This window comes from Lissotriton helveticus, chromosome 4_1 (genome assembly GCF_964261635.1).
Source record: "Lissotriton helveticus chromosome 4_1, aLisHel1.1, whole genome shotgun sequence".
NCBI lineage: Eukaryota > Metazoa > Chordata > Amphibia > Caudata > Salamandridae > Lissotriton > Lissotriton helveticus.
Window position 1 is genome coordinate 1,026,612,183 of NC_136063.1, and position 72,089 is coordinate 1,026,684,271.

Genomic DNA, 72,089 nt, shown 5'->3' on the forward strand with positions numbered 1-72,089 from the left:
TTCAACAGGACAACTCCAACAACATACGCAATACAGATACAGTATCCATTGTTTTATTCTATGAGTGTGACTGCCTTAAACCGATTTTTATTAAGTATAATATTTGTACTACAGAAACTGCACTGATATTTTTATCCTCATTAGAGAATGAGGAGATTTGCTTTTTTCTGGCTACTTTTATTTTGAAGTGTACAGCTGCCAGGAAAAGTATTGTATTATAACATTTCTTATACTTACCTGTCTGTACCTATGTTATACAGCTGCCAGGAATTGTATTATGCTGCTATTACCTTTTACATTCCTGTCTGTATATATATGTTTCCAAGTTTTATATCAATTTTTGTAACTAAGGTATTATTTTTATCTGTTTATGTCCACAGTATATTATGATTATTTAAATTGTTATGTACAGCTGCCAGGAGAGGCCTACTAAGTAAACCCTACTGATTTCCTGTCTGCTTATCCATGAATGTCTTGCATTTTTGTAACAGTATGTTGACCTAAAATGGCAAGATTAGTTTTTAATTGTTGCACTCCAGCCTTTGCACATCTTCCTACCCCCTTTCTCATAAGTGTTCATATGGTGATTTTAAATATTCTAATTATGTATCTTTTTGCTTGTATGATTTGTATGTACAAATCGAATAAAAGCTTTTTGAATTGAATTGAGTGTGACTGCATGTGCTTACCTTTAGTTTGTACCCAAAGATTCTCTTTATCTTCAATTATTGTTTGTCCATGCTTTGCTTTTTTTTTCTTCTCTCAACAAAACCTACCCAAAAAGAAACCCCCATTCCCATCCATTTTCCAAACCCTAACCCTCTTCCCCCGGGCTGTGTTGTTTTGCTTGATGTCTGACTAAAATGACATCAATAATTCCACACACTTGCTGGGGAGGATAAGGTCATAGCAACAGGCTGGTGAAGGAATACGAGGATATCTTCTAGACTTACTCAGCTTCAGTACTATATCTTCTAGTAGTAGGAGCCAATGTCAAATAAATTCTACGCAAGTACTAGTTATACTTGCAAGCAAATACTTTACCATTTGTTAGGCTACATTATGGCACTGTTCTAGTGTACTGTCACCTGCTATATTCTCGATGGTACCGTAACCGTTGTAATGCTACAGTAAGGACAAAACAGGTTTCGTTTTCTTTTTTTCCATAGGCATGCAACTGCCACTGTGTCACACCACTAGTACCACCGCAATGAGGAAATTTCACCCGTCCAGGATTACCAACGTTAATCCCCATTTCACGTGGAGCCAGCCCTGGGCCTAGCCCTAATTTCTAACACAAATTACAGGTAAGATAAGCGTTTGGTGGGAGGTAGTATAATGGAGTATTATTTAGGACTAGACGAGAGATTGACGGTAGTACTACTAAAGTCCTACGACTGTTCAGGAAAACAAACTTACTGTTACACCCCCGTCCCCCACCCACCAGACTGAAAAGCAGTAAAAAAACAGGTATGGTCAGATAAAGTTTAAAAATGTATATTTATGTAGCCCTAACAAAATAATCTCCCTCAAGACCCACCCTAACCCCAACGATTGTCTTTGATAAGTCCCAAAACGATCCCAACTCCCAAATCCCACCCCCCAAAAGTCTATAAAAAAAGGGCAAGGGACACTCCACTACTGGAGGGTGCTGGACCTGGTGCATTTTGCGGCATGGGCATCATACTCCTTGCGGAGGGTGGCAAGCTCGGAGCGGAGGCCCTCTACCAAGTTCTTATAGTTCAGGACCTCCTGCTCCAGGTAGGACATTCGGACTCCTAGGCGGCGTTGGCGTGCCTTGCAGCTCCTGTGGGGGGCAGCTGGTCTTTCTGTTGCTTGGCGGTGGCGGTTGTCTTTGTTAGCCCGGCTCGGTCCCGCTGGAGCACTGCGCATGCTGGCGTCCCGTGGGGTCACGGAGGAGGATGCAGCGGTCCCAGTCGAGGATGTTGTTGTTGCACCGGTCGACTGCGTGTCCTCCTCCTCCTCCAGGGCCACCAGCCGCCGATATTCGGCGACAGTGGCATCCAGCCTCCGTTGCCGGGCCATTCGCGCCTGCTCCCTCCGTGATGTTGATTTGGAAGGAGCAACTATATGAAGAAAGAAAGACATAGTCTGTAACCAATGCTCCTTAGCATTAATAACACAAAGTGATTGAGCCGAAAGTTGGGTCACAGTACAAGTAGCAAATTGAAAGCACAGTACATAACTATTGAGGACAGTATCTATGTAACCTCCCACTTCTGCATCCTTGCTCTAACATTAGTGGTAGTTTAATGAACAAATTCTACGACCACTATGGACTTCCATTACAGTCGACTATGACAGTACACCAGTCTTATTCTTCTTCTTCTCTCTTGTTTAGGAAAATTGGTACGTTATCTTATGCAAGCCGGCAGAATGGCAGCACAGTGAACTTGCACCCGAGAAAAACAGTTGCACACCATGATGAGTGAGACAGACTTGCGTTACTGTACCCGTCCAGTACATGCGGGTGGTGAAGCTATTACTTTTCTATTACGGGTGGCACTGAGAATACTCTGTTACAAGGGCTACTGCTTAATTAATTTACCTTTCACCCTACAGTGCAAATGATTACTAGAAAAGGAAAATGAAGAAGCTAAATAATTTGATTATCTATCACTTCACATGGGACGTATTTGATGACATATGGGATGACTTTAGGTGCTTTGCTTAATATTGAGTGAACAGTGATACACCCACACATGAATGACGCACTACAACTAAACTAAAGTTATTAAGAGAGGTACGGAGTGTCCACCGTAATAACCAGATATATGCTGTGCTTGCAGTTGCAATACAAAGTACTGCTACTATTCATGGTAGTATTGGACACATTTACAATTTCTTTTCCTTGCCTTCCCTACACTGGAACGGATGTGCGGGTGCGGTGGTACATGCTCTTCAAGGTAACACTTAGTTCATCCAGCGACCATCTACTCTCTATAGATACACATGTGCTATCTAAGAGTCAGAGAATACCATGCTCCAGGCATCCATTCATTCAAAGTATACGCACACATACAGTTTCTGTTTCACCCACCCAGGCTGATGTCCTTCCACCCATCCTTGCTTCATCATTGACCCAGCCATGCACCATACCATATTCTTTCCTTCCCAGCCACCTCGGGGGCCAAGCAAACACATATCGTTCTTCTTTGCCAGCCATCATACAATTTCGCGTCCCACTTACTTACACCCTTCTTTCGCTTTTCGTTCATCCCATCCATCACGTTCGTCTAAGAACTTATTGGGATTCTTCTCACCAAAAACTTCACAGCTAAGTCGAAGTACATTTCGAGGAGGCTACTACCCCGTTGATTTGTAATACACCCGTGCAGAAAGCACACTATGCAGTCTTCAATCTCAATAAGTAAGGAATATATAGCTTACCTGTTCCCGCCACCACCGTGCGAACCCCTACAGGACCGTCCGCCGGCTCTTGCACCGCCTCCTCCCCAGAGTCCTCCGAGTCCTCGCCCAACACCGCCACCTCCGCGCTGGCCCCGTCACCAGATGTTACACCTACAAAGTACATTTAAGAATGTTAGAATACACCACTCACTACTATATAATATTTGGTCTAGGAGAAATGTTAAAAAAACAGAATACAATGTAATAATTTGTGACTGTCTACTCTAAAGTAAAAATGTCCCTTTTTCCAGGGAAGGCTGTTGTCTTGCTGCACTTTTATGCACAACTGATGAATGCTTGCTTTTTATTTTTAACACGCACCACTTTTTCTCCTAACAGACAGAAGCTTGACTCCTAAGAACACGACCAGGATCAAGTCCAAACCAGGTGAGAGCTCGGCTCGACCACAAGAAATGTGTCCAATTAATCGTCAGCACTAAGCACTTTTCCGTTTTCAGTTAAATAGTTTTATGACAAAGTAGATTTTAATAAATGTGTTTACTTTTAATAAAGCTTTTAAACTTAAATAGACTCTGTGGTTTTTGGTCCTCCAGACTAGAGTGGATGAGCTAAAGGTTTTGGAATTTTTGCAAGCATGAGTGCCTCTGACACTTCTTGACTGTGCTGTGACTCCGTACTCTCTTGTCCTGCGTACGATAATCTAGAGATCATTGGGGATCAATCATCGGTGACTTCGGGACTCGGGAGCTGAATGACTCTGCCACACTATCTAGTCAGTAAGGAGACAGTGCATAGAGCTATTGCTGAATAGAATGGGAGTCCAATGGAATTGCCAAATGTCCAATCTTAGTTAGCTACACAGACAGACTAATAAGAATAATCTACTAATACCACAGGGAGTCATATTCGAGCCAGGATAAGAAGTTATATCCTGTCTACAAGAAGATCAAAGACGATTTAGAAAAAATCGAATGAGGAACGCTAGGAAAAAATAGGTACTCTTTATTACAATTAAAACTTACTGGGGCCAGCAAAGGAGCCCTCGCCTGCCCGATCCTGGCCTGCATCCTGAACAGCACCCTCCTCCTCCTGTGTCCTCTTGCCCTTGGGGGGAGCTGATGTACAACATGAAAGAAAGAAAGACCAGAAAACATGGATGAGATTTGTCAACCAAATCAACCATTTCAAAAGAACAATAACAACATTTTTTGGAGCAATAGCAAATAGATAGACAACTATTCCACTGGATCTATCTCATGTGGTATACTACGTTATTCGTATTGCCTGATTTGCGGACCGTTGACTTAGAAAGTTCCTATGTAACTCAATAAACAGACTACTAAAGAGGTTTGCCTAGGCCTGGCACTGCAGGCAGCAGTCCGCAGCACGCGAAGTGACAGACAAAGTCCATCCTGCTTGCAGATCAGTGAATACTCAAACTATCAATCCACCCACCACCACCACTATTTCTTCTTATAGCCATGTGTCTAAAGGAAGGACTGGACTTCAGTCTGTTGGGGCTGATTTAGAAGTCCCTTGCGGCTCATTTTCCTCCATTGTTGCGTGACTTTTGTGACGCAGCGGCAGAACAAAAGACTCGCCATGGTGTTGGTGCGGCGTATATATAAAAAAAAAAATATGGGCGATGCATCACGTTGTAAAGCCCTGCGCCATCAGGGGGCGTTCCGGCGCAAGGGAGGGCGTACCTGCGCAGGAACGAATCCTAAAAGTGGCTGAGGGAAATCTACAAGATGTCAATCAGTCACTTTTAAGACAATGATGCATGAGTCAAACCCTGCGAGCTTGAAGCCGACGTACGGCTTGATGCAGCATTGGGGAGATAGGGTACCCCAGAGCATTGCTGGAGCTGCGCCATCGTTGGCACGCAACTCCAGCATTGCGCCGCCTTTACGGCACAGATGCGTAAGGCTTCTGTGACGTTTTGGGCCAATGGGTGGTGGTGGCATGGCACACAATTACTGCCGCATCCCTGCTACTTTGCAGGGATGCGCCGGTAATTGAAAATATGACCCTTAGTGTCTAGCATTACGCAGTTCTTATCTTTACACTACACTCATACATAATTTCTCAGGCCAATGAAATGAACACAATTTACAAAACAAATAAGCATAGTAGCAAGCAAGGCTACTGAGAAGGAGAGCAGTGCACCTGAAATGCATAGAAGATTTTGAAATATAATTTACCTACAATGTAATCGGCAGCATTATTGCTCTTGGTAAAGAACAAAGATTTGCAAATAACAGAGCCGGATAAAACAGAGTAGTGATGAATAGCTACTACTACTCACCAAGCCCGGGGACCTCTACGCCGAGCGCGTCCAGCAAGTCCCGTTCCCGGTCCATGACATCGGTCCAGCGGTGGGTGGCCTGGTTATATGTGCGCCGGACCCCAGAGAGCTTATACATGGCCCGGCACACCTTCTCCCACCGCTTCCGGCGCTCCCGGATGCCATAGCCAGTTGCGATCTTGCCGCCTCCCAGGATCGTCTTGGGGAGGCGGCGCTGGACGTGGAAGATGAGCGCGGCCACCTCCTCCGCGCTGAAGATCTCCCGTGGCACCACTTGCTCCCCCCTCAAACGCCCGCACGGGAGCCGGGCACGGGGTGCGGGACCCTTCCCCTTCTCAGGGTGCTTCCCGGCTCCCTTTACCATGGTCTGGGCAGAAATAAACTTAAATGATAAAGAAGAAATAGAATAGTGAAGAAGAAAAGAAAAGAGTTTAAAAAAGTAGTTTAAAAGTAACTAAAAGTAGCAGAAAACACAAAAATATACAGCTAGAAAAATAGAGGGATAGATAATAAGTAAAATAGATTAAATAAACTTCAAACAAGCAAAGGATGGCAGAGATTCAGAGAGGATACAGAAAGCATGCCCAGAACCATAGCAATGAATGAGAAACAAGATGGCCGCGCCCGTTCACAACCGCGTGGGTAAGTTCGCGCGAGATTTTCCTCACGAGCACGCGCGAAATTGTACTAGCGAGCAGCACAGTTTGCGAGATTACATATAGCGGCCGGAAACGGAATTACGTCACGCAAACAAGATGGCCGCGCCCGTGTACGACCGCTAGGGTAACTTGGCAAATGTATAGCTACAAGCGCCTCGCGAACACGCGCAAAAGCACGCGAACATACACGTCGCAAAAAAAAATTCGTGTATTCGCAAGCATTCGCGGCTTCCAAAATCGATCTCGCACGGATTCGCGCCCCAAAAAACGCGCGAAATTGCAGAAAAAACGATTTTTGCTAAACTGAAAGCAATGAGCAGGTGCAAAAGTTCAAACTTAACATTTGTAACATTCACTGTGGTGCTTCCTGAGGGGCCCCTCCAGAGTTTGCAACTATTCTATGACCCTGCTATGACCCAAACAGCAGGCTCATAGAATAGCTACAAGTAGACCATAAAGGTCCTGTGAAAAAAAATTTCACTGCAACAGAAAGCAATTTAGAGATAAGGAAGGAAGCAGGTGCCAGCCAGACTGGAACTTGCTAAATAACTGACACATTAATCAACCCCAAATTAATTCATGGCAGTTGAAGTAGGGGAGGTGTGCTTGCTTTTTTCACCCCCCATAAACTACAGTGATAAACAAACCTAATGGGTGGCAGTGAGGATGTACCAGAGGGTGGCATGGGTGTCCCAGAGGGTGGCAGTGGTGAAACAGAGGGTGCTGTGAACCTGTGAGATAAACCAGACGTAGAAACAACATAGTCGCGGCCGTTGCGTGCAGAAAAGTAAGTTCGCAATTGCGAAATTGTCCCAAAATCGGCGCGAACGCTCGCCAACACAAAAAACGGGAAAATCCGCAAATCCGCAAGAGTTCGCGTATCTTCGCGGATTGCGAATCCGTAAATCCGCAATTTCGCGTACGCGAGATCCGCTAGATCCGCCCATGCTTAATACTTATGTACTGTCTTTGTGTTGGATCAGAGTTTCATTAATTCAAGAGTTGACTGTGTGTATAGTCTCTCCATGCTGAGGCTGTTCCTAAATAAGGGTCTCCTGTTTGAATTTCTACTCTTCAACAATGGCTGCAGCTGCTATGGGCCACCTTGAGGAACTGGGATCCAATCGTGTTGTGATAGAGAAAGAGCCGGGCCCATAAGCTCTGAACCTGTTCTAGATACCCAATCCGATGGTTCTTTTAAGCAGCATGAAAGTGTTGCACACTCCACACATGTGATTCTAATGGACCCCTACGATAAAAAATGCAATTTCTGCTTTATCAACAAGATGCTGCCGATCTTTGGCATAATGGTTTTAAGAGATCTGGATCATCATTGGTCCCTAAGATTCAGACCTGCCTGGTTTGCGTGTAAGTAGCTAATGTTCCACTGTCTATAGTGTCTCTTTCATTGGGCATTGGATCCTTGCTTGTATTTACCGACCTCTGTTGCCCCGGACTTGGTACTACTGATGAGTCAGCTGCTGACCCAATATAGTTATTGTCCTTCTGGCTTGCGACTTCTACACAATGCGAGGTTTGAGCTTCTGGTATTACCTGAAGAATGGGCATCAGCACACGGAGGCCTGATTGTGTGGTCGACTAACATGAGTGCAGGTCATTTGTCACCTATCCCAGGATCGTCTGGGTATCAGGATCATGTCTATTTTTTGGAGTTTATACAAGGGGCAGTTGAATCTCTTATGGCAAATGAATCTGATTCTGGATTGGAGTCTCTGGCACTTCAAGTTGCCAATGTGACCATGGACTCATCATGGAGTCTGTGATAACGACATATATTTTTCATATATTTAGTTTCAATGCCAAAATGCTTGCCTGAATTGATTCGGCCTCATTGCATGCAAGTAAAATGACTGTTTGGCAACCTATTCAGATACACTGGTTATCTGACTGGGGGAGTTGTACTCTGGACAAGGTACATTCCGCTGTCATTGTCCCAAGATCATAATTTTATACATATCTGTATGCGGCTTTTGTTGTAGAAACAACTTTCACCAACATTATATTGCGAAGCTTATTAACTATCAAGTTTAATGGCCTTCGTAGATATTGAGTTATTTCAAAAATCACCAGGCAATTAGTATGCACTTATTCTAAGATTTCAGACAATATTGTTCCATGTTCTACATATTGATGAGGCGTTACCATCTTTATTAATTTTAGTGCTACCACAGTTATTAGAACATACACAGATGTTTGATGCCACATATGCCAATTTGTATGGAGCTCACATGTCTCAGTGCAAAAGTGTAGATGACAGACATTCTGCAACGAGTGGGATTTTGGAGTTGTATGTGTGCATACAGGGATATGGGGTCTGCTAGTGAGTCAGGATATATGTGGCTCTCCCTTTCCACGCATGCTTTCTTTCTGTATGAATGAGGAGGGGGAAGGGTAATCTATCCCATGCAATGACAGACCTGTTGCAGTTTATGTATCTTTTGGAATATAGACATATTATCAGTTATACATTAATCAGAATTATATGCCACATACACTGTATTCAAATCTACCCAATTTGGAGACATTTTCACATGTTGTTTGGTGTTTTCTTTCTGGGTTTTTTCTGAGATGTATGCAGCTATCATTTAAAGGGTGTGTCTTATGACCTCTATCCCAGGGTGTATTGACAGTGTTGTGTAATGGGGTGCCAAAGACTGTCTCTTCAGGTGATGTACAGGGACACGTGAAATACTTTAGCTATGATAATCCTGACAAACACATAACGAGGGGGGTATCTCTGATATGACTACAACTCCCAGGAGGCCATGTTACTCTCACTTACAGATAGGCTGTTGCAGGGACACTGCTCAGGAACATATTAATGCTTGGGACCAAAGAAACTCCACCTGTCGGGATGCTACAGATAGGTTTCAGTGGTCCCGAGCATCCACATTTTCCTGAGCAGTGTCCCTGCAACAGCCCTTATTTTAAGTGGGAGTAACATGGCCCTCTGGGTCTTGTGTTATATTGCATTTTCTATCATGCTACAAGCTTGAAAAAAAGTTTTGATTTGATTTTCATCACGTATATGTAACTAACATTTAAAGGAAAAGAGTGATATAGCATTATCAAGTAGAATGATCTTATATACAAATACATCCTGTGGGTTTCCCATCACTAGTATTGTTGGGTGCAAGGTATTTTTCTGTGATCGAGCATCGTATTTGTGTGGATGCTGTATTATGTAGATCATGTTCTATTGTGTGTGTATGCCTGTCTTATTGTGATGATATATGTGAAAGTGTATGATTGGTGTGAGATGTATGGGGGAATAACTTGTATTGAATGTGGGTGATCAGTCATGAACTGGGGGTACACTGAAAAAGTACATGATAAGGATGGTGTTGATGATGTGGATTGGCAGGTGGTTGAGATTTTAGTGTGTTTTTGTTCTTAGGGAAATGAGTGTAGCATGAACATCTTTTGTCTGGGTCTCAAAATAGGCTATTTAGGGTAGTTCTCTCGTTAGACTCTGTGTATGGTTCTAGTGAGGGTGCTATGCGTGGCTGTGAGCAGGGGGGTGTCAGTTGGCACTTGGAATGCTTGTGGTGATAGCGAGGAGGGTGTGGTGCTTGTGCTGATGCGTTTGAAGTATTGAAGGAGCACTGCTCATTGCGTTGTTTCCGTATTCCCTGGGCCTCTTCATATCGGGGTGCGTCTTCTTTGGATGCTCCCCATTTTTTGACCGCAACTGTCTATGCTACTAACAGGGGTCCTGCTAGTGCTCGCTAGTGCATGGCAATCCCACGTTTTGCTAATAGAAGGATCAGGGATGCAAATCATCTCTGGGCTTCGTGGTGTCTGTGAAGCCAATTTATACCAAGTGCACAGGCGTCCCATGTATTTATGTCGGTGGGCCCTGTTGTTCCTTGTATTGCGTTATGGTTTGTTCCTTCATGCTACACTTACTGTAGATTTAGGTGCGATCATAGGTGTGATATGTATTGAGGACTGACCATGCATCTGATGATTGGTACCTTTTAAAGTAACTTGTGTAAAAGTCACAAATGCAAAATATTGCTCCAAAGGTTAAACGGAGGAACAATCCTCTCACCTCTCAAGAATATCCCACTATCGAAGGATAGTTCGCACCTTACTTTCCAAAAAGGTTTAATATTGTCTGATATGTTCCTCTTGTTTGGCCCCCAGCTTCCAATACATTTAGCCACCTCTTGTAACACCACGCCATTTCTATATTATTGTTCCTGTTCCTCCTTTTTCGCTGCAGGTAAACCATTATCATGTATAAGGGCAACATGAACTTAATGCCATTTCTCATTTTCCCATTTCTCTAACTGCATTGGCATCCTAGAAAGAAAATCCACCACTACATTATATTTTCCTGGCATATACACAACCTTGCAATTGAAATCTTGCGTGCACGTTGGGATTTTAGCTATTATAGCAAACGCATTTACAGTATCCTGTAAGTCAATAATTTCACAAGTAGTTTATGGTCACAATGAATAGTGATTGGTTTACCCCACTCAAACTCTCTGAAATATCTAAAGCCAAAGTGGAAATATATAATGTCCAAGTGCAGGGTAAGGCTTCTTTATGTATACTAATGGACTGTTCCTCAGAAGATTTTAAAGACCTCAATGCAAACGCTATCATACCTTCTTCACCCTTGCTACTAACCTGTGTCAGCATAGCACGTGGGGCCAGATGTGGGAAGCCAAATAGCGATAGCAAACGCCGAAAGTCGCAGAATTTCAGCCTTTGCGATCGCAATTTGGCTTTGAACAATGTAGGTAATATTAAACCTACTCGCAAAATAAGGAATCGCAAAAATTTTGATTCCTTATTTTGCAATTGCATTAAAGGAATCACAAATTGCAATTCCTTAAATGCAATGTAAGTAGCACAAAATAAAGTGCACTTTAGCCTTAAGGAATCGCTAATTACCACCAACTTCAAGTTGGTGGTAATTAGCGATTTCCTTTAAAAAAACACTTTTTTGCTTTTTTTAAAGTGCCATGTGGCACACATTCATGCCCTTAGGGCATGTATGTGCACCATATGTGCACACATTCACATTTCAGGGGTGCAAGAGGGTGTCCTTTTGGAACCCTTGCACCCTTGAAATTGCACCCGGAATTTGCGAGTGCCTCTTGGTTACACGCAAATTGCGGGCGCAAATCCTATTCATTCCTATGAGCCTCTTGGCCCATAGTAATGAATGGGATGGTATTCCTTGATTGCGAATCTCAATTTGTGATTCGCAGTTAGGTAATATTAAGGAATCGCAAATATTTGCGATTCCTACCTACATTCAATTTACTGAGTCCTTCATAGCGATTCGGTAAAAATCGCTATTAAGGACTCGCTAAATTGAAGTTACATCTGGCCCCTAGTCTCTTGTTACTAACGTTGGCTGTTATGATGCAATCAGCACTGGGATCAAAGCTATACAATTTGGTTGCACTTGTTATGGATTCTTTAATATCAGAAACATTTTTCTCACACTGTTACGACCACACAAATTTGTTTCCATTTTTCAAAAGTTGTCTAATATGATAACACTTCTCAGCAAATATAGGTATAAAGCTAGCACAGTATTCAACAAGACCAAGAAATGACCTTATGTCATCCTCACTTTTGGGCGAGGCTGCATTCTTAATTGCATGCATCAAAGGTGGTTTAGGTTTGACTCTAAATTCATCAATTACAGGACCTAAGTACCTAACACTCTTTTCTGCTAATTTACATTTTGTAAATTCCATCATCAAACCTTTTGATTCTAAAATAAATAATATTTCTGTCAATTAAGAGTCATGTTTCTTTCTGTTCTTGCCAAATATACGGGTATCATCCTGTAAAAACATTATGCCATGTTCTTTACTATATAGATTAAACATTAAGCTCTGGAAGACGGCTCCAGCCAATGCTAGCCTAAAAGTCATATGTCTAAACTGAAAACAGCCATCAGGGGTAATAAAAGCTGTGTATTTCTTGGAATAAGGTGTTAGTGAAATCTGATGGTACGCAGATGACATGTCAATAGTCGAAAACCATTTAGTAATCTTGCGTGATGTAACCATTTCATTGATTTTGGGTAATAGAACTTTGTCAACAATAATGTTGTTATTTAAATGGCACAAATCAGGCCATAATCTCATTTTGCCATTGCTTCGGCGAGCCACAACCACCTTGAAATGCAGAATCAGTATAAATGCTTATTCCCACCCCACCAATTTTCATCAAACATTCTGGTGTGGCCCTGCATGCATCTATTATACTCAATATTCGCTTTTCTTTTACATCCATCACTATACTAAGCATATTATTATCCACATGTTGGTCTGACTCATCCTGGTCAGTATTCCCATGTTCCTCGTATATACACTTAGGGCCAAATGCATCAAGGTAACAATTTGCGATTCTGAATTAGCGATTTTTACCGAATCGCAGATTCAGAATCGCAAATCGTTATGTATGAAACAAATCGCAAATAAATAGCGATTCGGTACAAATCGCTATTTTTCTGCGAGAACCCAAAAAGCGATTCCTTAAACCCAGGAATTCGCAAATTTGCGATTCCTTAACGGAAAAAATCGCAAATTAGCGAATTTCGCAAATCAGGCAATCGGAAATTCTGGTGCAGCTTGATGACATTACTACCAGGAAGTGACTGACTACCCATGCTGCACCAGAGTTGCTGAGTGAGAGTCACAGAGAGGGAGAGAGGGAGAGTGAACAGTGCTACTAAATCACCATGGCTGAAAGTGGAAACATGCCCATGCCTGAAACACAGCAGCAGCAGCAGCAGCAGCAGCAGGAGGGAGAATGTGCTAGAAAAAGAAAACAAAAATTCTCAGAGGCTGAACTGGAGACATTGATCCAGGAGATGGTGCCAAATCATGATTTACTGTTTGGCAAGAATTCTCTGAAGGTACCAGAGACCCTCAAAAGGCGCATTTGGGCTGACGTACAGGGAAAAGTGAATGCGCTGGGAGTGACACACCGGAGTGTGGATGTACTACGACAGCGCTGGTATGACCTGCGCCAGCGCTCCAAAGAGAAGCTAGCTGCCAGGCTGGAGCAGTCACGGCACACCGGTGGAGGTACCTCAACTGTGCCGGACTCCACACCTCTGGGGGAACTTGTGGAGGGTACCCTGCTACCAGAAAGCGTGATGGGCGTGACTGACCTAGACAGCTCAGATCAACCAGCATCTAGACCAGGTAAGAAGCATGCCATCACACCCCTAACACCCCCCAGACACCCCCCCAGCAGCGACCTAGGGTCAGGGAAAACAATTTCAGGCCAGAGCAGGTACACAGGCAGACACAGCAATGCAGCTTGGGAGATGTAGTCACATGAAATTCAAAGTTGTGTTTATCAGCCATTCTAGTCAAATATTGCATGTGCAGGTCAGGGAAGGGAAATAAAAAAAGTAATATAATCCCAAACTGTGAAATATTTTATTTTCACATTGCAAAAGAGTACAGTTAATAAATGTGTGCTGTTCTGTCCAGAGTGACCAACAATAAGAAAGAAAAATTACCCAAACCTATGTTCGCGTTTAGACGCAATAAAACGATAAGAAATAGCTTGGTTCACACATACAGGGAAACCAAAATTGACCTACAATTAAGCATGAATAACGCCCCCCTCCCAACAGGGACTTTTCCATGTGGCAACTGTGGCAACTGTAAGTCAATAATTAAGGGTGCCTGTATAGATGTAAACAAAAACTCCCACAAAATTCAGTCAATGATGAACTGCAGGTCCAAAAACTTAATATACCTGATTAAATGCCCCTGTAACTTGCCATATATAGGCGAAACCTCTAGAGAGGTTCGTCTGAGACTAAATGAACATAGGTCCGCTATAAGAACTAAAAAGAAAGGAGCACCCCTGACCGAACATTGGCATGAGGCCAACCACGCACTGGAGGACCTATCCTTGTGTGTGTTGGAACAAATACATATGAATGCCAGAGGCGGTGACATTGAAACCAAACGCAGGAAAAGAGAACAATTTTTCATGTCTAAATTCAAAACAGTGAAAAAGGGATTAAATAACAAAGAGGACTGGGAGCGAATCCTAATCTAGCCTTGCCCCCAGAGACACACATGCTTTCCTGTGCACCTGTAGATTAGAATAATCTACAAATCTACAGGAACCAACACTGTATGCCTTTCAGGCATAGGTGAATTTGTGATGATAAGAATTCACAAAAGCACTATTGATTTAACAAAAATCTTTATTGTTGGTAGCCCATCATGCTTTAATAATGGTACTTTCACTTAAGTGACACATTTGGCCTATGCCATTAATTTCATACCAATACCGTGCGCTTAATTCTGTGGCAATGGCACACGCTGGATATAGTTCCAAGTAGTGTGGTAACAATATATATGTGAAAAAACCACCAGCTTAAATATGGGTTGCCAGAATATAGCAACTTGCAATTTTTGAGACGTCTTAGTAAATCTATAAAGATTCATTACATTGAAATAATATTCTCTTTATAAAAAATGAGGAAGGGACCGCTCACAGAAGGAGCGCTCTGAAACTTAAACGACTGATGCAGTCCGCTTTATCCAGGACTACTCTTGCAGTTCTCCGCGCTATATCACGTGTCCGGAATTGACGGTATCGCAGAAATGTGCCTATCTTGGAGAATACTACAGATCAATTTTTTACCCAATATTATGATGTATAATTAGATATGGCCGACTAGCTAGAATAAACATCAGCACTTGTTGCACCGCCCTCGATTAAGGGCTTTCACTATGACAGGAAGGGAGCCTTCCTTTGAGGAAGTAAGATAACACAAACTACACGAGTAGTTCCTTCTGCCCGACTGGAGCGGTCCAATGCGCGGCAGAAATCGCGCGGTAATTCATTATCTCAAATCAGCCGAGGTTTTCCAGCCTGACAGGAAGTGAGGCATTATTGTATATAGGAAGACAATCTAAACTACACGAGTAGTTCTTCCTCCAGAACTACTCGAGTAGTTCAATGCGTGACAGAAAACGCGCGCCAACTAATTATCCTTAACAAGCGCCGGCTGATTTAACTGACGTGGCGGTGTATAAGAAGAGTCTGCTGCCGCCCTGCTGCATTCGTGACCGGAGAGACGCGAGGTAGCAGGGAGGCCGAACTACACTTATAAGGTAAGCGATTCTGCCGGTAGGGCCAAACTATGGATTCCGCTAAGGTTAGACACCCGATGCGTCAATCAGCTGCCCCAAAACATAGTTCATTTAAAAGTGGAAAACTTTAAAGAGCGAGGCAAGTATGAGCGCCTCAGTTTAAGGAACAGTATAATTAATTTAAGCGGTGAGGAGTATGTTCCCACTAGAGGCCGGATACAAAGTAAATAATCCATGTTTGGCCCAACCCAATATGACCTGCAAATATGTGTAAACACTTGCAAATACCTGCTAAGAATGGTATGCGAGGAACTGCAATGACAAACAGGGCGGAATAAGACGCTAAAAAGAGCTTTAACCTACAGAGATCACTAGCACCTTGAAAATAAAAAAGCGGAAATTAATACTATGCACCTCTCTCTCTAGCCTGGTGATACAACGTACCCAGCGTGGAGATAAAACAGTCCCTCGCAGCAAGTTATTCCCTGTGACGCAACATCAGCAATTGGACTACTATTTCAAGGAATACATTAAAAATTATATATGCCTGGGTAAGTATCTAACAACCAGGACTTTACCTATATGAAAATGTGACAGAGGATAAATCACTAAATAGTGTCCATCAACCTTTCCCTAGAAATGACCAGTGAGCAATGAATAATCGGTGGCTACCTGCACTCTCCCACTTTGCTTCCTAATGACATAAGGTAACTACCAAAAATAATCTAGGACTATTAAGATGCCCATTTATTCCCAACAGGGACATTACATATTGTATATATTGCCTTTCCTACTACACAGGACGCCTGAGGACTTCCACAGAGAACTACTAACTGATGAAAGTAACCTCTAAAGAGATCCATTTTATCAACCTCAGCGGTGTTTAATATTTAAGCATACACCAAGAATACCAAATTGGTTTAAGGTAATTACACAAACTGCTTCCATCAGATACTCTTACTATAATAGTAGAGACTTCATATATTGGATATACTGTTTTTCCACATTACAGGACCCTCATAGAGACTTACCAATTGATGAAGGTAGCCTCCACAGAGTTCGTATTTGAACCACCTTATCGGTGTTAAGACTAAAGAATACACCACGAATACTAATTGTTAAGGTAATTTTGCATAGCGTATTCATGTCTAAGCAACAATCCCCATGACGACTTGATTTGAATAATATAAATATTCTCTAAAAAACTTTTAGAATTACCATATCATCCAAAGGAACGTGCCACCACAAGGTTGGATGTCACAACCCAAACATAGAACCCAATAGAGAGGATCTCGTCTTCTCCTTTTTAAGGTACTTGTACAATTCCATCATAATGGGTTTTGTAGCGGCAGGAAATTAATAATCCCTCACGTGCTCCAGTAACTAAAAAAACTGTTCGTAAGATCCTTGTAGAGATGGGCTACCCCCACTCCAGCCCCTGGGCTTGCGTAAATTGTATAAATCCTAGCCAATTTGTTCCCCCCCCCCTTTCTCAAGTCCATACCACATGCTTAATAAAAGAGGCGGAAATGTGCCCATCTTTGTTAAATGAAAATCTTGACACTGTACTTGTCAGTCAATCATGCTAGATAACGTGGGTCCTTCTTTCAATGATGTGAAGATGTGAACAAAATGCTGATCAAAATGTAATAGATCCATTTCTAAATAAGATGTTTCTTCTTTTAGAAACCCTGTCCTGATGAAGGTCAAATCCTAGATACCGAAACGCTGCGTCGACAACTTGTGTTCTTGTGTTTTTAAATTATTGCTTTGTACCCATGTACATTTCAAAGTACATTTTTATGTTTTTTAAACTGACATTATTTATTAATTTCTGTATACTGTGAATTAAAAATTTGTGCAAATACATACACCTTGTGTTTTGAATTGTGTCTCTGAAATTTTCCCTCATTATTTGTGATTTATTTTTCATGTGGTTATGGCATCTGCTGGCCGATTGGCTTCCCCCTCCCTCCCCCCTACCCCATCGTCAATCTAACTGAGAAATTTCCCTCTTTGCCTTATCTATAGGCCAACTAGGGACTACTTGTTCGTTGTAACAGTTCTGTCCACAGCACCATCTACGACACAGCATACAGGCAGTGGAACAGTGACCGAACTTCCAGACCCTGGAGACGCAGGGCAGGAGCAAGAAACAGATGGGGAGGACAGCCCTGTCAATCCTCGCAAAAAACAGAGGAGAAACATAGTAAGACCACTACCACCAATGGAGGACGAGGCAGAGGACAGCAATGGAAATTTGCACTCTGAAGACACACAGCCACAGCAAGAGTCCCGTCCACAAGACAGCCAAGTCCCACAAGGCACAGCCAGGCGCAGACATCGCACGACCAGCAGTTTTGGAGATCAGGGAGATGAATCTGTGTTTGCCGGCCTGGAATTGAATATGTTGTAGGTGCAGCGCCTGCAAGCGAAAAACATTAAGGCATTACAATGAGAGGTGAGGGCAGGGCTCAGGGGAATACAAGGTGAACTGAGGGGTGCCATGCATGCGCTTTGTGGTGAGCTGCGCGCAGAACGTGCTGCAAGGCGCCGAGAGCTGGAGCGCATGGACCGCTATACACGGGCCATCAACCGCTTGGCCTCTGCCACTAACATCCAGACCAGGCGCAGCATTGTAATGCAGCGGGAGTTTGCCCATGGCATCCAGGACATCGCTACAGTAGTTGTGCAGGCAACATCTGCTCTTGACGAGCTGCGGGCAGTCCGTACTACAGGCCCTGGAGTACTAACTCCCAGTGAAGAGGACGCACAGTCAGTGCGGAGCAGCAACACCCCACCACCCATCATCGAGAGGCGCAGTAGTGGCAGGAACAATAGGCCTGCTACGTACAATTAGGATTACGCAGTGCAACAACCAGCAGGGGCCTTAGCTAGGCTGCGCCGCATATGGGGGGATCATTGTGATAGCATTGGGAGAGGTCAACTACAGACTTGACTTTGCAATCACTCCTATATAATTGTAGCACTGTGAGAAAAACATGTGCATGATAATAGGAGTGTGACTAGTTGGCATGAAGGACGTATGGCATTGTTTCTCCTGCAATTAAGGAATTAAAACACAGTCACACACATAAGATTGGTCATTGTGTCATTATTTCTTACCTAGAAGCAGTTGCGCGTAACCTCATCACACCTCTGTCGCCCAGCTGCAGCACCAGCTACACCAGCTGCCATGCGTCCAGGTCCAGGCCCCTCCAGGTCCGAGGATTCAGATTCACTCAGCTCCACTGGTGTGCCTTTCCTGGTGGCGATGTTGTGCAGCATGGCACATGCTACCACTATCTTGCAACATGTTTGTGGGCTGTATTGGAGTGCACCTCCACTTTTATGTATGCATCGGAATCTGCTCTTCAGTATCCCAAATGTGCGTTCAATGGTGCCTCTTGTAGAAATGTGTGCTCAGTTATATCGCCGCTCCCCAGCATTAGCAGGATTCAGGTAGGGTGTCATGATGAAATCCCCGACTGCATAGGCACTCTCACCTATGGGTTGAAATGTCAATGGTTAGTCACTGAACTGCACATGGTAGTCAGTAGAAAAGTGCCCTATGTTTAAATGCATTTACCTAGTAGGTATCCCTCGCCAAAATCACCTCTTGAGAGTCTACAGTATAGCCCACTGTGACGGAAGATGATAGCGTCATGTGTGCTGCCTGGATACTTTGCTACTATGTCAGTGATTATGTTTTTGGCATCACACACCACCTGTATGTTTAGTGAATGGTAGCATTTCCGGTTCCTGAATACGTACTCATTGTTTGAGGGGGGGGTATTGCAACATGTGTCCCATCTATACATCCTATGACGTGGGGGAATTGGGCAATTTGGTAAAAGTCCTGCTTGGTCTGGGCTAGTTCCTGTGGGGTGGAGGGGAAGTAAATGTGGTGTTGCATCCTCTGTGCCATGGCATCGAGGAACGCATGGAAAAAGCGCGAAAGGTCACTTTGTGACACCCCTCCTGCTGAGGCTATCACACCCTGAAAACTACCTGAGGCCAGCAGGTGTAGTGAACACAGGACCTGGATGTGAGTGGGGATGGCTTGTGTTCTGCGTGTAGGGTGTTCAAGATAGGGTCGGAGTTCTTCAATTAAATCTAGTATACTGTCTTCCTCCAGTCTGTAGTGGGTGTAGATGTCCTCCTCAGTGCGCTGGTAGATGGTGATGCGCGCACGGAATATCCTCTCCTGGCTTCTCCTCCTCTGCGCAGCAGCTCTGAGTCGCATCCTCCTGGCTATCAAGTGAAGCCCCGCCATTGTTGCAAAGGGTCTGTTGCATTCTGGTACTCCTTATATAGTTTGCACCTGGTTACCACCTGCTCCCACTTGGTGGTAATTGCGATTCTGTATTTTGCGAATTTCCGAAAATCGCTAATTGTGATTTTTTCATACATTTCATTGCGATTTTTTTATGCGATTTTCCGTTTGCGATTTTCGCACAATGCGAATTCACAAAAATAGGCAATTGCAGGAAAATCGCAATATTTGTCATTCTCGCAATTTTAGGAATCGCATTTTTAGCAATTCCTTCTTTAGCACAATATTTTCCTACATACATGCCATTTTGCTAATTCGCATTCGCAAACGCAGAAATTCTGCGAATTTCGGCGTTTGCGACTGCGATTTAGCTTGATACATATGGCCCTTAATGCATTATTTCTCATACATACTTTGGCATAGTAACCTTTGATTCTGCAAGTGCTACATATCTGATTGAGAGCAGGACAGATTTTGCTGTAAGCAAAGCTTTCCTTGCTTTCACACCTATAACCTCTGCCCTTCTCTTTCACTGAAAGCTTGTCTTTGCTCTGCAAGGCATGGATTGGCACTATAACTTTTGAAAATCCTGTTCACTGAAATAGTTTCCATGTCACCTTGTCTCAATGCTACAGCACTTTTCTCAGAAATCTAAGCCTTCCTGACTATTGTCAAGATGTTTTCTACTGAAGAGTCACCATGTAACCATAAAGTTTCTTCTATAGCTGGATTTCTAGCATGCATTACAACCTGATCCCTTATCGGATCTTCCTGTAATGTACCAAATTTACAAATCGCTGCCTGGTTTTTACAGATTCGTAACATAGTCATCAACTGTTCCCACTTTGGTCTGCTTATGTTGCAAAAACTTGTATCTACTAATGGCAATACATACCCTAGGCACAAAATGTTTATCTAAGTCGTTAATAGCTCCGACAAAAATATTTATATCCCCCACCACAGGTGTGTTGGACATTCTAGATTACATTTTCAATCCCATGGGACCTAACAAATGAAGTAGGATCCTTTTCCTTTGTGTAGCTGACATTTGCCCTGCGTCATCAACAGCATTGATTCAATTTCTAAAAAAAAAACCTCCACTCTGTCCTTTTCAGGGGGGGTTCAGGACACCATGACCGGAATGGTTGAGGAGAACTGATGCTAACATTAGGGAACTCATGTTTCAAAATGGATTCGTTCAGTGATAATGACAGTGTCTAATCTTCACTTTTTAACGTTGTTAACAAATTACTTACTTAAGTTCAATGTTCAAATATGACTCCTTCTCTGTGGTCAAGAAAATTGCCAAAATTGCCAAAAAAGCCTAAACACTACTAAATAAACAAAAGGTATGTTCTCTGTACCTCCAATGTCTGTAGTGCACTGAACGTGCCAAAGCAAGATGGTGCCCACGTGGGATCATGCGCTGTGATCTTGTAGCAGGTGTCCTGATGTGCTTGGTAGCGTATGCATGTCTGCGCATTAGGGGTGTGAGGTCAACTCACGACAGGAGCATGAGATTTGCTCGCTGCTCCACACACGGCAGGGAAGAATGTACAGCACATGCACACTTGCAGCCGTAATGGTAAGCAAATAAGTAACGCGCGCCATGCTTTGCATTTCCCACCTCAAATAAAGGCTTCCTTCCCAACTTACAAAAGGGAACATTAGGAATGTCCGATAAATGGTAGAGGAGTCATAAAAATCAGTTTGGGCACGGAAAAGGATGTGGCCAGACACGACATCAGATCCCAGAAAGTTTGCTCCTTTCACTACTTCTTTCACACATCCCATTAAATGACTAATGCTCCTTCCTTCTTGAAAAGTTTAGGATGTTGACAGAGTGCAGAGGGGCTCGAGAAGGGAAACACTTTCACTCCAGTGCAGATTACAAAGCAGAGAAAGCGTTCCGTTTAGGCCCCAAGAAAAGCAAGTATTGAAATAAGACAGTTATCTGCTACATCCTACAGCTGAACTTGTGTGTGCCCAGGAACAATGCACCCTCACCTAGGGTTTTCTGACATAGGTTAGGCCTGGACGATAAAGACTGTTTGCTGCTCCTTCTTGGAGCTTGGTTTACGGCCTGGGTGACTCAAAAAGAGAGCATTAGGCATGTTTTTGTATTTTAGGTCTTGCATTAGCCAAGACCTCTTGATAAACAATTAAAAAAAACATTAAAACAATATACTAGTTTAAAGGGGCGTTCAGTCAGCTGTATTCATCCATTCTTCTGTTGGTGTTACATTCACATTTTGCTTCTGCCCATTTCAGCATACAGCATGGGAAAGGGGGTCAGCCCACTTCAGGCACTGGATAACTTTGAGTAACTGCATTTTGGTCTTTCACAAAAACACATCCACATTCACGAAGAGCACATCCGCACACAGTCTTGTTCCTCTCTGTGCCAATGTTTATTTTAAAGTATTACTTTGGTGTTGTCTTTGTATTTAGAGTCTGATGTGACAGCAGAACGGTACACAGACCATACTCTACCCTTTATTATTCCATGCCTTCTGCCAATGCTGTTGTAAATCCCTTCTGCTGTGTTCTTTATTTACTGTTTGACTGCTGGTATTTCACAGCATAACAGATTGCGTCCATTTGAAACTGTTCTGTATTAAGTTATCGAAAGCGTCAATATTATACATGTGAGTTCATAAGCTGCCAATTCTTCAGAACACGTTTATTCTGAACTCAATTTTGCCAATTGTTCTTTATTAAACTTTGCCCAGTAAGAAAACCTGCCTTTATTGTGTTAAATTTGCAGCACTTTTAGTACTTTTTTATTGCCTTCTTTCCTTCCTTCTTTCTTTCTTTCTTTCTTTTTTGATTGCTTCTTTTGTTTCCTCTTTCATTTCTCCATTTCTCTTTCCTTTTCCTTTCTTTTATTCCTTCTTTCTTTCCTTTCATTCTTTTATTCGTTTCAAAAACCTTTATTTTGGTCACTAGGACCATAAAAAGTATACACAAATCACTAAATAACAGACATACATGAGGAATTCATACCTTTCTAGATACACTCCATAAATAATACAATTTCTAATTATAACTCACATTAGTGGATTTTACCGGATAGATGGGGTGGGAGAAGGGGAGGCAAAAAAACTGGGCCTAGATGGGAAACAGTTGTATCAGTTGATATAGAGGACTCGGCAGACGAATAAAAAGTAACAGAAAATATTTCAATAAATAATTTAAAAATAAACTATTTACAATAAAATCACATTCATCATAAATATGTATGTGTACAAAAACAATTAAAAAGTCAATATCTCAAAAGACTAATCACATGTTAATCTCATTATATAAACGTTGGGTGCCGATATGCATTTCAAAATTGTTTATCCTTTTTGATGAAGACCCATCTCCTCCACCACATTGTGCTTAAATAGCGTGAAACAGCAAATACAATGGGTTTAGATGTGTCGTATATTAGAACTCGAAATGCCTCCCTACAATGCTCGAACCCCAGTTTCCGGCAGAGCTGTACTAACCAATAGCGCCTCGCTTTTTGATAACCTGGGCAAAAAAAAAAAAAAAAAAACATGCATTTCTGTTTCCTCTTGTGTGTTACATGCTGGACACCCCTCCACATCTGCCCAGCCCATTTGTTAGTAAATGCACGTACAGGCAAGGTGCTATATCTAAACTGGACATACAGTTTCCTTGCGGCGTGTGGAAGGATGTCATCCATAAAGGTTTCAAGTTTGTAATTATCCTTCACTGTGAGGAACTGAGTTGTGAGGGTGCCCAGTTTAGGATTTTAATACATGGTCTGGAGCTTTTGGATGCGGTAGGTCCTTGGTAGTAAAGCTCGAGGAACCAAAGGGCTGATAGCCCCTGGCATGTTCCACAAGGTTGGTTTGCCGAGCTTTTCACACTCTTGCTTCACATGAGCGAGCCATGGAACCTTTTTCAGCAGACCCGGATAGGATAAAAGCTCATTTATTTCTGCCTGGTAAGATGCTAGTTCGGGAGTTGCCCAGAGTCTTCGCCAAAAGTTTAGAGGTCTTAACGCGACCTCATGTTCGATCGGCGGAATACCCAGATCTAATCGCAAGGGGATTAGCTGAGTGTCTGCTGGGAGACCCATGAGTTGTCTTAGGAATCTGTTCTCCACTACGGCTAAAGTAGAGGATGAACAGTGTCCCCAGAGTTCCGCCACATACAGTGTCGCTCCCCACGCTTGCACCCTATACATTTCAATCGCGGGGCCAATGGGTTTAAATTGTTATTCCCTAGCCAATTTAGCTATGCTCCCAGCAATCTGGGATAACTTTTGTTTAGCTTTGGCAATTTGGGCCGCCACTGCATATCTTCTGAAAGAGTAACGCCTAGATACTCAAAGACAGACACCCTTTCCAAAGACATCCCGTTCAGTTGCGGATTGGGCTGTGTTACCTTAGGAGGATTGACAATCATAAATTTCATTTTAGTGGTGTTAATCGCCAGACCCCTGGTGTTGCAGAAAACAAAAAAGCTGTCCAATAACCTCTGGATACCCATCGGTGTCTTGGATAAGAGGAGGGGATCGTCAGCAAACATCAATGCTGACACCTTGGTGTTTGCTAACTTTGGGGCATCATTATTTGCGGCCTCAGCCAGCAGTGGGATTAGTGCGTTGACAAAGAGGCAAAACAGGGTCGGTGTGAGCACACAGCCCTGTCTTACTCCTCTGCCAACTGGGAGCCTGTTGGTTAGTTCTCCTCCCCTTCCAAATCTTACTTGGGCATAGGTGTCATCGTGCAGCTTGATCAACATATCAAGTAGATAGGAAGGGATCCCCATATCTCTTAAAACCCCTAACTATTTGGGTCTGGGCACGAGGTCAAAAGCAGTGTTCAGGTCCACAAATATCAAATAGAGGGTGCCACCCTCAAATGATACAGTCTTCCAAGTGATTAGTTGGAATCTAAATACTTGGTACAGTGTGGAGGTGTTCTTCCTGAATCCTGCTTGGTAGGGACTGATCATTTCATTTTCTTCCAGCCAGCCCTGGATTCATTCTAATATTACCCGAGCAAACAGTTTTTGTGTGACATCGATCAAACTGATTGGATATAGTTTGCGGGGTGTAGCAGGGAGCCCTTTTTAAATATTGGGACAATTTCGGCCCCGGCCCAGGTGTCAGGAATGGGCATGCCATTCATGATGACATTGAATAGCACCAACAAATAAGGGCCCCAAATTGACGGTTCTTCCCGGAACAAATCCCCGGGGAGTTTGTCTAGGCCAGGTGCTTTTCCGGTTGGTAATTTTCCTATTGCAAGGGTAACCTCGCATAATGTTATCCCTTCGTAGACCTCACTTGGCTGGTTACTACCTGATACTGGTTGGTCTTCTTGACAAGCAGTTTGTAAAGAAGGTATGCCCCTAGAATCTATTTGAGGATCCTGTTCTGTTTCAATTGCAAACAGAGCAGTATAATGCTCAGTCCACACTTCAGCTGGAAAATTGGGTTCTCCCACAGGATTACCCTCCTTGCAACCCGTTTTTATTATTGCCCAGAATGTTTTCATGTTCCGAGACAATAGGGCAGATTTAATGTTTAACCATTTGTTTTCTTCCCAAGACAGTTTTGCACTAGAGACAACTTCTTTGTACTGGGCCCGCCTGATTTTTGTTAGTGCCTTATTTTCCCCTTTAACATCCGCTAGCAACGCTGTCTTAGCCTTACATTCATCATTATACCACAGATGTGGTGAGCTTCTGTTTTTTTTTGGGCGACTAATGGGATTTAAGATATTAGCTAGATTGTCTATAAGCTGATTATGGAGTGTTGCAACCAAGTATGTATGGGCTGGAATAATTCCATCAATCATAGACGAACCCAGTTCCTGCAATATTGGAATGACCATTTCATACAATGCTTTCAATTTCTCTGGTGTTTGTTTCATTGTCCCCCATTTTATTCTTCTCCTATTATTGGTGAGAATTAACCTGTCATCAATGGGGGTCTTACTGGCCGGCAATATACCCGAATCTGGAACCCTATAAATTAATGCCAAAGCATTGTGATCACTATCGACCCCTGAGATAACCTCAAAATCCTTGACCCGATGCCAGGAACTACACTCAACCATAATATAGTCTATTTGTGAGGCCTGGCCGGATCTATTGAATGTGGGCTTGCTCTGCCTGTCTGAAGGAGTACGGCCATTACAGGCCCTCAAGGAATGGGTTAAAGCAATGGCATTAATTTGTAGAACCAGGGGTGACCAAGATTTAACTGGAGAAGTTTGGGGATCAGGTATAGCCCACTGTGAGTCCTCCTCATTGGTAATAACATCATACGAGCCTGAGAGGGGTTCGAAATGGCAAGTCAAATCTCCGCCCACTATCAGACCTGAATTAGTTGACACCCTCGAAATGAAAAGATTTGACTCCTCAAGAGTTTTGGATTCCTGGGCGAGGGATATAGGCCGGGAATAGATATTGATGATTGCTAGTTTCAATTTAGAAGGAAAGGTAAGCAAGACCAATTGAATATCTTGGGAGTAGGTATTCAGGGAGGTAGGATAACAGCCCACATGGGAGGCTACCCAAATGGATAGTCCACCCGACGGCCTTCCCCTCCCTGCTGTAATGGCTGGTATGTTATGGGTGACAAAACCTACCCTTGCACAGTCCTCTCTTGCCCATGTCTCCTGGAACAGGCAGACATCAAACTGATTAATAAACAAACCCCATTCAGGAGAAGACAGCTTGGCCTTAATGCCAGCCAAATTCAAGGATAGGATCTTGAGGACTCCACCAGGGCTAGCTGTTCCATCCAGTTGTCTAGCGGCAATTTCAGATATCATTTAGTAATTGGGAGACTTTATGGAATCCATAGGAGGATTAGTGAAGGTGGTTGGTATAATCTCCATTGGAAGAGAATAAATTTGACATGCCCCTGCCCCCACCCCAGGAGGCATACAGTCACATGACACTAATTCTGGTTTACAGCAGCCAAAGATGACCCCTGGAGATTCCCCAAATTTTTCGATACATTCCCTTCCTGATTATCCCTGCCACTCTTATCATAACACATGGCTTCTGTGGTTGTTAGTCAATCAACATCTTCTAAGGGACCATAGTGATTGTTTACTGGCATGTTATAAAACAGAGGCCTGTTGTTAAAAGGCCTACGGGTCAGAAGTTGTATCTCCACCCTCTGGTTATTGTGGCCTAAGAGAGTGCTTGGCCTCTCCTGGTTGGAAGAGTTATAGTAAAAGTAATCAAGGGGGAGCATTCTCACTCCTGTGTCGGCCTCAGGAGAAGCACTACTTCTGTTGAGTTGACAATCACACAATCGCCCCCGATATTTTTTTTGTTGGGTCCCACCCAATCCACTCTCCTTACCATCAAAATGTCCCCTGCCCTCTCATAGGGAAAGTGCCTGTGTGTTGCTAGCCAGAAAAAGCTCTTGTTCCCAAGTTCCAGCTGCGACTCCCTCTGCGAAGCATTTAAGGATGGAACCCCGGTTAGTACAACTACATAAGGTAAGGATTGTGGGGGGGATTTATAGTTGGCAAAACAACATCACCCTTACCCCTTGTCTCTTTGTTCCTTACATCCCGCTACTCCCCTGAATTTAGAGGATTGGGGGGGGACAGGCCGGTAGATGACTGCTCTCTGTCACAGCGAGAGCTGGTGTCTGTAAGCTATTTGTAAGCTGGTCATGCTCGAGTTGCATGGCCGGGGACTGTGGAATATTACTAGGGCCTTGGCTGGTGGGCTGTCTAACGGTGGATCTTTGCCTACTATTGGTCCTATGTTTATTCGTGGGATCCCCGGGACATACAATACGACTGTTAGCTGATCCTCCCCCCTGTGGTCCATTATTTTTGTCAAGAGGGGTGGTTTGCATCTGCCTCGCTATTACCATGTCTGTCATTAATTTCACTTGGTCAGCTAGTGGGGCGACCTCTTGCCTAATCAGATCACCAAGTTGGGACAAGAGGTCAGCGATTAGTGTCTGTGCCCAACTGGGTACTTAGATGCAGCAGTCGTAATAATAGGGGGCTCCGTTCCAAGATCCCGGTCAGTGGGCACTTCCTCTCTTAGATTACACCCTGTTCTTGCCTTCTTGTTTGTGGTTCCCCTCCCAGCTGACTGTTTATGCTTCCCCTTTTTGCGTGTGACCATACCCTTATTTGGCGGTATTGTTAAGTCCAAATCGGGGTCCACATGCGGTGGGCATAACATTATCTCAATTTCAGGGGATATCAGGGTACCAAGCGAATTAATTTCGGTGGGTAGACCTAAAATGGGGGAACAGAGCTCCTAGGTGATGGAAAGCCGCCTTTCAGTCACTTGGATTTCAGAGGTGACAACACCTAGAGCCCTTTGCAACATTTTATCAATTGATGTCACTGGCGGTGGTGTTGCTATAACTGTTTGATCCCGAACTGCATTTTTCTTCGGAATACAAGAGGGTTTCCCCATTTTTAGAGCTTTAATTATTTAGAGGAATCGCTCCTTGGCCTAGTTGCTGAATGAATACAGTTCTAGTTTCTAGTACAATCCAGCGGGCACACACACTAGTCTCATGATTTTGGTTAGTCACAAAAAAAATCCCAGAGGGTAATTGGCTCTCTGCCCAGCCAAAGATAACTGCACACTCTATGGGAAAGAAAAAAAAAACGACTTGCTCTTTGAGAACCAGACCAGCAATGTCTTCTAACAGGATAGTCTTTCCGTAGATGATTTCATAAAAAGAAGCCAAGGGGGGTGGCCCCGCCCTGCCGCTTCCTGTCCTGGCACTTTCTGGTGATGAAGGTGCTGGGTCCCGGTAGGGGGACGCTGGGAAACATAGTCCCACTCCTACTCTGCCCGGGACCTGACCTGCAATGCGGGCGTTGGCGCTACAGGAATTAGTGCGGCGTCCTGCGCCCCCAGCAACACTGGCCCCAAAGACTGCAGCAGGGAGCAAGGCCGGGTGGAAAGCTGAAGGTACCTTTTTTATTATTATCTGCGCCCCTTTAGTCTCAAGAATCTGTGGTTTAAGCAGCAGAAAACAAAACTTTTCTATCTCCTCCTTTTTAGGTTTTGCCTGGCGAAAGCTGCGCTCTGCGCAGCTTTTTCGCGCAGGCGAAAACCTAATGAGAACTGTAGTGTGGGTTTGGGTCGGCCCTCGTCATTCATTGGCTGGCTCCATAAATGGAGCCTAGCCATTGGACAAGGGGCCTGTCCGTCAATGCCGGACCAGATTCGGGGGCGTTCCCGAGATTCTTTGGCTTTTGCCGACGTCACGCGACGTCAGCCGAAAGCCGGGAACGCCCCCGAATCTGGTCCGGCATTGCCGGCACTTCTGCGTCTCTCCACCCCCCTTTCCCGCCCCCTCCCGCTTGTTTCCTGATGCTGGCCTCGCAATGGCGCTGCGTCTCTCCTCCCCCTTTCCCGCCCCCTCCCGCTTGTTTCCTGATGCCCGCCTTCCTGCTCCGGCCGTCGTGTGCACAGCCGTTTTGCCCGTGAAAATCACCGCCGCAGCCCCGGGGCCGCGGAGAAGCCGAGGGAACAACCGCTGACGTCACCCGGGAGCCGCGCTACCATTGGTTCAGGCTGCGGGAGGCTCGCCGGGCGACCTGCGCGGTGATTGGCTGCCTTTTTTCCCTCGGTTTGCGGTGAGTGCTGTGCTCGGGGGTCTGCTTGCGGGTGTTCTGCGATGGCGGGAGGAGACGAGGAGCGGAGGTTTTTTGGGACATTGGGAGGGAGAGCGGGCCGGGTGGTGTAGACGCTGGCGTTCGGGGCATTTCAACCGAGGCCGCGTTTCGAAGCGCTTGGCGAGCCTAGTGCGAGGTATGCATCCTCCGGTTAATGTGTCTGATTGGCCGGGAACGCGGTCGTTGCTTTGGGTTGGCCTCGCTGATGGAAGGCATTTGCAAGTTTCTTTGTTCTATATAAACATTCTTCTGGTGCCTGTGCAAGCTATCGTCGATGGCTGCCATCTCAAGGTCAGGCGGTAAAACTGCCGGGTTGTCAGTTTAATTGGTCACGCCCTTATACTAACGGAGAAAATGACAAACTAGAAAGCATTTGCCTGACTCTAACATGGTTATAGCGGTGGCGCGTATCCACGTCCATATGTGCAATCTGGTTTGTGTAGTTCCTGTCACAGTTCTCAGAAGCTCTGCGCGTTCTGCTGTAACCCCGCCCCCCTGCCTCCCTCATCTTCCTCCGCTGCTTCCCGGCCCCGTTCCACAGCCCTAGCCCCGCTGCCGTCTCGGTCGTTCCCCACCAGCACCATGCCGGCCGTGTCCAAGGGGGACAGAATCCCTCAAATTTATAGTGTGAGACCTACATGTATCCTGAGGTACAGTGCTAGACTGGCCATGCTATTTTGTATCTGCTGCTACAGAATTAAACTATTTAGCTATGGTTTCCTGAAATTTGGTTGCAGGTAAATTTCAGTGTTCTCTTAAATTGTACTGTCTCATTGCTGGCTTGTAATAAGGTTTTCAACTTGGACATGGGAGAGAACCTGCTTTATTTGATGCTGTGGATTAAATCTGCAGTACGTAGAAATTGGTTGCCTTGGACGCTGGGTTGTATTTAATCTCTTTGATGCAGTTGGTCGCGGGTGGCTCTATTAAAGTTTGTAGCTAGAGTTCAGTATATCTTTATGAAGTGGTTTGCTTGTGCCTCCGTGTGCCCCTGTTGCCCGCTTGTGCTGTGTGGGTGTGTGTGGAGGGCTCTGTGTGGCTGTGTGTGTAGGAAGCTTTGTGTGGCTGTGTGTGTGGGGGGCTTTGTGTGGCTGTGTGTGTGGGGGGCTCTGTGTGTGTGTGTGGGGGGCTCTGTGTGTGTTTGTGTGTGTCATTTGCGAGAGATAAAGCTAGTGGCATTGTAAATGACAATGCCATTTATTTATGTTAAAAAAACATAAATAAAAATAATGTCAAGAGAAATGCCAATAGCTCTAACTTTAACAAAGGCAAAACCATTGCATTGTAAATGCTTGTTTCTTTTTCCTCTTGCACCTTGGAGGACCAATACCAGAGTGCTCACCAACTCGATTTAAAAGATGCAGCTTAACAGTTCTCGCCCCACACTCGTCCCACTCTCCTTAAAGAGGCAACCATCAAAAATTACTGGCATTGTACTCACATTAAAGTCTCCTGCCTCATGTTCTTGCAATTCCTTCTCCTTATATTTCCTTGCAAATGTCCGACCAAATGATTAATAGGCAGGCTTCGAACTTTTACTGCCTTCACCTGCTCAGCAAACAAGTGACCGGCAGAGATGGGGGGAAAAAGGCGGACTTTTAACCTTGCTGCCCTTTAACTGCCCTTTAACTGCCCTTTATCAAGCCGTCACGATTTCCTCAGGTCTCCGCTCGATTTGGATCCATTTAATCGAAAACGGGACTGAACAGCATAACGTTTTGCCTCGACGAAAGGAAAAACCAGCAGCGTCCCAGCTCATCATCTCAGCGTCTCCGCACCTCCAAGCTCTGCTTATTTCCTTCTTTCGTGCTTTCTTCCCTTTTTTCTTTTCTTTCATTTCTTCTTTCCTTCTTTATTGCTTTTCTTTTCTCTTTCATTCGGTCATTGTTGCTTTCATTTCTTCTTTCATTCATTCTTTGTTTCCTTTTTTCTTTCATTCTTTCATTCCTTTTTTCCTTCTATCTTGCTTCACTATCTCTTTCATTCCATTTTCCCTTTCCATTTTAATTTTATTCTTTCATTCCTTTCTTTCTTTTTTCTTTCATTCTCTAGCTTTCTTCCTCATTCTTTCACTTTCTTTCCCCTTGTTATTCCTTCTTTCCTGCTGTCAATCCTATTTTCTTGCTTTCTGTCTTTCTATCCTTCTTTCTTTCCTTTTCTTTCTGTTTGTCTTCCTATCCTTCATTCCTCCCTGCATACCATTCTTTCTTGCCTTACTTATTTGATTTTTGCATTCTTTATTGTCTTCCTTCTTTCTATACTCCTTTTTGCCTTCTTTCTTGCCTTCTTTCTTTACTGCTTTCTTGCTTTCTCTCTTGATGTCCTTCTTTCATTCTTGCCTTACTTCTTTCTTGCCTTCTTTCTTTCCTCCTTTCTTGCCTTCCTTCTTGCCTTTTTTCTTTCCTGCTTGACTTCTTTCTTTCCTTCTTACTTGCTTTCCTTCTTTCTTTTTTTCCCTTTCTTTCTTTCCTTCTTTCCGGTTTTCTTTCTGAAAGGCAAGAGTCTGGCAGGCAATGCCACAACAACTGGTCTTTTTAGGTCTGGGTTAGCCAAGATCTTTTGTTTTTTACCAAAATTAGATGTATTGCATAGTTACTTATAGGGGTTTTCAGACACACTTCATCCATTTTTCTGTGATTGTGTCAATCAAATTTTTCTCTAATCCACTCGAGCATGCATCAAGGGGAAATGTGTCACCCCATTTCAGCCACTGTCTGACTTCACTATGAGTTAGGGTATTATGCCCTTTTACACAGAGCACATCTACACACAAAGCAGTTCCCTTCAGGCCCATGGAGTATTATGGTATTGTGGGCATTTCGAGACCCCAAAAACATTTTTACATTGGTCAATGATTATTTTAGATTGACAAACTCCAGGCAGCATCGTAAACATTAAAGTTTTGAAAAGGCAGAATTAATTAAAGGCTGTTAGACAACAACAAACCAGTTGGCTTTGCCAGTGCTCATTGCTGTCTGTTGGGTCCTCTGCCAATCATCTGGTACCGCCAGTGAATTATAAAGCCTTAATAAAACTATGACCCACTCATAAACTAAGGGGTCGATTCCGATTCGGGAAAAAAAACCGTCCGTACGATTTGTATCCGGAGCCTTCTCCGTACGAATCGTACCCGTCCGTCTGAGTCGCGAAGTACGATCCGTATTCCGTGAATCCGTCTGAATCGTCGCGATCCGTACGTATTGCAAGGCTGAAACCGTGAACCGTACGACTCGTACACATACCGTACGACTCGTACACATGCCGTACGACCAGACGAGTACGATCCGGAGTGGGGTATGAGGACGCGGTTCGTACGGTCCACGTCAGGTAAGGGCGAGTCGTACGGAAAAGCACACAAACACATACACACCATATGGTCCGTACCCCCCATGATCGCAGGGGTACGCACCTTACCCCTGTGATCATGGGGTGTATGAGCCGTACCCCCATTGTACGATCCGTGTACGAGCCGTATCCCCATCGTACAATGGGGGTACGGCTCGTACACCGATCGTACAATAGGGGTACGGCTTGTACACCCCATGATCGCAGGGGTACGGTGCGTACCCCTGCGATCATGGGGGGTACGCACCGTACCCGGGGGGGCCGTTCCGTACCTGTTTCGGCGCGAACTCTGCTTTTACGGCTGTTTTCAGCTCCTGTAGAAAAAGGGTCGTACGGTGCGTACCCGACACGTATCGTACTTGCTGGGTCGTAAAAACCAGCCGCGAACCGTACAGATGTCGCGTACAGTGGGTTCCGAGGGAGAATCGTACGGAGGTTAGAGTTGTATGGTGTCTTTTACAACTCGTACGGAGTACGGCTCCTGGTACGAATCGTACTTCGTCGTACGTACGGGGGACGTTGCAGGGTACGATTCGTATGGGAAAAACGCTCCGAACGGCTATTCGGAGTGGTTTTTCCCGAATCGGAATCGACCCCAAGATGTTGGGCTGTTTGTGCTGCAGATTATATTAAAGAATGTGTGTGTATGTAGCACAACTATGCCTCCTGCTATATTCTGAAATAAGGCAGCACAATTTAAAGTTTTGCTGGTGAAATACACATTTATTTCAGTGTATAAGGGTTGTGTGCACACCCTTGTCCAGTCTATTCTTTCAGTCAAACCTTCCACACAAGCTGGATTCTCAAGCGGAGTATTAAATATAAAGAAGTGTCTACTATAAAAGTAAACAAGTGCCCCAAAGACACTCTTGCCTTGCAGAGATGGTCTGCTTGACACTGTATGTAAATAAAGCACTGACCAATTATGTATTTGGAGGTCTACTACCCAGGTCACAGCGAGCATTTCAGAGAGGAAACTGTAACTCAGCTCATGAAGGAGAGAAAGGGAGAAAGAGAAACGTCATGAGAGGTGAAGACTGACTTACAGGGCTTGTAAGTCCCGTCCTCAGCTCTGTCCAGTTGGCATCCCAGATGCCGGACTTTTCGACAAGGTGCTGAAATACGCTCGGGCTGGAATCCTCTAAACAGATACAACGGATGCAAAAGCATGAGCATTGTAGCTGTATACAGCATGCTGCACGTGACCCGGCCTAACAGAGTCATGAGTTGAGTTTCATGATTCTGTGACTTCTGATATCTCACGGTCTGCAAGCCCTCTTGCAAAGGCTGTAAACCCTCCCTTTTCCAAATCGTCACAGGGTTGGGTGGGGTCAATTTTGTTTGCTTAGCACACCCACCTACTGGCAACTTGGGAAAAGATGGGTTTGGTGAGACGCAGCTTTGCAATTAAAAAAAATTATGCTGCATAGCGTGCAAATGCTGCACGCTAATCCTGGTAGATGCTGCCGTTTACTACTTAACTTTTAGCTTGTCAGACATTTGTTTTAAAAGTGAATCGCCGTATATCTCTTTTGTAATCGAAATCTGTGCTCAGCTTTCTAATTTGTTCTAAGCCTGTAATAGAATTGTAAAACAGTTTTACCTGCACAGTTGCACCCTCCGGTCCACTGAGGTTCTCCATTTGAGCAGAGAGGGTGTTTTAGCTCAATTTGCTCGGGGTCTCAGGCTGGGACTGTCGCCATCTTGTGGTGGTTGTTGGCGGTCCAGCTCTAAACTCACTTCCGGGTGGGGGTAGCATAAAGGGCGCATGGAAAAGCGAGCGCACAGCAGATGCGTGCAGCTGGAGCATCGCCAGCACACCGAAGGCTCGCCAAAGGCAAGCCCGTCTGGCCCGTCCGCGTCCTGAACCCGTCCAGCGCCAGAAATGCTGCCTCTTCCTCTTCAGGATAGGGACTTAACAAGGAATCCATCCTAGCCCTAAATAGAAGCCTGCCACACTGTAAAAATGTCTTGGATGTGGGAAACTGGAATGGGCCAATCTGCTGCAGGAACTGAAAACAGGTTTTTTGTCCTTCGCAGGACTCCATAAACGCAAATCCAAATCCAACCACCCTCTTACGCAGTGGGCTGATAAACGCCTGATCCATGTGTAAACATTCCCAACATATTTATGATCTCATAATAAATGACAAATGAGACTGCCTTTTTATAACTGAAACATGGCTGAAGGACTGGTGTAATCCAGATGTAGTTAATGCCCTCCCCCAGGCTATGCAATCCAGAGGGTAGATAGACCAGAACAACGTGGCAGAGGCTTAGCAATTATTTATCGTAGCTCCCTGAGGTGCACCACATCTCAACTATCGGAGTTAAAAGGAGCAGAAGGCATCAGCTTCTGCCTTCAAATAGAAGACTCTTTTGCATTTGCAGGAGCACTAATTTACCGTCCGCCAGGGTCCTACAAGACCTTTCTGGAAAATATTGGAGACACAATTAGCCCACTTATCCTCAGATACTCCAATTTCACCCTGCTGGGGGATATTAATATTCACCTTGATACACCTAACGACCCGGGGGCTATATGCTTTAAGGAAATCATTAAACACACATGGCCAAGAGCAGCGGATTCCATCCACCACACATACTGCCGATCACACGTTAGACTGTATCTGCTCTAACCTGAAAACCCTTTATTTATTTATTTTTATTTATTTACTTGAGTTTTATATAGTGCTGGCTAGACCCGTAGGCATCAGAGCGCTTTACAGAGTATCAGTACGAAGCAAGTTACATAGGTTACAGAACAGTTACATAATGTTACACAGTAGCAAAAGAAAACACGAGTTGGGAATATGAGAAAACTCGAGGATGTCAATGAGTGGACGAGTGATGAGGCAGAAAACTGCAGGAGATATAATGGTAAAAACGGAGGCAAGAAACAGCCTAAGGGGCCGATGAGGAAAAAGGGGGAGCACAGAAAGGAAAGGGGATGGAAAAACCGATAAGGACAGGGAAGTGCGAGGAAAACAAAACTGAAAAGGCACCAGAGATGTTAACAAAATCAGAAGAACGAGGAGTAGGTCCGTGGCGAACAAGAGAAAATTTGAAAGTCATCCAGCAGGAAACAGGGATTGCTAAAATGGCGGGTCGAGGGTAGGAGAGGCAGTGGAAAATAGTCCCAAAATGGCAGGGAGCATAAGGGTCCAAGAACCAAAAAGGCTAAGTCCGGAAAAAAATGAAAAATAAGCGCTGATTTCATGGAGAGGCACTAGAAGGGGAAAAAGATCCGAAAGTCACAGGTGCAGCAGTCTATTTTCGAGTCACAGCCATGCAATCCATGAGCAAGTGTTCTCGGCAGCGGTGTCCAATCCGTTGTCGATATGTCTTGAGAGGAACTGTTATGGGCGCCACGGCTGCAGATCAAGATAACAGGAGACAGCAAAGTTGGAAACCAGCATGGGTGCTTCTCCGGCAAGGACGGGGAGAGTAACTCAAAATGCCACGTAGCGCAGCGCCGATAGTTCTTACCTCCTGTAAGTCTCAAAAACTTCCCAGTTGACAAGCTGGAGGTGAGGTAATTGTAGGGGAAGGCAGCAGTAAGCGAGCCAAGAGGCAGGGGGAGAGTCAGGAGGGGAGAACCTCTGCCCGTCTCCTCTGCAGCCATCCAGAGCGATCAGAGAGGGATCGGCAGCTTTGAAAGGATTCCGCCGAAACGTTGGACACCAGGGACATCAGAGAGAAGGTGGGGGAGTAGGAAGCTGAGCAGCGGAGTTGAGAGAGGAGCTGTGCCCGATGCCCGGCTGGGTAGGTGTGGGTCGCGGCAAGATACCTGGGCCAGACTCCCCTATAGCTGAACAGAGCGGCTCCACCGGACATCGGCCATGCTGGTCCTGGAACTCCACGGGAGAAAGCTAGAAGCTCCACTTTTGATGAGAAATCTCATGCGCCCAAGCACAGGAATGGAACATCGAGGACCGTAGATGAGGACGGAAAACCAGGTGAGTAGGTTTATCCCCGGAGGAGGTGGGAATCTAGGGATATTTAGCCTAAAAGGCTGGACTGACCATAAGAAAATCCCTTTTGAAGTTGTAACCAAGAGCTCTCAAAACACAAAGGGGCATGCCAGAGTTCCTCAATCAGATAAACCTAGGTGGAAGGAGATGACAACACATCCTGACCTTCCTCCAGGGCCTCAAGCCTGTATACCTAGCCTGTCAGGAGATCCAACTGTAGATAACCAGCTTTTTACACAGTGGATCCTTACCCTTAGGGACCGGTTTGCACCTTCTGCTCCACAAAACAGCCACCCCAAAGAGAAGCCCTCTGCCCCATGGTATTCCCAATCTTTGAGAAATCTACAAACCAAGTGTAGAACACTTGAATGCAGATGGTGTCGGAATTATGAGCCCACCGAACTTACCAATTTTAAAAATGCTCTTAAAATATATCATACCCAAATCAAACTAGCAAAAAAAGCTTACTATACAGATGTAATTAATGCAATTAACTCTAATCAGAAAGTCATCTTTAATATTGTCAATACTTTCAACAATCCTAAAGCAGTACACCAAGAGATTCCCCCCCCTAGGAATCCCTCTGTAATAGCATAGCAGACTACTTTGAACAAAAAGTCTCAATACTACAAAAAGATTTTACAGCTCCTCTTTCCTCTCCCACCAACGACATCAATCTTGACAACGAAAGGCCTACACTACAAAATTTCAAACGAGTTAGCCATGAAGAATCACATCAGGTGATCCCCTTTTGATCCCTGTCCCCCCCAGATCCTACATACCTTAATTGACATTGTGAATTCCATCATAAACCAAATAATAAATACCTCTCTTGCAACTGCTAAGCTCGCAGCAGTAAAACCATTACAAAAGAAACAACTTGTGGACCCCACTACCCTCTCGAACCTACGACCAATTTCTCTTCTTCCTTGTCTTAGTAATATTACTGAAAAAGTTGTCAACCGTCAACGTACTACTTTCTTAGAATAGGCCAATCTGCTTCACCCTAACCAATACGGTTTTAGATCTCAGTACTCTACTGAGTCGGCCCTACTGTATTGTGCTGAATCCCTCAGAGCAGCTCTAGATCAAGGAAAATACGCTGTACTGGTCTTATTAGACCTGTCGGCAGCGTTTGACAAGGTCTCACATGTCATTCTGCTAGACCGTCTCGCTTCCTTTGGCATATCTCACACAGTTCTAGCTTGGCTAAAGAATTTCTTGCAGGACCGAAGACAAGTTATCACTTTAGGTCCCTATAAATCAGCAGTTAAATCAATGCTTTCCAGGATCCATCAGGGGTCAAGTCTCAGCCCCACTCTTTTTAATGCCTAAATGGCCCCCCTAATTATGCTGATATCGTCATTTAACATAGAAACTATATCATATGCGGCGATACACAGCTAATTCTGATCTTGTAGAATAACACTGCTTGGGCTGAAGAAAATTTACGCCAATGTCTCACTGCCACCTTCAACTGGATGAGGACCAACCATCTAAACTGTAATTCTAAAAAAACAGAAATACTACCGCTAGGAAAAGGGAACTTTTCTCTCCCAAGACCTGGTGGCCAGCTGCTGCCACACCCCCCGCCAAACACAGTGAATTTGGTTTGAAACTTAGGAATCAAATTTGATGCCACTCTTTCCTTTAAACAACAATCACTGGCAGTTGCTGAGACTTTTTTCACATTATAAAAACGCTTAAAAATTCTTTGACTTGCTCCCTATTCTTGCAGAAAGAGAGTTGCTGTGGCCTTAATAACATCAAGACTTGACTACTGCAACAGCCTGTATCCGAGACTCTCTTTAGGAAAGCGTTGAAAACTTGGATCTTCACAACATCTGACGCTGTATGTAGAACTCTAATATAATACCTTCTCCTTCACGTCACTTATACATCTAGTATAGGTTTATCAGTCAGGATTCTATGTTGCCGCTTAGCGCCATGATGCTCCTTTTGGAGTGGCAGTCGCGCTTTATATGTGTCCAATTACATTACATTACTGGGCGGTCCCTGAGGACCCCCCGCCCAAGTCTTGCAAACTCAGGCTGACATCATGTCAGCCCATAGGCTACTTCAAACTCACCACTTTCCACCACTTAACTGGTGCATGTACACTAGTGCAAGTGCCTCCAAAAGAATGTCTGACTGCCTGACCTCTGCTTCTGAGTGGGTGTGTGGAAATCGAAAATAATTGCTGTTAGCATGAGCTGAAGCCATCTTGTTTTGCAGCATCCATTTTTGTTAGCCTTGTGATTATGCCGTCTTCACTGTTGCTTGTCTTTCTTTTCTGCTCGTCATCAACTATAGTTAACTCCTTCTATTCTAAGCTCAAGCAATGTATGAGCTCAGAAATGCCTGTCGCTGGTTTAATGCACCTGCTAGAGAATGTGACTGTCCATCATGTCTCACCGATGTAAGCAGTTCTGTTTCACTTCCCACTTTGCTCACTAAGTGATGTTCATCTGTCCATGTTTGTCAGTATCTATTCCTGTCTAGGCCTGTACCTTCTATTTGTAACTACATGCTTACTCTGTAACAAACTGTGTATAAAAGACCCATGGTCTGTGCATTCAAGTCACTACCTCCTGGAACACCCGAGGGTGTTGTATGGACATGGTCTCACTCATGAGTGAATAAACTTATTATTTTGAATTGCAGCTTCAGTGCCAATCTCTACTTTGTTAGTCTAAGGACCCGTGGATAGAGAAGGGTGCACCGCTGCACCGCTGGGCCCCTGAAAAGGCTCCTTTCCACAGGTGGTGTTTGCTTCTTGTCCATTACTCGGAACTGCTACTGTGTTTGTGCCTGCTTCTCGCCACCTGGGAGGAACTTCATTAATAAAGAACAAGTTCACTAAAAAGACTGATTGTATTGTATTTTTTAGCTGGTGGTAAAGCTCCATACAGGACTGAGTTTGTAAGGTGAGGTGGCAAGCCAATGATCATGGTTATAGGCCTGTTCTGTTTGGGACATTTTATGATAAAGGCACTATGCCTGAAATCTGCACTGTGAAAATAACATGTCAAAGTCCATAGGCATTTAATTGTCAATTGCTAGGTTAGACTGTACACACATGCTCTGCAATGGCATGCCAGAGCCATGATAGGAGGGCTACCTATTTGGGAGGCACAATAAGTGCTGTAGGTCCAGTAGTGGAATTTAATATACAGGCACAATCACTTTAGCACTGATTCGCAGTGGTAAAGTGCACAGAGAACTAACGCTAACACAAATGAGGTCACAAAAGTGGAGTATTTAGGCAAAACGTTGTGGCAAGGAAGATCACATTAAGACTGTCAGTTGTAACAAACAGGAAATATGTTGAATGCCATTGGTCTGTTCTGTTTATTCTTCACTTATTAGCAAATGCAGTTGGTGTAACTTATTGTGAAAAACATTTGTTAAAGCCAATAAGCCTTTAACAATTTGTTAATATCACATTGTGATATAGACACGTATTTTGTTACATTTAATATCACATATTACCGTAGTAAGCCAAAGATTTTCCGTTGGCCACCGACCAATCCTGGGCGGTTTCACTGTGAAGATTTTCTTTAGGCCCTGTTGAAAGGTGTTGTATATTTTTTTCAAGCTGTATTTTTCTACATATTTGTAGTGTTATACCTGTATGCATGATGGTTGCCAGTTTATTTACACTTGAATATGCCAGTGTTGGGTAAGGTGTTAAGCCAATGGTAAAGTATAATGGCTTCATCAGTTTACTGGAACAGAAAAATTGCACTGAAATAATTCATTTTGTGGCTATCTTTGGAGAGCAAATATTTTGCTTTGCCAACTGTAATTTTGTATGCATTTGTAATGAAAACACTGTATGCTGGATGGTTGCTTGAACAAAGCTTACACTCACTACAGTAGTCTTGAGATGGCTATGGGACATTCCAGTGATAAATGTTATGGACCTGATTATTTATGATGCAAAGCTGTTATAAAAGCAGCAGACCTGGCATATTGATTGTGAAAATCATATGTTAGAGCGCAGAGGGATTAATGGGTGCATTTTTATTACTCTAAATCAACACCCGCAGACATGTTTTTATTACATGGAGTCTCGCAGATTACCTTAGCAGGCTAGGGTTTTGGCATTGGTTACCCCCTCTGACAAATCATCATTATAAAAAGTTTGCACTGTGAGAATCCTTGTTTAACCCTGCTGAGGAGAACGTTTTTTTCCAACTGTAATTTTGTATACATTTGCAATATTATGACAGTATACCTGATAAGCACCTTATAGGAAAGCTTACACTCAGTATAGTAGGCCTGCTTTTGTTAAGGTAACAAGCAATGATAATAACAAAAGGCTCAATTGGTGTGCAGGGAAATGTTATGCTATATTTCATAGGTCTACCCAATCTCCCCACCCACAACGGGCTCATCTCTCTCTCCAAACAAATCTTACCCTGTCCCTAACCAATGTCCAAAAGCATCTTCAAAGCAAAGTCCAACTTCCTGTTCCCTTCCCAATTCAAACTCTCTCCACCCTACCTCCCATCAAAGCAAACATTAAAAAAAGGACATCTGAGGGCATTATCGATGCGGGCATCAAGGCTTGCAATCTTCTGGTGAAGGCTTGCTGCCTCCCGGCGAAGTAGTGCCAGCTTGCAAAGCAGGCAGCATTGGAAGTGGTCTTCAGCAATGGCAGATTTGGAGGATCCCAGCTGTCAGCAGCTGCCAGCAGCGATGATGATGTTATGGCCGGGATGGAGGCGCTGATGGCTGGCTGCTTTCGCCTCCTCCAGAGACACCAGTTGATGATATTCAGTCTAGATGGCCTCCATCCGGTGCCGCAACAGCTGGGGTGCTATCGCCTACCGAGATGGTGGACCAGCAGGAGTAGCTATGTCAAGGTAAAAAAAGAAAATAGAAACATTGTAAACAATGCTCTGTGTAAACACTTATTTATACAGTGGCACACTATAAGTACATTGCTGGTCTCCTAGGGCCATTGGAATTTGTAATGTGATTAGTCACAGGCCCAAGTTTCCCCACACATGCCTCACATAAAATAAGTGACTGGCCTAAAGGAATGAAGCCAGAAAACCACCAGTCTAAAACTAAGTGATTTTTTCCTTTTAAAGGAGTTCCTAGTTAAAAAAAAATAAACAGACACTTTGGGGGTCATTAGGATGGCGGGCGGACTTTGTCCGCCTCAACAACGAAGGAACCAACTTTGGTCCCACCAAGCATGCACTGCCACGTCACTGCCCGAATCCAATGAATTTAATTCATCTCTTTTAAACTGCTTTTTCCTTAGTTCGTTTTTCTCCTTTACTTTTCATCCTGTCTTTTCTTAAGTTTCAATTCATTTTACTCAATGCATATTCACCAACACTGTTCGACGGAGGCTCAGAAGCATGGGGTGGGTTCCATGTCATGTTTTATTTATCAAGCCCAATGCATTTCGGAAATAACTTTCCTTTCATCAGGGACATCTGAAAATACAAACAAGTATGTGTGTTTTAAATTGTTTCTACCAATGAAGTTTAAACAGTAAATGCTATTTTTAACAATGGGTCTCACATTGAAACACTAGACTTTGTCCGCCTGCCATCCTATCGGGGAATGGGACCGCCCGCCATAAGGGCAGGGGTCCCGTGGGGGCCATTAGGATGCGCCTGCAACAGTGGCGGGCGCATCCTGCATTCCTGACATTGTGGCAGGCGGTGCACTTAGCACCGGCCGCCACAATGCCAGGAAGGCATGTTGTGCACTTCCATGCACAACATGGCAGGCACCGAGTGTTGCCTGCCATGTTGTGCATGGTACTGCAGGGGTGTACCATAGGTACCCCCCATGTGCACCCCCACACCCCAGAGTCCCTGGGGGCCAGCAACAGGTCCCCGCAAGCAATTCCTGCATGCCTTTCCGTGGAAAGGCATGTTTCTGCCTCCATAGTAATATGGCTGGCGGTGTCTAACAGACACCGCCCACCATATTAAACTCTTTTCTGCCCGTTCAACCTATTGACTGGGGGAAAAGCGGCGGACGGTCTTTCCGTCCGCTGTGGTCCCCCCTGCCATAGTAATATGGCGGGGGGAAATGGGTGGTGGGTGGGGACGGATCTCGGGCGGATCGCCCCCGCCGTGCGGGCGGTGGCAATCCGCCTAAGATCCTAATGGGCCCCTTTGTGCGGAAAAATAAAAATAAATGACCTCTCATTAATGAGTAAGGCATTATGCACTATGCAGCACAAGTATTCTTTATGTGCTAAATTAAAGGAGGAATGCTGGGTTTTTGGGTGCTTTGCTACTCTCTGCTGTATGCAGCTGGGAAAGCATTAATGGACAATTTATTATCTTACTTTAATTCCAATGGACTGGCTCTTTTCTGACTGCCTTTCAATCCTACTCTGATTCTAAAGAGGCAGATGAATAATAATAATAATAATAATACTACTTCACACAGGTCAAGTATACATCTGTTGTGGAAGCCATGAAATATATATAGATATACATAAGTCACTTGCCCAGAAAAATGTGTCACATGCCAATAATGGATTTTTTAATATTTTTGGTAGGCTGGGACAGAACTTAGGAAAGAATGAAGGAGTGAAGTAGGAGGTTTCTAAAAGGGCCTGGGAAACACACCTTGTTTTCAGTTTGTAATGCATTGAAAATGTTGTAAATGCTGCATTAATGTAGAACACGCAGATTGCACAGCCAACAAGGCAATGCTGAATTAAATCATGCTGCAGTTAGGTTACAGGTGGCAAAATGCCATGGGCAGGGAGGTGATGAATGATGATGGGTGTGATATCTCTCTCACTTAACAAATACAGTGAATATTCTTAATTTGTCAATGCACAATCAATGTGACTTACCCCAAATCGTCCTTGCCACCACTCAAACTCCCCCTCCAACCACCTCCTCTACTGCCTCCGGCGCACTGGTGCTACCGCAGGCCCCTGCACTGGTGATATGTGAGACTAGAATTTTTTTTACACATTTTAGATGCTAGATACACCTATTTTCTTTTTACAAATTACAACTGCAATACCTCGCTACAATTCAGTTAGCAGTATCTTCCATCAAAACTAGCATTTTAGGTTTTTTTTTGGTTGACAATGTTAGAAAAGCCAGGTATAAAAGCCAACCAAAAACATTTTGTAAAAGAGGGCCAGAGCTATGATGGCTCTGAGTCATTGAGGAGTAATGAAGGGGTGGAGTAATGGTCAATGAAGGGCATATGGTCTTGGTTGGCAAATGCACTGTGACCTCATACTTTCCTGCCATGCTGCGCTATCATTGAAACTGCTGGTATACTGTATAAATGAATCATACACATATTATTGAGGGGGGTCTACCATGAGCATAGCCACTCTCTCATTATAACTGTTTGAGCAATAAAGCTGTATCAGCAAACATGTGTGGTGAATAATAGCATTCTTGGGCCTGCCATCTTTACCGTAGAGTACCAGAAATCTTTTCTTTTAGTCTTACAGTAACAGACGATGTTTAAGGGGAGAGGGAAAGCTTACTAACAAAGCAGAAGAAAACTACTGACTAGTACAGGAAGGAGTAAGTCAGCTACAGAAACATGAAATATAGAAAAAAAGGATAATACAGAGATAACAAGAATTTAGCAAATACTAGATAGAGGAGTTGAAAAAAAGGAGTCACTAGCAAAAAAATAAACTGGAGCCAGCAGAGCAATCAGCTGTGGCAGCAGCACTTATGGTTGTGGTTCCATCCTCCACAGCACAGATGGTAGCAGCCCCTCCTTCACCCACCTTAGATGCCCTCTTGCCCTTGGGTGCTGATGTAAGAAATAAAGATATAAATATAGATTAGTGGTACAGATATTCTCCAAAAATATTTTGACAGTGGCATTGTACTTTTCTACATCAGATTGCCTATAGTACTAGTAGTATTGAGTGACCTATTCTTAATGTCCTAAACCTAAGCCCTCTTCCTAATTTCTAAACCTAAACTACATTTGTAACTACTAATGCTTTGCAGCAAATTATGTTTGCTACTCAACCCCCTTTGATGAGCTATCTTAGTGACAGGACAGAGGAGTCTGCACGACTTCTTAAATAATCAGCTGAAGTGAACGTCAACAAGTTCAATTAGGTAGCGCCGACCAGTGCAAATACATGGCTAGCTCAAGCTGGATCAAATAATATTCATAATGTAAACTTATCTTACCTCTGAGTGTGAGCAGCATGCTATTTGGAAAAATAAATTCAAACACTTAGTAATTACTCAGCGAGCCCCGCAACTCAAACACCCAGCAGGTCGAGCAGGTCCTGTTCCCTGTCTAGAAGGTTGGTCCAGTGGTGCGTCAGCTGTTGCATGGTGCACTTAACCCCAGTGCTCAGGCACGTGCACCAACGTACTCTTCCAGCAGCAGCCAATGCTCCCGCCAAGGCGTAACCACCCCCAGGCCTGTCGCCTACTGCCAGTATGGAGGGGAGTTGGCGTTGCACATAAAAAAACAAGTGCAGTCACCTCCACCTTGGAAAAAATGGGGCAGGGCTTCAAACCTTGGTGGCTTATAGCAGTCACAGTGATGCCGCCTCATGCTGCCTGTTGCTCCTCTGACATAGCACTGGGATGGAAGAAGTCACAAAAAGAAGCAAAAAGGAAGAACTACAGGATGTGAAAAGGAAAAACAAAAAAAGTGTATAAATAGTCAAGTAAAAAGTTTTAATAAAAGACAAAAATGTAAAATACACAAAAACAAAGACACAGACTGAGAAAAAAAGGTGAATGAGGGATGGATGAGTGGGATATGGGGGACGATTGGAACACATTTTAATTGGATAGAAAAATCAGGACCAGCACCATGAAGAGAACAGAAAGCAGGTAAAACAAAATGGCCGCTCCCAGGCAGACAGCATGGTGCTTCTCAGACTGATTTTTCAGTGTGGAAAACCCTACTGACCTGAAAAAAGCAGCACGAACTCTTGGGTGAGCATTCTTCTGCCCATTCGAGGAGTTCCATGAAATCTCATGGTGTTTTTTTGCAAAAAAAACTCTGCAAGTTTTGCCCAGACCTAAGCAAAAGTCAAATAACCACACCAATGGCGGCCATCTGAGCCGCAATTAACACTTAGTTGAAAAAATCATGGGTTGGTACACATCACTCCAATATCAGCTGTTGTGTGATATTACTGTATGGCAGAGTAAGATTCAAAAACAGAAACGGAGCGGTGCACCCAGATCAATGTAAACTGAACGAAACACGTTGGCTGTATGTTCTGGTTGCTTGGCCTTATACATTTTTAAAACAAGCAAATGGAAATAAAAAGGATTTTTTTCTGAAGAATATTCTTGAAGACTTATTGATTATCCTTAAGGTTGCACAGCTCCGTTTCTGTTTTTGAATCTTACTCTGCCCAGAACTAATAAATAACACTTACTCAAAACTCAGAATAATCTGTGGCACAGAATGTTCTGGGACCAATTAATACTCAAACGAGATCCCACACAGAAGCCATTGATATACATCAGACACCATCTCACCGTGTAGGAGCATGAATACTCCACTACTAACAACAATCCAAAAAAAGCAGGGTGGAAAAAAGTTGTTACTGCCATGTAATCTGACTCAAACAGTACAAACTATCACTGTCAAGAGAAGAAAGAGTCAAACAGTTAGCAATAGGACAGGGAGTGGTAAATGTACCTCTAGTTCATCTATTGATCCAGTGTGGTGGGCACCTACACTGAGAGGCAGCGTTGGAACACGTTTTCTGCCATAGAGGTCACCATCGCAGTGTAAACTGTCACTGTCAGGATTTAATTCTAATATATTCTATTTTAGGAGCAGTTATATAGTGCATGTCAACCCGTAGGCTTCCCGGCGCTGCTAGTGCAGCCAAACAGGAATTATGAAAGAGCAAGGTTTTTTACTGATTTGAGGAATAAGAGTTCATTATCCTAGAACGAAGAGAGAGGGGAAGGCTACGCCACAGCTTTGCTGCATTGTAAGAAAAAGATCTCCCTCCAAATCTTTATCTCCTGATGATGGGAAGTGTGACCAGATAGGCATTAGAGGAGGGCAGTGATCGTGAAGGTCTGTAAGGGGGAAAGCAAGGGCCAAGAGATCGGCAGTTCTTCATCAAGAAGTTCCCTAGTGCAATGCAGAGAGACCTAAATTCTCTCTGTCACTGGGAGCCAGTGGAGAGAATATAGAACATGTTGTGCAGATTGATTTCTTGGAAGGTTAAACAGCATTCGTGCAGTTGAATTTTGCACCACCTGTAATTTCTTGACCATGGCTTTGGGGGTTCCCAGGTAAAGTGAATTACCATAGTCCAGGTGAGAGAGGATGAGCGCCTGCACTACAATTCTTTTTGAGGTGAAAGGGAGAAGGGGGAAAATTTTCAACGTACCATGACAAATAGCAGCCAATTCTATGGCTTAAGTCTCATCCACCACATTACAAGGCTCTTTATAGCTGGTTTTGAAGTTGACGGAGGACTTAAGCAGCAATGCCAACCCAGATGTAAAAAGAGTGTGTTGTCCCCATTTTGTTTAAGAAATGAGTTCACCATCCAATTGGCCACAATCTCTAAACATGGACCTAGTCTGTCTTGGTTAGCGAAAAGGCCAGTTGCGTGTCATCCCCATATGAGATTATTGAAATCCTAAAAGGGAGGACAACATTCGCAAGAGGTCTCATATAAAAATTAAAAAGAGTAGGGCTCAATGATGAGCCATGAGATACTCCACATTTGACGAGGAAGCTCTCTGAAATACAGTGTCCCTCAAAAATCTGGAAGGTCCTTTACTCCAGGAAGGATTTAAGTCAGGCTAAGGCGGATCCAACAATTCCAGCACTTTGCAATCTCTACACAAGAATATTGTTGCTAATGGTTGCAGAAGCTGAATTGAGATCTAGGGGGAAAATTGCTGCGCAGCCTCCTCGATCCAGTAGTCTTTTAATCTCTTCCGCCACCACCAAAAGAGCAGTTTCCGTGCCATAATGGGGACGGAATACTGTCTACATAGAGTGCAGAATATCATGATATTATGGGAACTTCAAAAGTGACAGATGGTGTGTCTTTCCAACGTTAATTATCACTGGCAAAAGGGAAATAGGCTGAGAATTTGCTGAGTCAAGCGGGTTAAGATTTGTTTTTTAGAAGTGTTCACAATCTGGTGTGAACTCTGGTCACTCCCATGAACTGAGTTGTGGGACAATCAGCTTCAGAGTCTTGCCTGCTGTGACAGCCAACCTTTCAAGAGGGAAGAAGAAAGATAAAAATGTACACTCCAAAAGAATCAGAACCCCAGCATCAAATTTCAAAGACTCAGACCCTAAATCATATTCGGTGCCTGGAAAAGGCTTATAGAACGGGGAGGTAGAGACCCCAAAATGTTGTCATCTTCCAAGCAGCCAAATAGGCTGTCTGAAAAGTTGAAGCTCTGCAAAACTTTTGCCTGTGACTAGGACTGGAGGCAAAAGGCAGCTGATCTCCCTTCTGGGTGAGGAGACATCACCCAGGGACCATTGTGCTCTGCAAGGAAGAGAAGAGCATTGGAGGGAGCAAGGTCTAATGGAAAGCCCTATAGTGAGGATTCCCTTAGCGAGGTGTGAGCGAACGTCTGTGTATTGATTGGATTGTTGCCTGTGTGCAGAGTGATCCAGCTGCCCCTTCTGCCAGGAACAGTCCGCCGTGACCTGATCCGAGAAACGAGCGCTGTGTGGGAAGAACCAGGCTTGCATCGCTTCATTGGGGTCACTCTAGGCACATCAAGACTTTAATCGGCACCCTGTATGTCAGGAGGGGCTGCTGTAGTGAGGGCAACTTTATGTTATGTTATGTTATGTTATATTTCTTTTTGTATAGCGCGCGGCGACTCAAAAAGAGTATCCCGGCGCTTTAACAGCGAGACCTACGGCAGAATAACATAACACGGCAATAAAAACAGAGAGAGAAATGCAATAAAAAAAGGAAAAGAAAGGCCTATAGAGTAAACAACCAAGTCTTTAGACCCTTCCTAAAAGCCAACAGGCTGGTAGCGCCCCGGAGTGTCAGTGGCAAAGAGCTCCACAGCTGAGGAGAGATGTCTGAGCCTCAGCGGACAGTATCATGTCAACCCGACACAGGCTGCTGTTACTCATATTTTCAGAAGTTTGGGTTGTTACCTGGAAGGAAAATTGGGGCTGTGACCGGAGTTTCTTGTGCGAACACCAAGGCCTGCACCTGACTGAACTCCAGAGGACCACGGAGAATACTACCCGAGACATTACACCCTCACTAGGCTCCAGTTGGAAGCTGAAGGAATGAATTTCCATCCTGTGAGAAGAATAACTTACTTTGTCTTTGAGGAGCAGCTCTGATCACTGGGACGAGCCAGCAGTGCGGCTTGAGGGAGAGAGAGCATGCGAGTGCTGCCTTGTGTACTTCAGGCAGTCCGATTTTGCCGAACAGGACCCGGACATGTGAGCACCCATGAAGAGGGCACTTACTGCACCACTGAATGTTTCCACTGCAATGGAGCGGGTAAGACTAGAATTGGTCTTATGGAGCCACGACGGCCTCACTGCTAATGGTGCTTCTATGCCATAGACAGTTTTGACTAAATCCTGAAGAGTCAAAGAGAAACTCTTCAGTGCCGCCTATTAGTGAGCATTCCCTGGATGTGGCCACCAGTAAATGGGAAATAATCTCAACAATGTTATAAGGGAAAGAGTGGGACATGGATTTGCCGGACAGCTATTAGAGCCCCTACCTCAAGGAGATTGTTATTGCTGATGGATGTTGTTATTCTTTTGAATGTGTAGGGTTACAAATAAAATACTTCTTCTTCGTATAAAAGTATTGGACCAGCATTTATTTATTGTTCGTACTGTGTACATTTTGAGTTATGAATAAATGTTACTTACTTGTATCTATTCCTCTTCCCGAGGGAGCCTTTAATTGCTCAACCACAGCTACTACAGAGAGTCAAGCACAGAAGGGGCACTTGAATGAATGAATGAAGTGAAATTTATAGGGCGCAAACTTAGCCCATGGGCATCAAGGTGCCAGACAAAGCAAAATCGAAACTAACAAGTCTCCAAGGGTTACCGGGTCCAGGGCTTAGAAGTAGGCCTCTCAGAACAGCCTTGTTTTTAGCTCCTTGCGAAATAAGAGCAAAGATGGTTGTACCACCAGATCGGCCGGAAGGGAGTTCCACAACTTAGGAACCAAAGAGGAAAAAGCCCTCCCTCCCCACCTAGCCTTGACGAATCTGGGCACTTGGAGAAGGTTTTTAGAGGAGGACCTAAGCGCTCTAATGCGGGCATAGGGAACAAGAAGGGACCTAACGCCCTCTTACCCAGCGCCATAGATGGCCCCATGGGCTAAGCAAAGAAGTTTAAAAGAGATCCTGGCCTGAATGGGCAGCCAGTGAAAATCTTTCCTGGCCATGGACACTGAGGAGAGCCTGGGAAGGTTAAGCACCAGCCTGGCCGCCGCATTCTGAACCATCTGTAAGCAGTGGATCGAACTCTTGTTCATGCCCGCATACAGTGCATTACAGTAGTCCAACCTCGTTGATACTAAAGCTACCGTAGCCCGCTTTCTCGCATCGAGGGAGAGGTATGATCCTATCTTTTTCAGGATCCTAATGATCCCGCAGCATGTTGACACGGTCCTGCTGACCTGAAGATCGAATGATAGGGAGGTGTCAATCAGGACCCCTAGATTCCTGGCATAAAAAGAGGGAAGGGGACAGTCCCCAAGGGAGTCCGGCCACCAATCTTTAGACCAGATGTCATGGCTACCCCCAAAGATCAAAACTTCGGTCTTTTCTCCATTTAGTTTCAAGAAGTTTTGCACCATCCAGCGGGAAACTGCCTCCATACAGGTTTTAAAATTGAGGGCAGAGTCCTTCACAGACTGGGTAAGGGAGACCATGATTTGGGTGTCATCAGCGTAAGATAACACCTCGAACCCATAGGATCTCACCAGCCTGGCAAGTGGGGCCACATAGATATTGAAGAGGGTGGGACTTAAAGAAGATCCCTGAGGGACCCCACATTGCACCGGGGTGGAGGGTGACAGGAAATCACCCAGTTTAACTCTCTGCTACCTATGATGGAGGAAGGAAGCTAGGAGTCTGAGGGCAGGGCCCCTGACCCCCATCTCTCCAAGCCTGGCAACCAGGATGGAGGGGGACAGGGTGTCGAAGGCCGCCGTCAGGTCGAGTAAAACCAACAGGGTGATCTGGCCCCTGTCAACCTTCGAACGGATGTTGTTTATCACCACAGTCAGAGCTGATTCCGTACTGTGGGCTCTCCGAAAGCCATGCTGTGAGACATCCAATAATTTCGAGTCATCCAGAAAGGTGGTAAGATGTTGGTTGAGGTGGACTTCGAGTATTTTCGCAGGGGCAGGAAGCAAGGAGATGGGTTGGAAGTTTTTTAAGACCCCAGGGTCCAGTGAGGCTTTCTTCAAGAGGGGCTTAACCACTGCCAGTTTCCAAAGAAGGGGAAAAATCCCCTCCGTAATGGCCAGGTTAAGCACCTCTAGAAGAGGGGGCAGAATTGCCTCCCTACAGCTCTTCAGGATTTTCAGAGGGCAGGGGTCTAAAGGAGAAACCGATTTGATCTTATCTAAAAGAGGGTTTAACTCTTCCAGGGTGAGGAGGGGAAAGGTGAGAAGGCGGGGCCTGAGATCAGCTAAGAAGGGCGCTACCATAGTCGGTGAAGGGGGAAAAAAGAGGTCTGACCCCTGATTAGGTCCCTGATTCAGAATCTCCAGTGAGCTGTGAATGTCAGCGATTTTCGTATAAAAGAAGGTTGAGATCTTATTACAAAGCTCCTGGGATTCCACTATGGAGTCCACCTTCTGTGGAGCCGAGAGGACGACAACGATCTTAAAAAGCTCCCTAGAGGAACTCAGCGAGGTAGTCAGATTAAGAAAGTAGGACTTTTTCTCCTCTATGATAGCCATTTTCTAATCTTTCAGAAGCTGTTTATGTCGTTGTCTGTTCTCGATGGAGTCCAAATTAGCACGCCAAAGCCTCTCTTGCTTTCTGCAACCCTGTCTCAATCCTCTGAGTTTATCCGAGAACCAGGGTGCAGAAGGACTCTTCCTGGCGGAGTAGTGAGGCTTGGCGGGTGCTAAGTTGTCTACCGCCCCAGCCGGTCCGGCCCGGTTGTATAGTAAGACCCATTGTAGGACATCAGGCGTATAAGGCCTCAACCTCCACTACGTGCCCTGTGGCTCTCTGAAAAGGGTTCTGACATGCATCCACTGCAGGGTGGAGGTCTACCTATCAGATTGTCCATCACTCAATTATTTATCCTGTCCACATTGAGAATGTACTAAAATAAGGGGTGAGAATTCAATCGGATTTGAGGAAGAAGCCACTGTCATTTGCATTGAAGCACATATATAGTTAGTAGTGTGAAATTCAATCTGTATAATTTACCAGCTAGTACACGTATAGTCTCCAGGTTCATCTCAGTATGCACAGTTGACAGTATGTCCTGCTGTCCAGTGTCTCACATCCAGGGAAAAGCACAAGGAAGAAAAAGGATAAGCATGACCTCTCTATCTTTGAGAGATCTTATCACTTACTTTAATAAAAGGTGTTCCCCGACAACAATTCATCATGTGCCCAATGTCTATTTTAGGTGTACCTATAGATAGCTTAGCCTTCTTGCTGGAGCTCATGTCATCAATTGTCTGAAAAGTTAAAATAAGAAACATTTTCTTTATTTATTTATTTGAAAAGTTTTATAAAGTGCAAACATGACACAACAGGGTATTAGAGTGTTGTACATGTAAGCAAACCATAAAAGAAGTTAAGCAGACATGGGGTGTTCATATTAGATAGAAGGAAGAAAAGCAAAACATGGTTGAAAGGTAGATCTAAGCTGAAAAACATAAGATAAAAGTTAGTTTGGTGACTTCAAGTCTACAGTTGCAGGCAGATTTTCAGAAACAACCCTTTGGCTTCTTTTTTTAATGAGGTGGTAGAGGGGTTAGTTCTGATTTCGAGGAGAAGAGTGTTCTATATTTTTGGAGCAAGGCCAGAGAAGGCACGGTTGTAAGTCTGCTTCTCCTCGAATTTATGTGGTTTTAGACTAGATAGTTAGAGTTTTTTTGTCATGTAAATTGGAGTGTTATCATGAAGAGCTTTGTGCTTCAGGCAGGCTATCTTGAACTGGATCCTTGCTTCAAGGTTGAGCCATTTGAGTTAGATCTTGTGTGATGTGATCTAATTTTTGTGACCCTGTGATGAGTCTGGCCGCTGAGTTCAGTGTAGCCCTAAGAGGGGCAAGTCAGGCTTTAGGTTGCCCTGCCAAGGTTGCAAATCTGTAGTCTAGCCAGAAGACGACTAGAGCTTGGACTGCTAACTGCACGTCTTCAGTCGGCAGGAATGCTTTGAGTTTTCTTAATGTGTTGAGTTGGTAATTGGCTCTTGTGGTGGTTTCGCTGATGTGGTTTTGCATATTTAGGTGTTTGTCCAGAGTTATGGCTAATGATTTAGTGGAATCCACATGAGGAGTGCAGTTGAGCGCCGCTGGTAGTTTGAGCCAGTCTTGAATTGGGGCAGAGTGATTTTGGGGAGCAATCAAGAGGAATTCTGTCCGTTATGTAGGAATGAGGCAAACCAAGTTAATACTGGGCCAGATAGCCCCATCCTTTTTTCGAGGAGATAAATTGAGTTGTCATATTTGATTGTGTCGAATACCGATGAGAGATCGAAAAATATAAGAAGGCAGCGTTTGTTCTAGTCAAGTAATCTCAAGGCATCATTGATGAGGTGTGTTAGGGCAGTGCCGGTACTCTGTCCGGATCTGAAGCCCGATTTGAAGTGGTCCAGGAGTTGAAACTGTTCAATGTGATTACAGAGTTGTTTGTGAACGCATTTCTCATGTAGCTTGGATAAGATCATGCTATTAGATATTGGATGAAAGGTTTTAGGGTCAGATAAGACTGCATTAGGCTTCTTTGGGATGAGGGTGACTTGTCCTATTTGGGGGCAATCAGAAATCAGGCCCTGCATAAGAGATTAATTGACAATCTTAGACCAGAGTGGGAGCACGAACAATCTAAGCTCTTTGAAGCACTTAGCGGATAGTGGATAGTTTGAAAGATTTGAAGGTTTCAGAGAGCTTATAATTCTGAATTGGACGTCATCATCAGGCAATGAGAGGGTATTCCATGATGCATTCTTTTTTGGTGTATAATCACTGTATCCTGAGAGAGAGGAACTCACCAATGGTAAACATGGAGAGGGAGTGGGTTAGGTAGGAAAATTTGTATTCGGTATGGTGAGTTGTAGTTTGAGCTCATTTTTTGTTGTTTTGTATCTTAAGTGTGTAGAGGACTCCTCATCGCTGAGAGTGAGACGTTAGATGTAGAGTGCTGTTTGTTTGATTGGTTTGCTTGTTGTTTGATGATTTCAAAGAGTTTTTACGGTCTCTTTTTGGCATTGTCAAGTTGTGATTTAAAGTGATTGGCTTTGGCGCAACGGATGTGTTTGTGATACGCACTTCTTGTCTTTCTCAACTGCTTGAGGTTTATTACGGAAAGAGAGTTTCTCTATGATCCCTCTGACACCCTTAGTTTACGTCTTTCATTGTTAAGGGAGAGATTAAAGCAGGGATTGTATTTTTTGGTAGGAATCCTCTCACGCTGTTTTGGTGCAGTTTTGGCAAGCTAATTCGTCATTGAGTGGATGTAAACTTAGGTAAGGTTGTCAAGGTTAAGGAGGAAGGAGGTTATTACTAATGTGGGTAAGATCATTACCGTTGATGTTCTTTAGATCTCTTGCCCATTGTTTGCTTTTAAGGAGTTGACCCTGTCTAATCAGCACCCTTTTCAAGAGGAGAAAGGAGATTAGGTTGTGGTCTGACCAGTCACAAAAGTGATATGTCTGCCGGTTGTATAACTTTGTCTTTGGTGATGATTAAGTCAAGGGTGTCACCCTTGTTATGGGCTGGTTTGTTGCAGGACTCGGTGAAGTTTAGGTCAGAGAAGAAAGCCTTGAAAGTGCAGAGAAGTGGATCAATTGTATCATTCCAGTGTAAATTGACATCCACATGGAAGATATGGTTATGGTGTTGTTTAGAGTTAGAGGAAATTATCAATTATTTTTTCAATAACTGAAGATTATCACCTGGAGGGGTATAAATCGTGTGGAGTGCGCGGACTATTTTGTAATTGTTCAAGATTTCAAAACCCAAGTGTACGCAGGTATTCATCAGTGCAATTTTGTGCACGTCTCAGGCTGAGAGCGGATCGAAAGATGCATACTATGCCGCCCCGACTTTAACCATTCTGATGATGTCATATTTTGGGGGAGCCAAGATGTCCAGAATTAGTGAGGAGGAGTCATTCAGCCAAGCTTCGGTTAGGATCAGCAGGTCCAGTTTATGTGTAAATATGAGGACGGCAATATCGTCCACATGCCTTTAATGCTGATCTACAATTAAGGAGCATTGATTTGATGTGGGACTTAGTTACTACAATTTTGAGGTGTGATGGGGAGACAGGTAGTAAATTAGCCTTGTTCATAGTTCCGAGATTGACATTGGGTTCTCTAAGCGTGTTGGAGGGAATAGTTTGAATCTTGAATGAAGCATGCGATGAGATGTTACGAGAGGAGTTGTACAATAGGAGAAGGGCGTGAATGTCAGCCTCAATTAGATGGTCAGTAATCCAAAGGGGTCTGGACGGGTGATTGGAAATGGCTTTGTTTTCCTGTATAGTTCCCCCAGATTAACAGTGGTAAAAGTTCTATTCCAGTTGTGTTTGGTAAGTGAAACATCCTGCTGACATGGGACTGATATCTCTCAACTACAATATATGTGCTCAGTATGAAATTGAGTGTCAGTTCCCGTCATTGTTTCATGGCCTAGGAAGATTCAAGAAAATGAAAGTGCAACTTTGGTTAATGAGGACATTTGCCTTGTTGACCAACGTCTCTGCAGATTTGCTTTTTACTTGCAAGAAACAGTTAAAAAAGAACTAAAAACACTGCTGAAACATGACATCATTGAACGCTCCACTGGTTCTATGCTGTGGGTTTTGCCCACAGTCGTGGCGCCCAAAACGACAGTGTAGGTACAGTGAGCATTGGTGTTGATATGCCTCAGTTCAACAAAGCAATAGAGAGAGAAAGAGATCCTGGTCCTCACGTAGCGGACATGATAATGCAGCTGAACAAAGCCAAAGTCTTCCTCCATCTTGACCTGAACAAAGGATACCATCAGCTCGAGCTGGAAGAAAACTGTAGGCACATTACAACTTTATCAACTCATGTTGGTTTGTGCAGATACAAAAGACTGAGTTTTGGAGTATCTTTGACTGTGGAGAATTTCAGGATGTTAGTTGCCGAGTAACTCAGCCAGTCACACATGCTATCAATTAGAGTGATTACATACTGATATTTGGGACAACACAAAAACAGCTTGACAAGGCTCTTACACAAGTGTGCCAATTGCTTGCGGATGTCGTTTTCACTCTGAATGCAGCAAAGTGTGAGTTTCACAAAACCCAACTTAAATTCTTTGGGCACATATTCTCTGATCAGGGAATGACTCCTGGCCAATAAAGTGCAGGCATTGTCATCCACTAGTCCCTCACAAGATGTAACCATGCGATGGTCCTCCTTAGGCGTGGCCAATTATTGCTCAAGATACATTTGAGACTTTGCTACAGTGAGTGCCCCTTTAAGAGACTTAACAAAGTGGAGTGTCCCATTGCAGTGGTCTACTGAATGCGATCAAAGTTTGAGGGAACTAAAACATATGATTGAGAACGTAACTAAAATGGCCTATTTTGACCCCAAATTACATACTGAGATAACAGTAGATGCAAAATCGGTGGGGCTGGGGCAATTCTTGCTCATTACACTGGCTATCCAAATGATCAGAGACACATTGTAGCCTACGCCAGTAGGAGCCATATGAAGCAGAAAGTGCCTATTCACAGACGGAAAAGGAGAGCCTGACTGTAGTGTGGGCCTGTAAACATTTCCATGAGTTGCTATATGGAAAATGTTTCACTGTCATCACTGACCACCAGGCTTTGCTCACTATTTTTGGAAAACTGAAAGTTAAGATGCCTCCTCATATTGAGAGGGGGGGGTTGCGAGTGTAAGAGTACGACTATGTGATTGCACTCATGCCGGGGAAAGATCAAAACCCCACAAATTACTTTTTACGAGTGCCGCTGAATCGACACAGTTCAACATCCAAAGTGACTAAAGAGTATCACAACTTCATTGTGAGGTCCATCACACCAGCAGCTCTATTCATTTAACATATTATTGCTGCTACCACTGCAGATAATGACTGTTCTTCCTCAAAGATGCAATTTTAGAAAAAAAGCAGTCGAACCTGTGCTGATGATGTTGAATTCCCAAAAATAAAAGATGTACAGGATGAACCATCTGTCATCCAAGAAGGTATAATATTGAAATGCTCAAGAATTGTCAAACCTGTGAGTCTAAGACAGCAAGTAATTGAGCTGGCTCATGAAGGACACCATGGCATTATAGCCACCAAGAGGGCCCTAAGAGACTGGGTGCGGTTATCTAATCTAGATGAACACGTTAAGAAAGAGATGAAAGCTTGTCACCTTTGTAACTGCTTATTTCCCAAGGTGATACAGCATCCATTCACAATGTCTGACGTTCCCGCAAGAGTGTTGCAGTTGACTTCTTTGGGCCTCTATGAAATGGATATCACCTCATGGCAGTTATTGATAATATTTATCATCGACAACCCATGACAAAGTCTTCAAGTGGATTGATGACATATTCAAAGCGTGGGGCATCCCAGGTATTCTCAAACCTGATAATTGCACACCTTTCAATAGTAAAGAATTCAAGACGTTTCCTATTCAACCCAATGTCAAGCATCAAAAGAGTACACCTTTCTGGCCCCAAGCCAATGGTGTTGTTCATGGGCACCCTCAAGAAGGTAATTCAATCAGCATTGATGGAAGGAAATTGAGTTAAACTAAGTCCTATGTCAAGCTCTTTGTTCCTGTCGAATAACTCCTCACTCCACAACTGGTGAGGGTTCTGCCGCCTTACTATTTGGGAGAGCCATCTGAACCAAACTACCAAAATGGATATCGGACCGATCGATGGATGCCAATAAGGTTTGTGTCACAGACACTTCTTGAAAGTGAAAGAGGAAAACATATGCCGATCAACACCAATGCACCCAGGAAACAGTATTTGACAAAGGGAACTGGGTACTGGTCAAACAGAAAAGAAAGCGGAAAATGAACATTCAGTTTCATGTCAACGCTTTGAGGAGTGTAATGTGCAAACAACACATGGCGAAAGCGCATCGTACCAGAAAGTCTATAACAAAGGATTTGTTACACTTTAAACCCCTTCTTCTATGTTCATCAGTTCCTGATGTGATGAGAGAAATGGACCCTCCTAAATGTCCAGATTAAGCACCCAAGCCTATATTGTTGGCAGACCATCAAGGTGCATCTTAACTCCTTCATACCACCCTCTCTGGCAGACCAGTGTGATCGCCTCAACGACTCATTGAGGAATTATTATGCTAATGCTATCTGTACATTTTATTTACCAAAGGGGGAGATGTAGTGTGGTGATATTATGCATGTTAGGACCCTTGTAGTTGTGGGTAGACTTTAAACAGGAATTGCGTAATCTGCTTGGAGGTGTTAAGGTGTGGTTATAAAAGTTATGATGCAATGAGTGCAGTTTGTGGTTGTATGATGAGGAATAAAGATATCTGTTACACATTCATTTCTGTGAGTGGCATGTTAATTTGCATGCACCCAGTCTGGAGAAGATGCTACACTCAGCACCATGCCAGAATTTTATTTTGGAATTGGAATGGACTGTCCTCGCGCAGAGGAATGGAAAGAATTCTTGGCACAGGTTCAAGGTTGTGAACCACTCAGCAGCACTGGGTATTTGAAATAGTATAACAGAATTCAAGGGACTTTCAAATATCTTCTCAAATATACCCTCTCTCAGTCACGTGGGTAAGTCCAGCCACCACCACTGGTCAGAGACTGCAATGGGGCATTCAGGGATGCTCTGCATTCTGTTTGATTTTTATTCTCACAAGTTCAGCATTTGTGGTTAAGCAAGTACATTTGCCAGTATAATCCCAAACTTCCTCTTTCACATAGTCCTTTAAGTCAAGGGGTAAGACTCCTTTTGTCAAATCTGACACACTTAAATGACTTACCTTGGAGTGCTCAATTTAAACTCTGAATTATCATTGCATGTCTGAAGCTGAAACCCATCTGGTTTGAAATAGATCACACAATTTAATTTGCAGAGAAGATCTCTACCTAAAAGATTGACTAGACTAGAATCACATATTACAAACTTCTGACCCTCTTCAAGGGTACCTACCTTCACAGGAACTTTAGCTGAAACAGTATTTATGATCTGCTTAGATTTGTTTTCCCGAAAGGAGTAGATTTGGGACTTCTACAGTTTTTACAGTAGAGCGTGTAGCTCTTGTGTTGATAGGAAACAACACGAGGTAGCCCTTTACATCTCCAACCAAATAAGAGCCACTCTGGTTTTCCATAAAAACTGTACCAAGCACAATATATCTTCACTCCAAGGCATCATCATTGTGATTCATTAGAACCTGGACCTCTGAAACTGTAGAAGACCGAAAGCTGTTAATCCTTGTAAAACGTTTTTGTTGAACTCTAGGATTCAGATTGGCATTAAACCATAGACTATTTACATTTGGCTTTATCAAGAAGGCTTGGGGCATGTTAGGGATCTGGGATCTTTGCATTTCCGTATTTGACATCTGCATTGCATTCAGATTTGACATTTGACATTTGACTATCAATTTGCATTCAATTTGGATTCAACCTTCATTTCTGTTTCCAGTGGAAGACCTTGTTACAATAATGATAGGAAATAGACTTTTTCATCATGGTATATCCACCCCTAGATGTGGGTGCAACTTTACCTCTACCCAATGGGACACCATTCCCATTCGGCATCATCTGACCACCACCTTGGTGATCAACTCCCTGCATCCTTGCACCACCACTAGGACCATAACCTGCGTTTGCCACAAATGGGCCGTTCAGCAATATTTTCGGTGCTAACTTTCTGCTTCACTTCCAAATCATCACTGCAATACTTTGCATATCTCAGGACTTCATCTAGAAGCTTAACCCCTTGCCTGCGGGGCTGATTCCCCTGCTGTGCTGGGGGAAGAGGGGGCGCGCGCAGCGCCCCTGCGCTCGTGACGAGCTCAGCTCGTCATGAGCCACGGTGGTCGTGTGCTCATGACAAGCTGAGCTCGTCACGGCCACACCCGTTTCTGTAGAATGCCTGCACAGCAGGGGAATTAGCCCCACGTGTTCTAACGGTCATGATGAGCTCAGCTCGTCATGAGCATATGGGAACCGTGGCTCATGACGAGCTGAGCTCGTCATGAGCATGGGAGGGGTTAACTACCATTAAATCACAGTCTGCTGAATGTGCGAGCTAACCTCTGGACGCAAACCAAGAATTCCTGAAGCCATTATGCTCATGGAAAGCTTTTATCAGCCCGTCGCAATAAGCATGCACAGACACTTTAGACTCTTGAGTGGTTCTTGCTATTTTCAGCCAATCAGTCTCCTTCTGAGGAACCTCAGTCTTCAAAAAATTATTCTTCTGATTATACTTATCAATAACAGAGGGAGAAGGGGCATTCATTTGGGCAACTTCTCTGCGGTTCCTCAGACGGTTACTGCACCTTACATTCGGCTCACAAATCATTAGGAAAGAGAAAAACAAATAAGGTATTGAAATCCTCCCAAAGCATCTTTAAACTGTTCTTAAACCAGTGAATCTGAATGCACCTAAAGGCAAGTTTTCTCTCAATTTTCGAAACTGATATGTAAATATGAAAAGATCACATTGGCTCCAAGGTGCATGCACATATTCAATCCCATGCACTTCTCTCAATGGGTAAGGTCTGATCTCTGAATTGCTTTTGATGTTCTTCCCCTCTGGCCCTTCGGTTTCATCTTTTTTATTGCTTTCCCTTTGAGCGCTGCTATCTTTAATCTTTTAGATATCACGCCACCTTTGAATGTTCTCAATGAATTCCATCAAGTGTCATTTTAGTCCCGTCATTCGCATGTTCTCGAGAACAACATCCTAAAATTATTCTTCAAATTCTGACTCTTGGACATGTCAACGCCAAACTCTGTCACACGCATTATTAACAGCTTCTCTGCACAGAAACAAAAGTTCCTTTTTGTTGCTCCCATTTTTCCTTTAATAATTTCTTCAAATTCTTTGTTTATCCTCAAGACACCCAGCGCTCCTATTGGAGCATCCTAATCTGGGATTTCTTACTCAGGGCTTCCTTTAACTTCTACAATGGGCCCACTCACAAAGGGAGTTGCTACGGTTCAAGGTCTCGCTCCTCAATCTAAAGTAGTACGTGTGCTTGGTGTAAAGAGGATTTTTCTAACTGTGGAGCAATTCAGTAGTACTCAGGGCTACTAATCGTGGAGCTAGGTTGGGTCCCTCCAGCCTGTTGATTCCCTCCCGCCTGCTGACCCAAATTATATGGTGGGGGTCAGGAAACAAATAAATCAACAAAACATAATCACTGGTGTCACTCTTACAAATCTTATATTTTGTTTTCCTGATTTCCACCTCTAACCTACTTTCTTCCTCTGTGTTCTGTCTCTTGTTAATGCAGGATACATCCTAATACCCAAAATTGCATTCACTCTCAAGTCTTGCTGTTCTACATCTGATCCTGCTTTCATGCAGCTAAGGACCAATGGGCAGATTTACAAGCCCCTTGTGCCTCATTTACGCCGCCGTTGCGTCACTTTTGTGACGCAGCGGCGACGCAAATCCTGCTCCATGGTGCGGGGGTACTTACAACGTGACGCGTCCGGGAGATGCGTCACATTGTAATGCCCTGCGCCACATGTAGGCGTTCCTGTGCATGGGGGGGGCGTTCCGGCGCAGGAACGCCTCCTAAAAGTGGCTGAGTGAAATCTACAAGATTTCACTTAGTCACCTTAAGGCCCATGCTGCGTCAAAACCCTGCGCCTGCCTGAAGCAGGCGTAAGGATTGACGCAGCATTAACTAGATGGGGCCCCCAGAGCATTGCTGTCAGCAATGTGTCACTTTTACGACAGATGTGTGACGCATCTGTGCCGTTTTTGCACCATGGTGCGCCGCATTCTAAATGCGGCGCATCCATGATTGCGGAGCTGTGGCGCACAATAACTGGCGCATCCCTGCTGATTTGCAGGGATGCGCCAGTTATTATAAATATGTCCCCTAATGTTTTTGTTCAGGTCCAATACTTCTCCTACTCATTTGCATTCAAAGCATCATAATGTGCTGGCCTAGGTGGGGGTTTCATAGCATTTATCATTAGTCTAAAATTCTCAATGTTTCTCATATTAAAAGTATCATGTGGGAAAAACTGCAAGGACTTCATTTACTGTGATCCCATCCATTCCTTGATCCAAATTCATGTGTATAATACAATCTTGTTTGTCTTATAATGTGAGCGCGTGCCTGCAAGAGGGGCCTTCTCACCCTCACGCAGGTATTCTCACAGCATCTCTGAGAAACAATGTTAGGGGCTTATTTACAAGTCCCTTGCACCTCCAGTGCGTCACTTTTTATATGGGAAAAAGGGACATACTGGCGGCGCAAGGAGCTTGTAAAGAGGCCCCTCTTTTTCTTATGAAAAGTGTAATCTTTTCTATATGTACAGTACAACACAAAGTCACTAAACCTCAATTGAGATAACCAGCAGTACTAAGCAAGTCACAATGAAACACAATATCACAACCATTCAATATCAGCGCGACACCACTGGACTGACTACTCTCAGTGCAGCATTCTTTGACTTAATGTCCTATTTTAGAGCGGCCCTCATACCAAAGGACCAATATTAGTGCAGCCCCTCAGAGCAACTCACAGTACCTCACTGCAACTCCACTCAATGAAGATCATCTGCGCGATAGCAAATGATTCAACAATTTTTTTTTTCTAATATCCAAAAACAAAACAACAACTGTTGTGTTCCACGAAAAGATGTTCAAAGTCACCAGTCACTCTAGAAGAAATGGGAACTAACTCCATTCTGGTGCTATCTCATGCATATGAAGTGAATTCTCGACAAGCAGGAAATCACCCTAACTAATGCGGTCTGCTTCTCTGCGCAAAATAATTAACCAAACACTAAACTCAATTAGTACACCCTCACAACAGAAATGTAACATGTGCCTACCTTTTGTTTGGCTGATAGCGACTTACAGTCCAACACCACGAACCTCATTTATGAAAAGTGACGCATCGCTGCGTGAAAACAGCGATGCGTCACTTTTAACTGCGCACTCCTTGCAACACCAATGATGCGTCATATTTAATGTATGACGCATCATGTCGCAAGGAGTTACAGATACGTCAGTATTTCTGACGTATCTGTAAGCGCAAAAGTGACGCATTGCTGGAGCGACTGCAGAGCCTGTGTTCAGGCCTGGTCGCCCCCACGCTCCTGTGCTGCTCCTGCCTCTGCCTGCTGCCGCTTCCTGTGCATCTCGTGTCCGGGCGACCCAGCCGCCGCTGAGCCGCCCGCCCGCACCAGCTTCTTCCCGCCGCTGCCTCCCTGCGGCCCCGCCCCCCGCCAGCCCATTCGCCGCCCCGCTCCCGCCAACCAGCTTATCCGCCCACCCGGCTCCCTTCTTATGCTGCCCTTACGCACGCGCAGCGTTGACGCGCAGCGGGCGCGCTGATTGTGCGCCAAAGGCGCGCGAAAGGCAAGCCCGTCTGCGCCAGAACCCCTGGTCCCCACCGCCGATGCAAAACTACACGACAGACCTACGATGCCGCCACTCTCAACGCACTCAATACCGGCCAGAACCCTGCCAGCTACCGAGCCACCCCGAGACGCACCCACGGACCCTTCGCCTGCCAAGCCTGACGATTCACCTGCTACCGGACCTGCACCACCCCCGCCAAGTCCAGCACCAGCAGCAACCACCTGAAGTGCATCCTGCTCAACACCCGCTCCGTCCACAGGCACGCCGTGGAACTCTGGGACCTGCTCGATGCAACAGCACCGGACGTCGCCTTCCTCACCGAGACCTGGATGAACGCCTCCTCAGCGCCCGACATCGCCATAGCCATCCCGGACGGATACAAGATCACCCCGAAGGATCGTGTCAACCAGAAGGGAGGAGGCATCCCCATCATACACAAGAACACCATCCGCATCTCGACTAACTCTGACGAAACCTTCACCGCCGCCGAACACCTGCACTTCCAGATACACACTGACCCCAAGACCACCCTCCGTGGCACCCTCATCTACAGACCACCGGGACCACGCGCACAATTCAGCGAAGACATCGCAGACTTCATCAGCCCGCACGCCCTTCCCTCCGCGGACTACATCCTCCTAGGGGACCTCAACTTCCACCTGGAGAACAACAATGACAGAAACACCACCGGCCTGCTGGACAACCTCGCCAACCTCGGACTCAAGCAATTGGTGAACATCCCCACTCACTACGCCGGCCACACGCTTGACCCCGTCTTCTCATCCAGCAAACACATCTCCTTCAGCCACGCCACCGGACTCCACTGGACCGACCACAGCTGCGTCCACTTCAGCTTCAGAAGAACTACGACCCACCACCACCTGCAACAGGCTCCCTGCCAAAACTGGAGCAAGATCACCGCCGAGCAGCTCACCGCTTCACTCAGCCAGAACACTCCCACCTGCACAACGAACCCCAACAAAGCAGCTAGCAACCTCACCAAGTGGCTGACCGCCTGCGCCGATGAACTCGCACCACTAAAGAACCCTCCCAGCAGACCCGGCAGCAAGAAAACCCCCTGAAGAAGAACTGCCGCACCCTCGAGAAAACCTGGCGGCTCGACCGGACCACAGACAACAGGACCGCCCTCAAGCACGCCCCCCGCAAACACCATCAGCTGATCCGCGCCACCAAGAAGACGGCACTCAAAGAACGACTGAACAACAACGCCCACGACAGCAAGGAACTCTTCAGCATCGTCAAAGAGTTCTCCAACCCCAGCGCCGGAAACAACGACATCACTCCCAGACCTCTGCAACTCACTCGCCTCGTTCTTCCACTGCAAGATCGCCGACATACACAACAGCTTCAATGCACAGACCACGCACCCGACCACCGAACCAACGCCCGCCACCACCACCCTCTGCAACTGGACCCCGATCAGCACCGAAGACACCACCCGCACGATGAACTCCATCCACTCCGGATCACCAACCGACCCATGCCCACACCACGTCTTCAACAAAGCCGACGCCATCATCGCACCCCATCTCCGAGACATCATCAACTCCTCCTTCCACACCGCCACCTTCCCGGAGAGCTGGAAGCACGCCGAGCTGACCGCCCTCCTGAAGAAACCAACGGCGGACCCCACCGACCTCAAGAACTACCGTCTCATCTCGCTCCTTCCTTTTCCGGCCAAAGTCATCGAGAAGACCGTCAACAAACAGCTTGCCACCTTCCTCGAGACGAACGGATCCCTCGACACCTCGCAGTTTGGGTTTCGGGACAACCACAGCACCGACACCGCCCTTATCGCAGCCACCGACGACATCAGAACCCTGATCGACAACGGGGAAACAGCGGCCCTCATCCTCCTGGACCTCTCTGCGGCGTTCAACACTGTCTGCCACCGCACCCTAGTGAAGCGCCTCAGCAACATCGGAATCCGAGAGAAAGCGCTGGAGTGGATCATCTCGTTCCTCGCCGGAAGAACCCAGAGAGTCCGCCTCCCTCCGTTCAGATCCGAGGCCACCGAAGTCATCTGCGGCGTACCACAAGGATCTTCACTCAGTCCAACCCTCTTCAACGTCTACATGAGCCCCCTCGCAGCCATCGCACGCCAACACAACCTCAACATCATCACCTACGCCGACGACACCCAGCTGATCCTCTCCCTCGCCAACGACCCCACCACCGCCAGAGACAATCTACACGAAGGGATGAAAGACGTCGCCGACTGGATGAGGATCAGCCACCTTAAACTGAACTCAGACAAGACGGAAGTCCTCATCCTGGGATCATCACCCTCCACCTGGGACGACTCCTGGTGGCCCCCGGCCCTGGGCACCGCCCCCAAACCAACGGACCACGCACGCAACCTGGGCTTCATCCTGGACTCCTCCCTGTCAATGACCAGACAAGTCAACGCCGTCTCATCTTCATGCTTCAACACCCTGCGCATGCTCCGCAAGATCTTCAGATGGATCCCGACTGAAACCAGGAAGACCGTCACCCAGGCACTCGTCACCAGCCGACTGGACTACGGGAACACCCTCTACGCCGGAACCACAGCCAAACTTCAAAAAAGACTCCAACGCATCCAGAACGCCTCCGCACGACTCATCCTGGACATCCCCCGACACAGCCACATCACCGTACACCTGAGAGACCTGCACTGGCTCCCCTTCAGCAAGAGAATCACGTTCCGACTCCTCACCCACGCACACAAGGCTCTCCACGACCTGGGACCCAAGTACCTCAACGACCGCCTGACCTTCTACACGCCCGCCTGCCAGCTATGATCGACCAGCCACGCACTCGCCACCGTACCACGCATCCGCAGAGCCACCGCAGGAGGAAGATCCTTCTCCTACCTTGCAGCCAAGACTTGGAACTCACTCCCCACCCACCTTCGGCAAACCCAAGACCATCTCTCCTTCAGGAAGCAGCTCAAGACCTGGCTGTTCGAGCAGTAACATACCCCTCTCCCCCAGCGCCTTGAGACCCTCCCGGGTGAGTAGTGCGCTTTATAAATTCTGTGATTGATTGATTGATTGATTGATTGAGTGTGTCACAAAAGTGACGCAACTCCAGCAATGCTCCCTTTCACATGGGGCAAGCCCTATGTGAAAGGGCATGCGTCAGTCTTACGCCTGCTGTGAGGCAGGCGCAAGATTTTGACGCAACGGCGTCCTAAAAGTGACGCAGTGAAATCTCATAGATTTCACTGCGTCACTTTTACGACCCTTCCCTGCGTCAATACGCCCCCTTGCATACATTATACCTGGCGCAGGTATAATGTGGCGCAGGGGTTTACAAAGTGACGCATCCACCTAGATGCGTCACTTTGTAAATATGGTGCAACAAGGCACATTATTTACGCTGCTGGTACGTCACAAAAAGTGACGCACCGGCGGCATAAAAGTGACGCACGACCTCATAAATGAGGCCCCACATACCTTAACAGACAAACTGCAAATTCATATTCTCTGTACTTTACCAGGATCTTAGTTTACAATGCAACAATCAACAACACACAATTAAAGACACATAAGACTACTATATACTCCTGGGACCCTCTGCTTCAGTAATGCTGGAACATCGCCCAATCTCCAAACAACCATGGAACTTCAGGCAAATGGATTGGGTTAAATCAGTTTTTTTTTTTTTTTTTAGTTCAAGGAAAAGTTTATTAAGATAAGCAGGTAATGGCAGTACAATAAAGAAAGAGAAAACAGCAGGGATAGCATGGATAATAACTGAGAACATCATAAAAGTGTGATAAAATAAAATGAGGGAAGGGACAAAAAGGGAGGGAGGAGAGGGGAGAGAGAAAGGAAAGGGATATAGCTATGAGGCGTAAATTTTAAAAATTACATTCATTGAATCTACAAAACATTAGAGGCAATGCACAAATATGCATATAAATAAACAGTAATGAATAAGAGGGAACAAAAGGTTATTCAAGGGGGCTTCGAAACTTCTTGTTGAATTGGGGATAAAGGAAAGGAGCGCTTGGCACATGCATCTAGGTAAAGGGTAACGGGGAGCCATAACGCAAGCCTTTTTCCGGAGCTAGGGAAGTGGGATAAACAAATGCAGTATCTAGTCTGTGATTATAACATACATTGAACCACCAAGCTTTAAAAGTAATGCACTTGGAGTCTTTCCAGTTAACAGTAATTTGCTGAAATGCAACAGCCAATAATAAATCAACGATATGAACATTTGCTTCAACATCAATCCAAGAAGAGGAAAGTGAACCAAGGAAAATGTCAGTAATAGAAAAGGGAATGGAGGTGCAGAAGATAGAATTGATTTGATTCCAGACTTTAATCCAGAAAGCATGCGTGGGAGGACATGTGAAAAGCATATGAAAGAGTGTGGCATTGGGAGTGGAGCAAGACCAACAAAGGTCCAAAGTCAGGGGATAACGCTGGTGGAGGAGAGATGGCGTGTAAAGAAGTCGGTTGTAGAGGAAAAAAAGGGTTTGCGTGAGAGAGGCTGCCCTGGAAGATTTGCGAAGTTTGGTCCATATTCTGTCCCACAGGGATGTGGGCCACGAGATAGCGAGATCAGATTCCCATTGCTCTTCAACTTTGGATTTAGGCCTAGGTGACGGAGGATCGTGAAAGGAATGGTATGTAGAGGATGCCGATGGGTTAGAACGTAGTTGAGTGTGCAGAGAAGAGACGGGAGTAATAGAGGTTACAGTTGAATTAGAGTTAGAAAGAGAGTCATAGGCAGACATGACTGCATGTTTGAGTAGGGTATATTTATGAGCAAAGGAGGCAGGGAGAGAAAAGAGGCGACGAAGAATCGGAAAAGGGGTGAAGACAGATCCAGTGAAAAGTTGGGAAACCCAGATTAAACCACGTTGCCGCCAAGTTTTCAAGTAAAAGGGTTTCAATTTGATAAGAATGCAGTTATTATACCAAACCGTGGTGGCGAGAAGTTCTGTAATAGAAGAGGGAGGAGCCGGATTAACGGCTAAAAGTAATTTCGCTGTATATTTGTGAATCGGACTGGACAGGAATTGGGACTTGCGAGAAAAGGATAAGTACTCAGCAAAGGTAAAAGGAGAAAGAGAAAGGCGTTCAAGTTCAGCCCATAAAGGAAGAGGGTCATCCGGATCTTTAAGCCAAACGGCTGCTTGTTTCAGGAGGAAGGCTTTATGATAAGCAGGAAAATTTGGGAAGTTAACCCCGCCCTCCGATTTGGGGAGGCGAAGGCGCGATAAGGACATACGCGGTTTCTTACCAGACCATAAAAATACGGAAAGTGTGGAATTGATTTTAGTGAAAAATTTGGCAGGGATGGAAATCGGTAGATTAGAAATGACATAAAGGACAATTGGGGAGAGCATCATCTTAATAGTGTCAAGGCGACCCCACCAAGAGAGGTACAGGGGGTGCCATCTAGAAGTAAGGTCAGACAATTTTTGAGAACATTTAGTAAGGCATAACGAGATAGTATCTGGAACAGAAGGAGTAATGTGCAATCCGAGGTATTTGATGTGAGCTGGACTCCAAGTGAAAGTGGATGCAGCAAAATCGGGTTTAAAGGTGAATTTGGTGAGAGGCAGGATTTCGCACTTATCACTATTGAGCTTATAACCAGAGAGATGGGAATAGGTGTGAACTTCAGCGAGGAAGGCGGGAATGGAGACAGACGGATTCGAAAGGAACAGTAAAATGTCATCTGCATAGGCAGCTAATTTAATTTGCGAGTGAGCAAGAGGAAAGCCATGAATGTTCGGGTTTTGACGAATTCTGGATAAGAAAGGTTCCAGGGCAAGATTAAAGAGAAAAGGGGAGAGAGGGCAGCCTTGCCGAACGCCTCTACCGAGACGGAAGAATGAAGAAATGAGACCATTAGCACAAACCGCTGCTCTAGGATTTGCATAGAGGAGGGATATAAGGGAAATGAAATTAGGGCCGAATCCAAACCATTTTAACACGGAAAAAAGAAATGACCATTCTACCCTGTCAAATGCCTTCTCGGCGTCCAAGGCAATTGCAGCCAGGGAAGCATTGAATCGTGGGGACTTAGATAAAACATTAAAGAGGAGCCTGGTATTGTCGGAGATGAAACGACCTTTAACAAAACCTGATTGTTCAGGGCCAAGGAGATCTGGGAGAAAAGGATCCAGTCTAATGGCTAAGGATTTAGCATATATTTTATAGTCAATGTTGACAAGGGAGATTGGTCTGTAGTTCTTGCAATGTTGATGATCCTTGCCCTCTTTCGGTATGATGCAGATGTAAGCATCCGAAAAAGTGCCTAAGGAGGCATCGCTGGTCTTGAAGGAATCAAGAAGGCGGAATAGTTTGGGTAGGAGAAGGTTTGCAAAGTGTTGGTAAAATTCGACGGTGAAACCATCTGGACCGGGAGCTTTGTCCTTTTTAAGTGAATGAAGTGCAGTGCGGAGTTCGGGAATGGTAAGGGGAGTCTCAAGGGAGGTCAAATCAATGGGAAAGAAGGAAGGAGGATGTATGCTGGATAAGAAAGTGGAAATAGAGTGATCAGAGGGTTGAGTGCCAGAAGAATAAAGTGTAGAGTAGAAATGAGAAAATACCTCCAAGATGTCAGCATCTTTATGTTGTAGCATTAAATTGACATCAAAAACAGACTCAACATTCAACTTGTTTTGTTTGACCTTTAAATAATTGGCAAGAATTTTTCCCGCCTTGTTTTTCCCACCATAAAATTTCGAACTGGACTTCAGGAGGTACAGGGAAGCATCATCAGTGGATTGTTTATTATAATTCATTTTTGCAGTAATGAGAGCTGTCAGAGTCTCCTGAGTATGAGAGGTATAATAGGAATGCTCTAGGATTTTAATCTGAGATAGAAGATCATTAGTGCGTTGACGAGCAAGTTTACGTTTTGCCGCAACATGTCTGATGATATAATCTCTGGCTGCCGCTTTGAAGGCGTCCCAGATAGTGTGAGCAGGCAGGGATGGAGTCTCATTAATAACAAAGAATTCATTAGTGAATTCAATAAAGGAGGCGGTAAATTTGGGATCAGTGAGTAGGGTATTGTTGAAGCGCCATCTCCTAGGACCATTGGATCTAGGTAAAAGATCAATGTTGACCAGGACAGGGGCGTGATCAGAGAATACAATGGGACCAATCTCCGCCTGGGTAAGGGATTGGGAGATGTGGTGAGAAAGAAATATATAATCAATGCGGGATTGGGAGTGATGGACCGGAGAGTAGAACGTAAATTCTTTGTCAGTTGGATGACAAAGTCGCCATGCATCAATTAATTTGTGCTGAGAGATGGCGTGGGCAAAAAGTTTATGGGATTTATTAGGAACAAATGAAGATTTAGAGCATCTATCCAAAAAGGGGTCCAATGGTAGGTTACAGTCACCTGCTAAAATGAAATTATCATCCATGCAATCAGTAATACGAGAAGCAAACGCATTCCAAAAAATAGGATTCCCACCCGTGGGGGCATAGACATTAAGCAAGGAGAAGGGGACACCTTTGGAAGAAAGTTTGACAAATAACCACCTGCCCTCAGGGTCAAAGTCAAAATGAAGTACTGAATGAGTGAAAGATTTGCGAATTAACAAAACCACACCATTTCTTTTGCCATCACCAGGAGCGGAAAAAACCTTACCCACCCAACCTCTTTGGAGCTTAGCAGCCTCACTATCAGATAAGTGGGTTTCCTGCAAAAAGGCAATGTCAACATTAAATTTAGCTAAATGAGAAAGTATCTTTTGCCTCTTAATGGGCGAATGTAAACCTTTGACGTTCCAAGAGACAATACGGACTGACATCAAGAGGAAAGAAAAGGGGATAGTGCAGAGCAAAGGTGAAAGTAAGCCTCAAAAAGTGCGAGAAAGAAACAATGAGAAAAGGAGTGGAAATGGGAAAGTGTGAGGAAGAAAAGAGACAGAGAAGTGCGAAAAGGAGATAGCATGAGATAGAAAAATTCGATGAGAAAAGAAAAAAATCGTGGTAGGAAAGTAATAGGAAGTTGTGCACGAGAAAAAACAGTAAATAAAGGAGGGGACATAATAGAAGGGAAAGATGATATGTGGAAATGACCGGAAAAGGAGCAGAAAGGTAATAGAAATGATGTCTGAAGGGAAAGGAGAAGGGAGGATAAAAAAAGAAGAAGAATGAGAAAAGACAATGGACTGATAGGAAAGGAATTTGAGAAGAGAAATGAAAAGCAAAGCAAGAGCGATCTAAAGAAGATAGAGCGCATAAGAACCAGGAATAACAGGGAGACAGTGAAAACAAAAACTAGCGGAAAAGCAGGGGTCATGTCAACAATGGAGAGAGAAAACATGGGGTAGTACTTACAAAAAATGATGAGGGATGGGTGTGTTCAAAGGACAGGAAACAGAAGGGAAGCAATGGAGACGGGAGGAGGGAGGAAAGGCCAACCAACGGAGGACAAGCAAACGGGGTCACGGGACGTCCCACCGGAGAGACATGGCGGAGCACAATGAGACGATCTATGAGAAAAAGAAAAACAGTGAGGTTAGAACAAGCAAACGATTAAATAACAGAAAAAGGCGTAGGATTAAACAATCGGAGAATAAGAATGAGAATAAGCCAGAACAAGCTGAGACCAAA